This window comes from Camellia sinensis, chromosome 6 (genome assembly GCF_055761805.1).
Source record: "Camellia sinensis isolate YWXY chromosome 6, ASM5576180v1, whole genome shotgun sequence".
In the NCBI taxonomy this organism is placed as follows: Eukaryota; Viridiplantae; Streptophyta; class Magnoliopsida; order Ericales; family Theaceae; genus Camellia; species Camellia sinensis.
The window spans coordinates 199,415,041-199,487,129 of record NC_138966.1 but is presented as its reverse complement, the minus strand read 5'-3'; the positions used below and the strand labels follow the sequence as shown (position 1 = coordinate 199,487,129).

The window sequence follows — 72,089 nt, the reverse complement described above, 5'->3', positions numbered from 1 at the left end:
AGCAGCCAATCAATACAGTTATAGGATCTGTGTGTTGCTAATAACATCTGATGACTCCCATATACCCTTAGCCTTCAAACTTCGGTTCAAAGTATCCAACAACGATGCAGAGTATGAGGTGTGTATCACTGGTTTAGAAACCGCCTTGGAACTAGGGGCAAAAAGGTTGGACGTCATCGGGGATTTGAATTTGGTTATGTCTCAGGCCAACGGAGATTGGCGGGTTAAAGAGGAGAAAATGAAAGTTTATCATCAGGTCTTGGACATGCTAATTACGAGGTTTGAAAAGTTGATGTTTATCCATCTGCTAAGAAAGAACAACTGATTCGCTGATTCACTATCAACTCTATCTTCTATGGTAGACATTCCATTGGGATTCAGGATGCGTCCAATCATTATTAAACAGAAGTACACGTCGGCCTATGAAACCATTGCCGCGATAGATGAGGCTTTAGACAAGAACCCCTAGTATTACGATATTTGGAATTTCTTGGAAAATGAGGCATATCCGCCAGGAGCATATGCCAAAGACAAAAGGAGAATACGGCGTTTGGCCGTTCAATTTATCATCTGCTGAAGCAAATTGTATAAAAGAGGCCATCTGGGAATGCACAAGCTATATGTTGAAGAGGAAGAATCAAAGCACCTTATGGAGACTATTTACGGAGGAGAGTGCAGAGCCCACATGAACGGTGTAATGCTCACCCGAAAAATCCTTAGACAAGGCTACAACTGGTCAACCACGGAAGAAGATTGTATTGATTTTGTTCGGCGATGCCACAAATGCCAGATTCATGCCAATCGCATGAACATTCTACCGTCAAGGCTCTACAACATGACTTCACCATGGTCATTCTCTGTTTGGGGGATAGATGTTACCGGTGCAGTTACGCCAAATGGTTCAAACGAGCATGAGTTTATTTTGGTAGCAATCGACTACTTCACGAAATGGGTAGAGGCCCGGTATTACTCTGTATTGAAAGTAGTGCATGTGGCTAAGTTCATCAAGAACAACATCATCTACCGATATGGAGTTCCAAATGAGATTATCTTTGATAATGGGTTGCACTTCAAGAAAGAAGTGATAAATTTGCTCGAAAAATATAACGTGACTTTCCATAAGTCGTCAACCTACAGGCCGCAGACCAATGGAGCCGTTGAGGCTGCCAACAAAAATATCAAAACAATTTTGCAGAAAATGGTGGAAACCTATAAGGGCTGGCCAGAGAAACTGTCGTTTACGCTCTGGGGTTACAGAACTTCAATTCGAACATCTACAGGGGCGACCCTTTATTTTCTCGTCTACAGGGATGGAGACTGTCTTGCCAATCGAAATTAAAGTGCCCTCGCTATGAGTTATAGCTGAATGTCAGATAGCAGAGGCAAATTGGCAACAAAGCAGATTCGAGAAATTGATGCTATTTAATGAGAGAAGACTAAGGGCATTGTATCTTGTCCAAGGCTACCGATGCCGAATTGCTAGGGCTTTTAACAAGAAAGTTAAGTTCCGGAATCTCAAGGAAGGGGACATGGTGCTGAAAGACAACCAAGCTCCCATTCATGACCCTAGGGGCAAGTTCAGACCCAGCTGGACCGGTCCTTACATCATCAAGTCAATTTGGTTAGAATAGGCAGTTATTTTTATGGACTTGGATGGCCTGGAGTTCTCGCAACCAATCAACATGGACAAGTTGAAGAAATATTACCCCTGAGAGGCTCGCTAGGCCGAAAACCTGAAAGGGCAACCTAGGCAAAAGTTCGAGCATAAAAAATTAGAAATAAAAAAAAAAATTGAGCTCGCAAGGTTAAAAACCCTAAAGGGCGACTTTGGCAAAAGTTAGAGCGTAAAAGGAAAGAGTTAATACTCGAGTAAACCTAAATCGAACGACGTAAGGCTTGATTCCCATTTTTGGGATACGTAAGTAACTTCATCCTGAAGTTCGGCCATAACTATCTCCAGTTCAACTGTCTTATCCGTTTTCAAGTCATCCTTGTTTATCATTTGTTAGTTCGGTTATGCTCTATATTTCGGGCAGAAAAACTGAGTACAGAACAGCAGTAATGATACACAGCCAAGGGCAATTTTGATTTCTTTTGATTCGAGATTGTACATCTTGAGGATCGATTCTATACGTGTCAGGTGGTGATCGATTCCAAAAATTGTTTTGGAAAGTTTTAATAAACGTTGATTTTGTTCAAAATTTTACACTTTCATAATTTGGATCATTTTTGGGACCGAAAGAAAAAATTTTAGTACTCGCAACTTTAATTTTATTGATTTCAACATAAGTACATTCTCCCTCTTTGATTCAGATCAAAGTTACTTTTACATCTTAAACTTGAAAAGAAAAGATCAAAGCAGTAAAACTATCACAGCTAAGTCAGGTGGCTTTATGCCAAAGATGGCCCAATCTCGGCCTCCTCTTCAAGCTAAGCCTAGCACTCCTCAGATAGGTTATCACCGAAACTAATGGCAAGGGCCAGAATCTCTCTCGTCCTCTAGGCCATGAGATACTGAGGCAGATGCGAGGCATTTACCAAAAATGAAGCTGTGTATTCCACTCCCTTATCTGGACGTATCTGATCATGCCCAAATTGGCATCGGAACCGGAGAGGAAAATAGAACACATAATGTGTAAGGCCATTTAACTCTACACCCGATTGTTGGGACATGCTGTAGCTCATCTCGGCTAAATTAAACCAGGGGCAATGCCAAAATATATTAGCTGCGGATCGGTTGCACATCCAATCACACCATAAACCCTCTGAGGGGAAATCTATTAGCCGTTGGCAAAAGAAGTAAGTCCTGGCCGAGTATTTAAGGCAAGGGCTTACTATCTGCAGCTTATCCATCAACCATACCTGGGGAGGGATGAAAAATAAGAGAGATTAAAGAATAGAGAGGTGTGAATTGAGGGAAAAGTAAGGAAAAGGTTTTGAAAAAAAAAAAAAACAAAGAATGAGTGATTAGCAATGTAAGAATCATAAATTAGAAGGGCAGAAAATAATACCTAGAGAAGTAGTGGGCTCCCTGCAAAGTGAGTAGTCTCTCCCCGACGGAAAACATCCAAACCCATCAAAGTTTCGGCCAGTGCTAAACCTATGCAGCTCTTGCCCTCTCTCAAGCCTTAGGCCACTTCAATTAATCGGATACTAGCTCCCCCAAAACTAGGGGCAAAGAGGAATTGTGCAAGAAGGCATAAACAGAGAGCATATTGCCGGCAGCTTAGTCAAAGAAAGTCACTCCTATCTCCAATAACGGAAAATTGATGAACTAAACCGGGATGTCTAGTTCCCCATCATGTGCAAAGGATTGAGCCTCATATGATGTTAACCCACACATCCGTCCCAAAGCTTGGGCATGGCCAAAACAGGGCTTTCGTATGATTTCTTCGTCGCGCCGGGACTCCATTAAAACTCGAAATTCTTCGAATGTCGGACACATCTCTTGTGACCCGAATTGAAACACATGTGTGACTGGGTTCCAACATCGAATAACGACATGTAGGAATGGAAAGCAAAGGGAAGTACGGCTCAGAGGAAAAAGGGCATTTAGGTAAAAATCATAAAATTCACCTTTTCCGAGCCATCCAAAACGGTTATCCAGTATCGGAGCCTATTGTTGCATAATGCCTCCATCTTGAGAGCAAAATATCAAAAATTAGTTGTTTCACCAGAAAAATAGTAGGGAAGCACCATTTATAGAAGATGAGTAGGAGCAGTGCATGATAGCTGGGCAGCACTGACCGACCTCACACTGAGGCCTGGTCGTGCCTCAGTAAAGCTTGGCCATGCCTACTTATGCCCGGCCGGGTCTTGATGATGACTCAGACCAGTGCAATTGCAGAAAAAGGTGGTTTCTTTCTAGATGCACCACAGTTTTGTTTTAAGTTTTGTTTTGTTTGTACCAAGTGTTTTTTAGCTTTTTCGAGTTGTTTTCATTTCGTTTTTCTGTTATTGAGTTGTATTTTACATTTTGATTGGTTGTAAGTCATTATCCAATTCATGAATCAATTCAAGAACAAGCATTCACACTTCTAAAGGTTACAATGCAAGGGTTACGTTATTCATTACATGTAAATGCTCATCATATGCAAATGTCATTCATCACATTGTGCAAAGAGATCATTCAAAAAAAAACTTATCTTTTATAAACTAGCGGGTCCAACCTCCGTCATTGTTTTACAGGGCAACAAAAGGAAATAAAATCTTTCAAAATAAAACAAAAGGTCTATTTAGAGCTAGTCTTTAACTACATAGCAAAATGAAAGCAAAAAAAAAAAAAAAACACAACAAAAACAAAGTGATCATCCTCATCAATAGCCCATCCTCGCCCTTTTCCTCCTCGGCTGTGGAGGAGGTGCATCACTATCATCGCTGGGGCTACTCGACTGCAAGGCAGCCTCCTCTCCCTCGTCCTCAAGGGTTATAGACCCATCAAAAGACTCCTTGAAAGGCGAGCGCTGCCTCACTCGACCTCTCCTCCGATCGACTCGTCCGCGGCCCCTCCCTCGGCCCCGTCTCTGTCTACTGGCTGCAGAAGGTCCTGCAGGCACTGCTGGTGCCGGCTTAAGCTGAAAAGAGGACAGATATCAGCTTGAACAACTTTGTCTGCACTGTTTTCACTTCAGAACACAAAATAGAGTTTTTCACAAAACTGAGGCACGACCGGCCTTCTCTATGCTCGGCCGGGCTTCATTGAGGGCTGGTCGGCCCTTAAAGTTTGGTCAATAGTGTATTTTTGCAGAAAATAGAGGATAGTGATTGAGGTGAAACAGAGCAAGCTTGGGGTAGACAAGATTGTTCTTGAACATTGTGTATATGCATGTATGCAATTCTTGCACATCCTTGCTCACGTTATGATCATTTCAATTAATTTATATTGTTTATTGTAATTAGTCTTGTTAACTATTAATTGTTGTAATTATTATTTTATTTATTCATAATTGTTGTAGCTGCTTAGCTTAGATAGCTAGTTTGTTTACCTTGATTATCCTTGTTGTAATAGCATAATTAGCTAGTTAATTAGCTTACCCTATTCTATTCATTTGGTTCGGTTTTGTAATAATTAGTTTAATTTGCACTTTCGAACTTTGATTCGCATCCTCCTACGTGGAGAATCAAATGTTGTAATAATGTGTATGTCTTCCAACCCCACGTCTTTTCTCCCTGTTACTTATTTGCTTACGATGGTTAGTATAGAACATCATTTTTTAAACTTAGCTTTCTTATGCTTTGCATCCATTGTCTTGCATGCATCCAAGGTTCGGCTCATCATACTAACCCAATATCAATGTTCAAATTCATTGCTTGAATACGTGATTCATCACATGTCTTGAATGAAACCATGTGCCATGCTCATAGCCGAGCCTATTAAAATTACATAACCTGTGTGTTGCATTTAGTCATATTGCATTAATTACGAACATGCATATTTCTCTAATTGTTTTGCTTTGTTTTGGCTCAGAGTACTAGGTAAGTAATTTTATGTCTTAGCATATTGCATGAGCGTGGATGTTACCATGCCAAAGCATACTCCTATGAGGCTAATCGCTTAAATGATATAATTGTTTGAATGCTTGTGGATGAAGACTAGATGCTTGAATTGGGATGGTTCAATTAAATGTTTCATTTAAGCCTACTTTTTTCAAGTGGCAAATTCACAAAACAATTTCAAAACAAAACATAAGATCAAATGTTTCAATTCTTGCAAACTAGTCTATACCTTGTGTGCGCAACACATAGTCATATAGTTAATAATCGGAACAAGAGCATATAATATAAATAAGAATTACATCATGATTAGTAGAGGCCAATCTTTGATCGGGCGAGCGGGGTGCTCAACTCATGACCTTCCCCTCTCGTACTTAGGTTTCCGAGCCGAGACACTTTGGTGATGACAGATAAGTGGCCTTTGGCATGAGTTTTGGGTTTTCTAAATTTTTCAAAAATATTTAGGTGGCGACTCTGTAATCTGGCAAAGTAGTCTATTTTGGCATTTGATTTAAAACATTGATTTTCTAAAAAGAATTGCCGGATTTGAACTCTTTTTGTGTTTTCACTGTTTCACATTGCACTTGGGAAATCAGATTCAGAATCATGGGAGTCTGAACTGTAGGGCTTATTTTTCCTTTCAAAAGGAGGCGCAAAAAAGTCAAGCTGCATGGATATGTGGGTGTCAAATCTTGTACTCATACCAGTATACTTGTATACTAACCCGTTTTGTCTTATGGCATCAGAGGTACATTCTATTTGAGCGCAGCCGAGCTTCCTTTGCAAGATTAGTTGGGACTACGGTGGTGAAGAGAAATAACTATAGTTGTTGGACATGTCGTTTGGACTTCTTCTGTTTTCTTGAGGTTAGTGTTGATATTAGTTTATGTATTTATTATTTTTTTTATGACCTTAGTATTTTGATAATTTGGCATAATTTGTAACTTTACATTATTTAAGTTATTTTGACTATTTATTGTTACTTTAATATTGGAGGTATTGGTTAGTTATAAAATTAGGATGGATGGTTTGGTTGGGGGTTTGTTAGTTTTTTTTTTATCCCCTGTAATCCTTGAGGATGGAAATTTACTTAAACCTTATGGAGACGTGAACGTTTAGATTTTGTTTCACTCCTAGGATTTGGATTATGGAATATTGATTGGGGTTTAGTCCTCCTTTAATATTTAATTGTCCAAATTTTGGGGCGTGACAATTTGGTATCAGAGCTCTAGGTTACCCTAGACTTGTGGGAGTTTAGATGATCCTCGAATTGTGGAAACATGGGTTAGTTGGTTTAGTTTGGTGGTTGAGTTTATTCTAAGTATTTATGAACGAATGCTTTTTGTGTGTTTAACTTGAAGGTGATGCCTAGAAGGTACCTTTAATTTTTTTTTAAAACCTATTAGAGTACTTTATGATACTGGTGTCCCTTATTGTTTCATATCTAGGCAGTTTGTAGAAAGAGAACACCTTGTAACTACCTCCTTGTCTAGACCTATTCGTGTTGAGACCCTTTTAGGAGGGGCAGTTACTCTTTATGAGATGTGTAAAGATTTTGAAATTGACTTTACGGGTAGAATCTTGTATGCAGACCTAAGTGTGTTAGGATTTGAGGGGTTTGCAATTATTTTAGGTATGTATTGGCTACGAAAATACTTTTTGCCTCTAGATTGTGCTGGGAGGACTATGAATATAGATATTCCCGGTATGCCACGGCGTACCCACACTTCTAGCGATGGAGAAGAGTCGGTAATGACTAGTTTTCTGTGCTTGGTAGATATCTCTAAGCAGGATATTAGTGAGGTAGATGTGGTACGTGAGTTTGAAGATGTACTTCAGGAGATACCTGGACCTCCACCTCGACGGGTAGTAGAATTTCGCATTGACCTAGTGCCGGGAACTGCACCGATTTCTAAAGCAGCATATAGAATGGCACCTAAAGAGCTTGTGGAGATGAAAAAACAACTGGAAGAGATGCTTCAGAAAGGGTTCATACATTCAAGTAACTCCCCGTGAGGAGCACCCGCGATCTTTGTCTCCAAGAAAGATGGCACTCTCCGCATGTACATCGATTACAGAGAACTAAACAAGGTGACTATCAAGAACAAGTATCTCCTACCTAGAATTGATGACTTGTTTGATTAGTTGAAGGGGGCAGCCATGTTCTCTCAAATTAATCTCAGAATGGGTTACCATCAGATGGGTGTGTCAGAGGAAAGTATACCGCTTACTGCTTTTTAGACTCGATATGGTTTGTACGAATTTCCTGTAATGCCTTTTGGTTTGACCAATACTCCTGCCTATTTCATGGACTTGATGAACAGAATTTTTCAACCGTATCTAGGTAAGTTTGTGATTATCTTCATAGATGATATCTTGGTATATTCTAAGAATGAGGAAAAGCACAGAGAACACTTGAAAGACATGCTGCAGACTTTGTTCAGTAAGTGTCACTTTTGGGAGAAAGAAGTTTGATTTTTGGGGCATGCTGTGTCCAATCAGAGGATATCAGTAGATCTTGAGAAAGTTGTTGCGGTCAAATAAGGGAAGCAGCCCACAAACCCTACAAATGTGAGAAGTTTTTTATGACTAGCTGGTTATTATAGGAGATTTATAGAAAAGTTTTCCACTATTGCAGCACCCATGCCCAAGTTGACCTCACAAGAATGTGAAGTTCGTATGGATAGATGATTGTGAGAGAGCTTTCCAGGAGTTAAAGCAGCGGTTGACTACAACACTATGTTAACTATACCAGTACAAGGGGAAAAGTTAGTAGTGTTTACTGATGCGAGTGAAATTGGGTTGGGATGTGTGTTGATCCAGCATTAGAAGGTTGTATCTTATGCTTCTCGATAGTTAAAACCTCATGAGAGACGATACCCTACTCATGACTTAGAGCTGGCAGCAGTTGTTTTTGCGTTAAAAGTGTGGCGACACTACTTGTTTGGGGAGCGTTTTGAGTTATACATAGATCACAAGAGTCTTAAATATCTTTTTTCTCAAAAAGAGTTGAACATGAGACAATAGAGGTGGGTTGAATTCATCAGCAATTATGATTTCGAGATCCTTTACCACCCGGGAAAAGGAAATGTGGTCGTAGATGCACTTAGTCGACAACATGGGGTTATAGCGTCTTTGATGATTCAGGAATGGAAGTCCTTGGAGTTAATTTTGATACATGATATTCAACCAATAGAGAATGTTGAGAGGGCATACATTGGTAGTTTGACTGTGTAACGGACGTTATTAGGTAAAATTCGTTAGATGTAGTATTTAGATGGGTTTGTCATCAGCAAGCTCAATGACCTTGTGGTGGATTTGATTAATGATTGTCCTACTGATTGGTCTATGGAGTCAGATGGGGGATTGTGATTCAGGGACAGATTGTGTGTACCTAACATAGTTGAATTGAGGAAAGAGATTATGAATGATGCCCATAGGTCCCGATATACTATTCACCCTAGCGAGACTAAGATGTATCATGACCTGAAGAGGACATTTTGGTGAGAAGGTATGAAGAAGGACATAAGAGAGTATGTTTCTCGATGTTATGTGTGTCAATAGCTTAAGGCAGAACACTAACGACCGTTTGGAGTTTTGCAGCCTCTCGAGATCCTTACTTGGAAATAAAAGTACATCTTTATGGATTTCATGGATGGATTGCCGCAGTCTAAGTGAGGCAATGAATCTATTGGGTGATAGTAGATTGACTCACCAAGCCTGCTAATTTTATTCCTATCAGTGTTCACCGAACTGGGGATAAACTAGCTAGGCTGTATATTCGGGAGGTGGTGTGACTTCATGGCGCACAAGTTTCTATAGTTTCGGATCGTGATCCATTGTTTGTGGCAGATTTTTGGGAGAGTTTTCAGCATGCTTTGGGTGCTAGGTTAGACTTGAGCACAACTTATCATCTTCAGACAGATGGGCAAATTGAGTGGGTAAATCAAATCTTGGAGGATATGTTAAGAGCTTATGTGCTCGATCTTAGTGGTAGTTAGGAAAAACACTTGTCATTGGTGGAGTTTGCTTATAATAATAGCTATCACTCCAGTATCGAGATGTCACCTTTTGAAGCTTTGTGTGGGAGGCTATGTTGATCACCTTCTTGTTAGATGAAAGTAGAAGATGCGCCATTGTTAGGGCCAAAGTTGGTGAGAGAAACCACGGAGAAGGTGAACATTATTTGGGAACGTATTAAGACTGCACAGAGTCATCAAAAAAGTTATGCTGATAGAAAACGTAAGAGAGTTGAGTTGAATGTTGGAGATTTTGTATTTTTAAAGGTCTTGCCGATGAATGGTATCATGCGATTCGGAAAGAAGGGAAAGTTAGCACCCAGATTTGTGAGACCATACGAGATCACTGAGAAGATTGGTAATGTGGCTTACAAATTAGCTCTACCACCTGCTTTAGCTATGATTCACAATGTGTTCCATGTATCTTTATTGCAGAAGTGTGTGTAAGACCCTTCCCAAGTAGTATCACCAAAAGTGTTTGAGATTAATGATAATCTAACGTATGTGGTGCGGCCGGTTACTATTCCAGATCGGGATGTAAAGCAGTTGCGGTGAACTTGGTGAAAATGCAATAGAGCGAGGATGAGAACGATATTTCCTGGGAGTTAGAAGAGAAAGTTCAACGTATGCACCCAGAGCTTTTTGCATAGTATTCTCTCTTATCGAATTTCAGGACGAGATTCTTTTGAGGTGTGTATATTGTAGCGACCCTAATTTTTATTATTTATTATTATTATGATTATTAATACTTTGTTTTATTTTTGGCTTTATTAATTGTGTGGTTATGTAGACGTCCCCGAACGTCCCGGGAGGAAATCCCGTTTTGTTCATATGGGCTCACTACAGTTCAGGACTCAAAGTCACGGTCCTGTACCTAATCTCACAGAGTGCAATGCAAGACCGATGAATTATCAAAGAGTCCAAATCCGGCAAATCGTTTTTGAAAACAATTTTTTTTGAAAAAAGTGCCAAACATGGACTGCTTTGCCAGATACAGAGTTGCCACTAAATATTTTATTTTGAGGGAAATTTAGGAAACCCTGACTCGTTGCTTAAGGCCACGTGTCCGTCATCACCAAAGTTGCCTCGGCTCGGGAACTTGGGTACGATTGGGGAAGGTCACTTCGTGAGCACCCCCGCTCGCCCGATCAAAGATCGGCCTCTACTAACCATGATATCGAGTTTTGAAAACATTATGCGTTCTTATTCCGATTAATTAGCTAGAATTACTATGTGATGCGCACAGCATACAAGTATAGACTAGATCACCTAATTTGGAATAAAGCATTGCATATCCGTTTGTTTGGAAATGTTTGAAGTTTGCTACTCGCAAGTAGGCTAAAATGCGGATTTCAATGAATTATCCCAATTCAAGTAATCCAACCTTCACCCACAGGCATTCAGGCAGGTATATCAGATAAGCATATAGCCACATGGTAAACATGCTGTCATGCTAACAATCACACTCATGCGAGATGCTAAAGCATAAATACTTACATCATACTCCGCGCCAAAACAGAGAACTCGTTAGCAATCATGCATGATCCAAGTCCATGTTAAGTGCCTAATGTATCGTATACAGAATGCAGTCTAAAATTGGCTCGGCTAATCCTAGGACGGCATGTGAAATGCAATAGATAACACGTATTCAAGTTAGATTTGAAATACTATGCAGTTAGTATGGTGCGCCGAGCCCGGTGCATGCAATACAGATGAATGAATGCACACATGCATAGCATAAGGTATGCTAATTGAAATATGCCCTAAATCTAACCATTATAAGCGGTTAAATAAAAGGGAGAAAGAAATGGGGTTGGAAGACATGCACACACGCACCCACACTTATTACAATTGCGCCCTCGCTCGGAGGGACCGAATAAATAATACAAGCTACCTAATTAACTAACTCACAAGCTAATTAATTATTACATAACCAAATTGAATAACTAGCTACAACTAATTATTACACAACTTAATTAATTAACAAATCAATTAACTAATTAATGAATGACAATAAGCAGGTAGGGAAAGCAGTAAACGGTGCTATTCCAGCTCTGTTTGAAGAAGGGAGGCATGCATGCTCGCTTCGGTTCCTTGCTTTGGAAGGCCTTCCGGTTGCTCTTTAGAGGCTCTATTTGCAGGGTGTCTTCTAGTGCTTGTTGCTAGACCTACCAAAACACTACAGGGGAAGTCACCAGTGGCCTGCCGGCCAGGAAAGGGGATCTGCCGACCAAAGATGGTCTATTACCGGCCAAGGGTGACACACTGCCGGCCATCAGTGACAGGCTGTCGGCCATTGGTGTGCTGTGACACCAAACTGCAACGAAGCGCAAAATAGAGAAAATGAAGGGTTTCCCAAGGACATGTACGCACCATGGCACTCCAAATCACCTCAAAACATCAAGGGAGAGGCCTAGTCGGATCCACGACCATCAATCACGCATCCCGATGTATGATGGCCAAAGATCCAACTTGTGCCAATCAATATGAAAATGAATGCACAAATAAAGCAAGTAAAGCCTAAAACTCTATCATGAATCATCAAGAGCTTCGGCGACCGAGAATTGAGACACGTTCCATCACTTGAAGTATGAAACGCCCCTTGTTCCTCGTGCTCGGATTAACACTTAATCCAAGCAATGCAACACGTAAGCATGGCAAACATGCAACATGACCTAAATGTGCAAACATGCAACTAAACCAAGCATGCAACAAGCATATAAGCATGATGTGAGGTGATGACCTTGGACAACATGACAAAATGCAACATGAACATGTGAGCATGCAAGGTATGCAAAGCTAAACAAGTATGCAACAACATACGAAATGAAACAAGCATGCGACAACATAGTAAGATGGGCTTACACCAAAGATGGACGGCTCTCAACTAGGTCCAAATCAGTAGCCAAAGCAATGAATTAAGCCACACAACACACTCAAGCATGCGAAATGCGAAAGGTTCATCAAAGGGGCCTAAAAGGGCAACTCTCAAAAGTGCCTAAGAAGTGACAAATGTGCAAGTGTAACAACACTATATGCACTGAAATGAGATGATAAATGATGCCAAATCATTTAAATAGCTCAAGGATAGCATGCGTGAATCACCGAAACACGAAGCTTGCAAGGCCAATTACACTACAGCTATACGAAGCATGGAGGATATGGCAAGGGCAACCCAAAATAGTCCTAGTACATACTGATATGAGACTAAAATATGTATGGAAATAGGCCAAAACAAGCTAGCATACAATGCTAAAACATAGGACATGCAAGGCTACAAAAGAGGCAATGCACTGCACCTATTAGAACCAATCATGGCATGACTTGGATAACCAAAAACAGAGTTACATCATGGTATAATAAGACCCAAAATGCACTGAAATGATGAGCCAAAGGCTTAGGCTTAATGGCATGCACAAAAGCTCATTCTTGAGGCATAAAGCACAAGCTATACAAAGCATTCAAGGCATATCAAATGCAAGTGTATGAAAACATTTCATGGACTGAAATAGCATGTGGAATGAGGGCAAGGCATGCAAACATCACATGTATGGCATGGTAGGGGCCTCAAAACCCAAGACTAGCCTAAGCATTTGCACTATAGCTATACAAAGCATGAGTGGTATGGACATGACAGCCTAAAACAGTCCTAGAACACTTCAAAATAAGCATAAAATCAAGTTTGAGCAAAGCCAAAAGATGCTAGTATGATGAGTCAAAACATCATGCACAAAGGGCTAGTAAACATGATTTGTTCTACACCTATATGGAGCATGCAAAGGATGATCGAACCAACTATGGATAAGGTCATATCATGCCAAATGATGACCAAATACATGCTGAAATGTAAACCAAACAAGCTAAAATGACATGGCATGGCATGAATCATATGAAGCTAGTTTAGGAGATTTACACTACAAGTGCATCATGCAAGCATGAAGTGACAAAACCAACCCAAAACAGATTCATGACATGGTAAAACATCACCAAAAATGGACTGAAATAGACTCAACAAAGACTATGCACACATGCTACTTTGATTAGCTATGGATGGAGTTATACTACACATACCATATGCATGCAAGATATGACCAAACCAGCCATGGACAGGGCCAAGGTAGGTCTTAGAAGTCACAAAAATAGGCCTGAACCAAGCCTCAAAGATGCATGGAGGGATGGTCCTTTGGAAGGCCAAAAATGCAAGTAAAGAGGAACACAAAGAGAGAGGGCTACCCCCTCTGATTAAGGACCTCAAAACCACACCTTTACCACTGAAAATCCACTGGATTTCAGTGGTAGTAAGGCCAAACCAAGGCTAGCTCGGAGGCTCCAAGATATGGCTTAAAACAAAGCCAAACAAAGCATATAAGGGGGCTACACACCCCAAACAGCAAAATGACCTTAACCAAACTTAAAAAACACTTAAAAACAAGACTTTTTCCAGTTATAAGCAAAACCTAAATCAATATTCAAAGAGGGATAAAACAAGGTGCAAGAAAGTGCAAAAATGGGGAAAATGCTCACCCTTAAAGACCCTCTTCGAAACCAGCAATTTCAGCGGGTGGAAGCTTGCTTTTAGACCTCAAGAAGACCTCCCAAGAAGCTTGGTTCAATGGTGGTGGTGTATCTAGGTGTTGTAGTGTAAAAGTGCAATGAAATCCAACTTCAAAGCACAAAACACACACAATATAGAGAGAAAGAGAAGTTTTTTCTCTTCAAAAGTTCAGCCCCCCTGTCTGAGGAAGAAGCCTCTTCCTTATATAGAGGAATGAAAAGCCAAAGCTTCTTCAAGAAGCTTTGCAAGGCCTTCATCCCTCCATACACGTGTATGGAGGGGAGCAAATGAAAATCCAGCTGGCTCAAAAGATTTAGAGGAAAACCAGTTGAGATAGGGGAGTGCCGACCATCAGCAATGGCCGGCAGTGGCTCATTGATGGCCGGCAGGGCCTCATCAATGACCGGCAGGAACAAGTCCATGGCCGGCAGTGCACCACAGGGTCCGCTCTGACAGGACAAGTCAGGGTCCAAAAATGAGGTAGAAAGGATACAGGGTCCAGGAAGCTCGAACCGGTGACGTTCCGCCGCGACAGTCGAATACTCGGCGAGCAGTCGAACTAGTTGTTGGGTGTACCTGCAAGCACAACCAAGTCCCGAGGACAGTCAAAAATGGGGTGTCTACAGGTTACATGAGAATTTAATTTGTTATTTAATTAATTTAATATGATAGTTAATTATATATAATTAATCTGTATATTTATATATTTATATTTATATTTTTTATATATAAAAAAATAGTGTTTTATATATTGATAAAATATATATTATATTTATGTATGTGCTATTTATGTGTATTTGTATAATATAAATATAATAGGAAATTATGTTATAATACACTAGACCTAGGTTACAAGTTTTCCAAGGAAGCAGCCGTAAGCCACATAGAGAGAGAGATAGAGAGAGAGAGAGAGAGAGACTTTGTGATCATCAAAGAGAAGTAAAGGAAGAGTGCTCACTGTGTGCGGGAGATAGAGCCAAGAGAGAAAGGAACAGCAAGGAGAAAGAGAGGTAAGGTAGAGAGAAAAATAAAAGGAGTTAGGGTTTTATTTTGGTGGCCCCATTAATTCTCTAAGTGATTCTTTGGTCTTTAAAAAAATATTGTGAGGATAAAACTCACTTTTTGTTTATTTATTTTTATTTATTTGATGTTAGTTTGATTTTGTATTTACATGAAGATGATGGATTGATTTTAATTATTTTGATTAGTTGTGTATGTCAGGTTTAGGGTTTTTATATGTTTTTATTTTTATGGTTATAATCACACTTATAGATATATGAAATCAAAATTAATTAGGAATCCATAGATAAATTCCTTATATTCCATCACGACTCCATGGATTCTTGTTTTATTTGAGTGTTGGTGAGGAAGAGTGTATAAAAAAAAAATGAGGATTATGAGATTTATTTAAATACCTTAGGCTTGGCATTATTACGTTTGTTCTCATGAGTAGATGAGAGATTGTGTATATATATATTGTTGTCTCGTTCTCATAAGTAGACGAGTGTTTTGATTTACGCGCATACGTATATACTAACCATCTGAGGAGTGTGGATCAAATTCGAGACGATATCCCCGTACAAGTTTGGCTTCAGAGCTGTGTTAGGTATACGGGAGGCACATGGGATATATGTGTAGGCCGGAAGTAAAGGACCGAAGTGGTGGAGTTAAGATACAAAGAATTAAATATGAATTTATTGTTATAGTGTGAATTGTATTGATTTGTACATCTTGAAAAATAGTAAACGACCTCGATAAATTATAAAATTTGAGCATAGGCATGTATACGTGATTCTAGACAACTTTTGTATTTTAACTTTTTATTAAAAAGATCGATTAGAACTTGTAATTGGATGATCTTGGTTACAATAGTTTTTATTCATTTTAACAGTGCAGACTTTAGATGCTGTTTTAACCCACGAAACGAGCTTATTTTTATTGGTTTCACGTAAATTAAAATAAAACATTATTCTGCACACTTTTCGTGTTTTGAACTTTTCCGAAAAAATTTATCTTAGGGCAGTTTCTTTTCGTTTTTAGCTTCAGATTTTTTGGTTGAATTTCGTCTAGGTTCTTCTATCAAATTTTTCTCTTAGCCTGTTCAGTTTCTACTAAATTCTTTCGTGTTGTCTTTTAGGAAATTTGATTTTGTACAAATTTTATGATAACCCAAAATATTTTTTTTTAAATAGTCAGTGCATATATTAATTGAGTAATAATTGGATTGGAGTGTTGTGGAAAGTTATGTGTGAAAATAGTTCAATTTTGTAATAATTTTTTTTTTAAATATAATTTTCGATCTAAAAAATTATGAAAATTTTATTATGTTGTTCTTATAAGAGTCTAGCATGTTGGATAAAATTTTGGAATTTAATGGTATGCATTTATTTTATGTAAATTTGCAGACTGATTGGTGTTCAGTTTAATTTATAGCAGAATTTGAAATTTGAGTTTTTGGTGTTTGGACTATAATTTGAGATAAATTTGTTGGGTCTATTTTAGTATATAATTGGACCATGTTTGCCTTATAGGTGGGATCCATGATTTAGATTTAATTTAATTTGAGTTTGTTTAATTACTCATGTTTAACTGTTTGGTCCTTTTCAATTATGTGATTGGTAATAACCACTTTAGGAGTTGTTATTATTTATTATATAGGATTATAATAAATATTTAATAGTTGATTTTATGGTGTGTACCATATGGTGAAAAATTATATATTTTTATAGTATATAAAGTGGATGTATATTTCGTGGTGAGCAAATTATTATATTTTATATTGTATAAAAAAATGTTATATTTTGTGATAAGAAAAATTATATCATTTTATAATTTATATTATAAAATTTTAAAATATTATTATAAAAATTATATTGTATTTTTTTGAAAAACCCATTTTAGAGAAGGGAACCCACGTGGGGTTGTTCCCCACGCTTTCTTCCTTCCCCCTTCTTTCTTTTCCTTTTCTTTTCTTGGGCTAATTTGGCAGAGAGCTCATCACTCTCTCTCTCTCTCTCTCTCTCTCTCTCTCTCTCTCTCTCTCTCTCTCTCCCCTTGTTCTCCATTGATACTCAATATTTGAGTTTAAAATGGGAGTCTTTAAAGTGAGATTTTGCTAAAATATTGTAAATAAAAGTCGGAGAGTTCATCATAATCTTCACAATGGTGGTCTCAGGTCCATGATCGGGTGATGTTTGCATTTTTAGATTAACTTTTCTTCATATTTGAGGTAAGAACTTTCTTTATATTATTACATTAAAGCTATGTTATAATTATTTTGAGAAAATATGTCATTATAAGAAGTATTGCATATATATATATATATATATATATTTAGATTTTTGTTTGGAATATTTTTGGAAGAAAAATTATGTTGAAGTGTTAAGGAGATTGATTTTTGAAACTTGATTTGGGGGAGAAAAAAAAATTATGTTGAAGTATTGAACTTTCTTCATCTTGTGTTGATAATTTTGTTAAAAAAAAATCGATCTTGTGTTGATAATTTTGTTTAAAAAATTTGAAAATAAAATTTATAGTTGTATGGGTTGTATCTACCTCATATTATGGTTAGATAATTTATTTTAAGAAAAAAATATATTGAAATATTTATCTCATCCTTGAGTTTTGAAAATTATTTTTGAGAAAAATAAATTGGTATTGAGAAATATTGTGTAAATTGTTGAGTTGGGATTATAGAGTTGTTTTGGGATTAAAAACTCTAATAGTGTTACAGTCATGATATTTTATGCAAGATAATATGTTGATGATTAGGTTGTATTCATTTTTGTGAAAATAAAAATGTGAAATGTGAACTTTTGAACTCACAACCTTGAAAATGTTTCTCTTGGGCATATTTTATAATTTTTGAGGTAAATATCATGTTGATTAAGTAATTTTAGAAAAAGTTGTGAAATTGTTATTTGTAGAGATTTAGGGAAAATTGGCTAGGCATGAAATGTGGGTGTATTTGAGAGATGAGACATGTGAGGTTAAGTTGGGTGTTATTAATTTGGAAGATAATGAAAATAATGGACTTACTAATTTGATGAATTAAATTAGTGTAGTTAATATTTTAAATCCTTCGTAATTAAAGGGGTGTTATTAGGTTTTATTCATAACTTTAACATTATAAGATTAAAAGTGACGAAATTAACCAAGTATGAGATTTGGAGAAATAAGCGAGATTAAGATGATGTGGTATGGTATTGGGTTCCTAGTTTTACAAGTTGAGTAATATTATAATAATAATTTCATACTTTAAAATTTTTATGAGATATTTGAATTGGTTGGCGGTTTTTGACAAGAAAAGAATAGAATGTGATTTTTAACTCGTTTTGTGCAAATTGATGAATTGGATTAAAACGAAAATGAGTCATCAAGACTTTTATTTATTTATTTTCCTTTAGTTTAATTTGATGGGTGTTAATGTTGATAATTTGAAAGTGAACACTCGTGTTATATTTTATATTTATAGTCAAGATGAGCTTTTGATATAATTAATTAAGTGTTGGAATATTCACTTATGCTTAGTGAGAATTATGATTAAACTTAAAGATCCCGATATTTCACTTGCATGAGAAAAATGAGAATTTGATTCTATTTAATGTTTGGGGGTGGGAATGAGTTTTGGAAAGATTGTAATTACATTTCATTGATAAAGTATGTAAATTAGAAATTGATGAAACCTTGAACCCGCCTTGGTGTTATATGTTATTGCTAATGATGAACCTATTGTTTAAAAGTTTTGATTTTGGTAACTGGTAGAGGATTTCCATGCTGGTATTTAAATGAGATTCTTGAAAAAATAAGAAAATGTTTGATTTTGGAAGTTTGTTGTGTATAAAGGATGTTGTTGAATTGTCTTGAAAATACTAAGTTGGAAATTGTTGATTTACATGTGGTAAATGCATGAACATTGACATTATGATATTATCTCTTGGGATTGTATCGTGGTATTACATTGACAGAGATATAGAAATTGATCACAATGGAACATTGTGTGGTGGAATTGAAATTGGAACTATTCTAATGCGTTGTTACATATTGCATTACCATTCCATTTCATTGTTATTATGGACTTCGAATTGCAATTGAAAACTATTGTTTTAAGAAATGAATTATTTTTGGGAAACAAGATCATTTGGATTTGTTTTAAGTAAATACGTTGGTAAGTCCGAATAGGGGGTGTAGTTCTATATTGGATAAGTTGGCCTGAGTATCCATGGTAAAAGATCGAAAACACACACGGAGGAGGTACCACATGCCTTCCGATGAGAAATTAGTAAAGTGGGGATTTGGTAGTACTTGATATGCTTACTTGCAGACACGAGTTTTGGGATTACTTGAGTCGTATTTACCACCTTGGAATTATATTGAAATTGTTGGATTAATGTGTTTTCAAATTGACATTATACATAAGATTTTCAAAGGATGAGAAAAATATTTTGAGCATGACATGACATATGCATTCATCTCATAAGACTGTATAAAATGTATTTAATGTTTTATTAAATGTCATTATGAATTATTTAATTATTTGATTCAATTGATAAATGAGTAATTGAATGAATTGAAAAGGATGTCATGTTGTGTTTGAGGCATGCTTATTTATTTAAGTTAAGTAGTTGTGGTTAATTAAATAAATTGGATTTAAGAAATTATGCAATGGAATCATATGGTTTTGACATGATATAATTTTACGTATATGTATGAGTATCTTTGTACCCGCATATCTTCCAATGTTATAATATGAGATTGTTTGGTGAGCTAGTGGTTGCTCAACCCTTGTCTGTACATGTATACATGGAATGCTTTTCGGATTTAAAGATCAAACAATAGGTTTTACCATTTCATAAGTGCAATGTAGTAATGGATCGTACTATTTCATTTGTTTGTTTGGCTGAGTGCTATCTTTTTGTAAAGAATAGTGTCCTCTCTTTTATTGTAAGCCTTAGGACATTTCTTTTATTTATATGTAAATATCATTGTTGCATCACGACAGAGAATTTGTATATTTAATTATTCATTAATTCATCCAATGATGAATTATCTATTGTAAATGAACTTAATTAATGAATTTTGGTAATGTTATCCAAGTAATAAAATATGGGACGTGACAACTTTTGTTCTTTAAGTTTTAGTCAATTCGAATTATTTAAGCATGAAACGATGTATTTTTATACTTCTTCAGCAAGTTACTTATGATTAAATTATATTAACTTTATTTTTTGACAGAATGGTGAGTCTTACTAACTTTTTATGTAGGGCTGATGTAGCGACTCTGATTTCTTCGTAAGTATTTATTTATTTATTATTATTTGATTTTATTTCTGGCTTTATTAATTGCATAGTTATATAAGAATTTAACTTGATATTTAATTAATTTCATGTGTTAGTTAATTATATATAATTAATTTGAATATTTATATTTAAATTTATATAGTTATATATATATAAAGAAATTATTGATATAAATTTTATATAAAATATTTATATTTATATATATAAGTTATTATATATATAATATATAAGTTATTATATATATAATATAATATAATGTGTTTGGCAAGTGAGTTTGTAGGCTTTTTTGACTATTTTAGCCACAAAAAATAAAATAGGCTATTTTAGCCATAATAAACAAAATATCACATCCAATCCATAATCATTACATTCTTCTCTCACAAAAAAATTCAAAAAAGTCAAAAAGCCAAAAAGCCCTTCCCAAACCAAGCTTTTAAGTCCAGGCTAAAATAGCCAAAAAAGCCAAAAAGCCAAAAAGCCAACCCACTTCCCAAACGGAGGCTTAATCACTTTTCGGTGAAAGATTTTCCATCAGCCGTAGGAGAGAGAGAGAGAGAGAGAGAGAGAGAGAGAGATTAATCAAAGAAATTGAGAGAGAGCAAAGGGACAGTGGCAAGGGGAGAAAGGGAGAGGAAACAAAAAGAAAGGGTTAGGGTTTTGTTTTGGTGATTCTATTAATTTTTGAAATATTTTTTTGATCTTTAAAAAAATATTATGAGTATAAAATTCATTTCTCTTGATTTATATTTAATTCGTTGTTTTTATTTATTTATTTTTATTTATTTAATTTTGAATTGATTTCAATTTACATGTAGATGATTGATCGATTTTAATTATTTTGATTAGTTGTATATGTAAGATTTAGGATTTTTAGATGATTGATTGATTGATTTTAATTATTTCGTATAGTTATGTATGTAAGGTTTAGAGTTTTTAGATGATTGATTGATTGATTGATTTTAATTATTTTGATTACTTGTGTATGTCAGGTTTAGGATTTTTATATGGATTTATTTTATGGTTATAATCACACACATGGTTATATGAAATTAAAATTAATTAGGAATCCATAGATAAATTTTTTACACTCCACCATGACTCCATGGATTGTTGTTTTATTTGAGTGATGGTGAGAAATAGTGTATAAAAAAAAGTGAGAATTATGAGATTTATTTGAATGCCTTAGGCTTGGCATTATTATATTTATTATCATGAGTAAGATGTTGTGTATATATATATATTGTTGCCTCATTTTCATGAGTAGACGAGTGCTTTGATTTACGCGCGTACGTATATGCTAACCATCCGGGGAGTGTGGGCCAAACTCGGGACAATATCCCCATGCAAGTTTGGCTTCGGAGCGGTGTTAGGTATACGGGAGGCACATGGGATATATGTGTAGGCCGGAAGTGGAGGCCGAAGTGGTGGAGTTAAGGTACAAAGAATTTAATTATGAGTTTATTAGTATAGTGTGAATTGTATTAATTTGTACATGTTGAAAAATAGTAAATGATCTCGATAAATTATGTAATTTGAGCAGATGCATGTATACGTGATTCTAGATAACTTTTGTGTTTTAACTTTTTATTAAAAAGATCGATTTAAACTTATAATCGGATAATCTTGGTTATTGTAGTTTTGATTTATTTTAGCAATACAGCTTTTAGAGGCTGTTTTAACCTACGAAACGAGCTCATTTTTATTGGTTTCGCGTAAAATGAAGTAAAACATTATTCTACATACTTTTTATGTTTTGAACTTTTCCGGAAAAAATCATCTTAGGGCATTTTTTGTTCGTTCTCAGTTTCAGGTTTTTCGGTTGAAATCCGTCTAGGTTCTTCTATCAAGTTTTTTTCTCAACCTATTCAGTTTCTACTAAATTCGTTCGCATTGCTTTTTAGGAAATTTGATTCTGTACAACTTTTGTTCTTTGAGTTTTGGTCAATTCGAATTATTTAACTTTGAAACGGTGCATTTTTATACTTCTTTAGCAAGTTACTTATGATTAAATTATACTAACTTTATTTTGCAGGATTGTGGGTCTTACTAACTTTTTATGCAGTGCTGACCCACCATATTTTTATTTCTATTTTGTTTATTTTATATTCAATTTATATTTCGTTGGGTATGAGCAAGAAACTAGATGCCACTATATCTCGAGAAACTACTCATTCGTCTCGGTGCGAATGAAACTACTTGTCTTGTCCCGTAACAAGAATTAAATGTATTTTTGTTAATGTCTGGTAGACACATGGGTGTTAAATCTTCTACTCATACTAGTCTACCTGTATATTGACCCGCTTTGTCTATTGGCAACTCGGGTGTGTTCTTTTTGAGCGCAATCGAGCTTCCTTTGCAAGATTAGTTGGGGCTACAGTGGTGACGTGGCATTACTATAGTTGTTGGACTTGTCGTTTGAACTTCTTTTGTTTTCTTGAGCTTAGGGTTGATATTAGCTTATGTATTTATTATTATTTTTTTTTATGACTTTAGTATTGAGATAATTTGGCATGGTTTATAATCGTACATTATTTAAGTTATTTTGACTACGTATTGTTACTTTAATGTTTGAGGTATTGGTTAGTTATGAAATTATAGTAGATGATTTGGCTGGCGTTTAGCTTTTTTTGTTTCACCTCTAGGATTTGGATGATGAAATATTAATTGGGGTTTAGTCTTAATTTAATATTTAATTATCCAAATTTTGGGGCATGACAGCTGACCCACCATAATTTTTATGTTTATTTTGTTTATTTTATATTCAATTCATAATTAGTTGTGTACGGGTAAGAAACTAAATGTCACCGTATCTTAGGAAACTATCTCTTCGTCTCAGTGCGGGTGGAACTACTTGTCTTGTCTCATAACAATAATTAAATGTATTTTTTGTTTGTGTCTGGTGGACACGTGGGTGTCAAATCTTGTACTCATACCATTATATTTGTATATTGACACATTTTGTCTTTTGGCATCTCGGGTGCATTCTATTTGAGCACAGCCGAACTTCCTTTGTAGGATTAGTAGGGGCTACGGTGGTGAAGAGAAACAACTATAGTTGTTGGACATGTCGTTTGGATTTTTTTTGTTTTCTTAAACTTAGGGTTGATATTAATTTATGTATTTATTTTTTTTTTTTATGACCTTAGTATTTTGATAATTTGGCATGGTTTGTAACTTTACGTTATTTAAGTTATTTTGACTATTTATTGTTACTTTAATATTAGAGGTATTGGTTAATTATAAAATTATGGTGGATGATTTCGTTGGCATTTTGTTAGTTTTTTTTTTTTTATCCCTTATAATCTTTTGAGGATGAAAATTTACTTAAACCTTATGGAGACGTGAATATTTAAATTTTGTTTCATCCCTAGGATTTAAATGATAGAATATTAATTGAGATTTAGTCCTAATTTAATATTTAATTATCTAAATTTTAAGGCGTGATATGCTCTTTCACCAATCACCAATTTACCCATTAGAATATCATGAAATATCATGAATCCATGTTCCGGCACTACTTTATAGTCACCCTCAATTTTTTGCCGTAATAAAGGGTAGGGTACTGTTAGAAGCATTAATGCCATCAAGTCATTAAAATTTAGGGAAATTTTCAAAATAGTAGTGAGTAAAAAATATAATTACAAAATGATGAATGTAGAAGCCTTATTTGCATAATTCAATGCATGAATTATTTATACATTTATTATTTTGCAATTATTTTTCTTACTCTTCTTTTTTTCTATTCCTCCAAATAAAATTTATTAGTTTAACTAACGCCTTTAATTTAATAAATATGGAGTAAAAAAAGTCTTAATATATTCAAAACAAATCCATTAGTCCATTCTACTTATCTTTTTATATCACATTTCACAATCATTAAATTAAATATTAATACAATTGTGGGATTGTTTACTTTAATAATTTTAATTATGTTATATGAGATAGTATATCAAATCTGGTATAAAAAGATGAATTTATTAATATTTGTCTTAAGATTATATATGAAGAAAGTATTTAATGAATACAACTGACAATGTTAAAAAGTTATTTAAGTAAATTTTTATTTTTATTTTTTATAATGGGACCAAAATGTCCTTTTCGCTTTTCCCTTTATTTTACCCCTTCATCTCTCTAACGGGTTGCTGAAATCTTCAACCCTCGTTCAAGAGCTAGGCTTGGACAACTTATGTTTCAAATGTATTTTATCAAATTTTATTTTAATAATTTGTTTGATTGTGTTTTTAGAGTCAATTTTTTCCCAAAAAAAAATGAAACAAATAAATAAAAATCAAATGCACATTATTTTCAAATGAATCTCTCTTTTTGAGATAGAAATATTTTTAAATTTTCAAAAATATGATTTTTTTATATTTATTTTTATCAAATTAGTTTCTATGTTTTTTAAAATAAATTTAGAAAATAAATTCTAAAAATTCAGCCAAACTTTTGCAATTAGAGTTCTTTCTAATTGGGTTCAACTCTACTATTGTAAAAATAGTGACAGAGATGTAGTAGATAAAAAAATAAAAAATAGAAAGAGGATAAATTAGAAGGATAGCGGGACAAGCATTTGAGTACATTAAAAAATAAAAAATAAATAAAAATACACTACGTGATAGTTTTATTTTATTTATCTACGGCAACACATTATGTGTCATGTTGGGAACATAGTAAAAAGTCATGTTTTTAGATAAAATGTCTAAAAATGTGGCTGTCAAAAACGCAACAAAATTCTTTTGAAAAGTGTCAAAAACGTAGCCCTAAAATTACAAATTAGGGCCTATGAAAAAAAAATAAAAAAATAAATCTCTTATGTTGGGTAAGGATATTTTGGTCATTTTAATTTGATTTGACACCATAAATAAATATTAAACTAAAAAACAAAAAGTCAACTTTTTACCAACTTCACAAATCACTTTCAAAAAAATCAAAAAACTTGATAGAAAGCTAAAAGCCAACTTTTTACTAATTCCATGACTATGTCAATTTCACCATAATGGGTAGGGCTGTGCAAAATATCGCCAAATACGCTAAAACCGCACCGATTCGCATCTATTCACACCGCTTTAACTGCTAACCGCGGTTTAAACTTTGAATTTTATAATCCGCCAACCGAACCGCTCCGCTCCGCTATAGTTAATACATATATACTTTTTAACCTCTAATGAAATATCAATGTAAAAATGAGTGTGAGAGAAATTTAAGATATAAAATTTATTATAAATTAGTGGTTATATATATGAAACATATTATTTAAAATTATATTGTATTATATGTCTAAAAAATATTATACAAATTAATATTATATATTATGTAAATGTATGATAATTAGTTAGAATATTTTTCAATCTGTCAATCCATAAAAAATCGTCCAAACTGCAAATTGTCAATCCACTAATCCGTCAACCCGCCATTCGATTTATAATTTTACTCTTAAACTGCTCGAATCGCATCGCGCACACCCGTAATAATGGGATATTTTTGTTTATATAAAAAAATACACAAGATTTGTAAGCTTTTCAAAGCATCATATTTAATTCCACTTTTATTCGACAATCCCCTAAAAAGATAATAAATAATAATATAAATATTAAATATAATTTTTAATCATTTAAAAGTAAAATCTTGACCGTTGATTCCGGTCTTGACCCTTTGGCACCTTTTGAAGAAGGAATCACGCGAACAAAAGGTAAAGATTGGTGATTCATCCCACTAATTTTTGGATCACTAATAGTTTTAATGAGTTTAAAAAAAAAAAAAAAAAAAACTCTAGCCAAAACATCACATCATTTTGGTGGGAGCCACTGTGCCACATCATTAGTGATGCTCTAGAGCTCCCAATTTAGTGCTCTAAAACATTATTCAAAAGGTAAAAGCAGAGGATGTCTTGCCACGTGGCAACCCGGTTAAGTTGCTTCCAAAGTAGGACACTCAGTAGATATTTCGATATATTCAAATCAAACGAACTAAATCGATTCTAAAAAGTTAATTAAGAGTTAATTTTTTGATCGAATCGATTTTAAGAAATTAGTCAAAAGTTAATTTTTTTTAACTTCTTAAGTTATATATATATATATATAGGTACTTTTTTTAAAAAAAATTTAAAAAAATAAAAAAGTTAATTTTTAACTTATTTTATAAAATAGGCATTCATCTCAATTTGAAATATTTTTAGAGGGTAGTGTGATTTACAACGAGTCTTGTTTTGATTATCTAAATTATTTATTTTGTAAGATTCTCAATATCTATCATCCGTGAAAAAATTAAATTGATCTAATAATCGTAATATTTTCATTTTATTACATTTGTCTTACAAAATAATGATTAATATTTTTTTTTAAATAGATCATCTATTTTTATGATAAAATAAAAAGATTCAAATTATTAGATCAATCTATTTTTTATGTATAATATACATACGAATAATTTTATAATATAAACTACTCGAATTAACAAAACATAACCTATAACCCGAATTGGGATCCTCCCCTTGAGTCCCCTCCTTAATTCCCTCCTTGCAGGGGCCTTCGGGTCCACTTTGAGGCCCAGTTTTGATAATCCGAACCGTTAATATTTTTAGATTTATTCAGTATATCATACCTGTAAAAAATCAAATTGATCGAATATCATAAAGTATGTGTTCGGAAAATTGTTTATTAAAAAATAGTTTGTAGTCCCAATTTTCTGAACGCATACTTTCTGATATCCGATCAACTTGATTTTTTACAGGTATAATATACTGAATAAATCTAAAAATATGAACGGTTGGGATTATCAAAACTGGGCCTCAAAGTAGACCCGAAGGCCCCTGCAAGGAGGGAATTAAGGAGGGAACTCAAGGAGGGGATCTGGACTCCTATAACCCACGTATCCCCGAAAAAATAATTTTATTTTAACAAGTCTGTCATATTATTTTAACAAAATCGTTTTGACTTGAGTCAACGGGATATTCTTGAATGATTGCTATTGGTACTGCCAAACACTTCACCACTCCATTTGCCCATATTCTTCACCATCTTCTTCACACCACCTCCAACACTTCTCTGCTCTCTCTATTTTCAGGGCATTTATGAGCTTACAAGAAAGAAAGATCAATGGGTGTTGTTATCTTCACCGAGGACATCGCTAGCCCCGTCCCGGCGCCGAGGCTGTTCAAGGCCTTGATCCTTGACGCTGATAACCTCATCCCCAAGATTGTACCACAGGCTATCAAAAGCATCGAAACAAACCAAGGAGATGGCGGCCCTGGAAGCATCAACCAAATGAACTTTGTCGAAGGCTAACTACCAACTTCACTATTAATGCTGTGTTTGAATCTTACGCCCCATTCTGTTTTGGCAAAAAAATTATTTTCTACGAGAGCTGAATTGAAATTGTATCTCGTACTGTATTTGTTGGACAATCTTCATTATATTTACAAAGATTAAATTCTGTTGTGTATAAAACAACAACAAGAATATAAAGAAATAAAGAAAATGAGAGAATTTATTTGATTACAAAAATCAAACTCGAAATAATAAATAAATAACAGATTTTATTTTGTTACAAAAACAAAATTTAAATCTGATTTTAATAAATAAAAACAACACTGAAAATAAATTAAATAACTTACTTGATTTAATTTCTTCGAATTATTTTCTGATCAAGTCCAGTGTTTGACACTGTGTCCTTAAGACAGATTCGTCCTCTCCACGGTGCTATCAGAATTTGGACGTCTATCTCCCAGGATGAAATGATCTACCACAAACAATAGCAGCACTACAAACTGTTTGCCTTACGAACACACTAAGTGTTTACACTCTTTCTTTCAGAAATAAAATGCAACAAAATGAAGAATAGAATAAGTAGAGGTGAAATACGAAATTTCTGAATCAATAACATCAAATGAGGGTGGTCCAATTTATAGATGTAAAGGTGGCTCTTGGTTTTAAATTGAACAGGTATGATACCTGTTGGTTTTGAATTCAAACAGATTTGAATCTGTTGATAATTCAAACAGATAGCAAAAAACGAGAAGGGCCCTGTTTGGGTGTGCATTAATTCCAAACTAGTTTATTTCTATTTGAAAACGGGAAGGGCCCTGTTTGGATATACAGAAAATCCAAATCAGTTTAATTTGAATTCTGGATTTTATTTTACCAAAAAATAAAATTAAATTCAAATGTTTTTGGCCCAAAAAGATTAGAAGCCCAACCACACACCACGCACCCGCGCCCAAGCCCAGGCCCAGGCCCAGGCCAGCCCGCCTGAACGGACGGCGGCGGCTGCGCGGGCGCGCATGTGGTGATTTTTGGGTCCAATGGGTCTAGCCCATTTTGCCCATAACCCTCTAAAACACTTGGGTACTCCTTGGGGCACACCCCAAGTATCTCACCCAAGCCTTATAAACCCTTTCAAAACTTCCCACCAAATCAATGTGGGACAAGCCAATTTACAACCTTAAGGAATTTCCACCAAAACTCCATTTCCATGGAGCACACTTTGGCTTCAATTTCCCATTTACTCGGTAATGGTTTTGAGCAACCAAATATACCACGTGAATCACAACGCGGCATAGAACGCGTTACCACTTTGACCTGAGTAATTCGACACTCGAGGCCCACCTAAAAAATAGACCAAACTTGAGAAAAAATTCTGGTTTTACCTATAATTTTTCTACCATTTCCAACAATCCCCCACATGAATGGAATTTGATGACAACGGAAATGCAACAATATGCAGACTTTAACGAAAGAGTATAAGTCGAAAATATCTTGCATCAGGATAGGTAGTTTTCGGCCTTGAACCTTCCCTAATGATAACCTATCGGACTTACTAGCTAACCAATGGACGCGATGCTTTGAATTGTTCAGCCGTTTGTGTAAGCCAAGACAATAAATTTCACACAAAATATCTTCTAACACATCGTGGTTCTCACTGTTGTGTTCATTTTGGCCTTGAACGCGTCTGGTTTTCATAAGTGTTTCTAGAGAATTTAGCCTTTTCATTTTCATAGAATCGGCCCCAGTTCAACACTCATATAGGTGATTCTTATTGTGAGTATCTCCTTATACTCGTCTTGATTTTATATCTTAATCAAGATATAAGTAATCATTAAAAGCAAAGTTTATCCTTATACCCCTGCATACAACATATGTTGCAGATATCACTCTCACTATAGAAATGGGTAGGGAATTTTTAATCCCTTTGTGATTTCTGGCAAGCCATACATAACTTAGTTGTCCCTTTGAACTTAGTTCTTGGGATCTCCAGTCATATAAGTAGGGTTACCATTATGACGACTCTTATCTAATAGGCTTTAATCCCATCCCCTTCGATGAATTATACACTAGCTCTTTTGTCAAACTTTTTGTTAACGGATCCGCAATATTCTCTTTAGATTTTATATAATCTATTGAGATTATTCCGTTTGACAACAATTGCCTTACGGTATTATGTCGACGACGAATATGTCGTGACTTACCGTTATACATGTGATTCTGTGCCCTGCTATCACAATGAATGCAAATAGCTGGCACAGGTTTCGGCCACATTGGAATGTCTTCTAAGAAGTGACGAAGCCATTCTACTTCTTCACCTACTTTGTCTAAAGCAATGAACTCTGATTCCATTGTGGATCGTGTGATGCAAGTTTGTTTCGTGGACTTCCAAGAAACAGCAGCGCCTCCTAGAGTAAAGACATATCCACTAGTCGATTTTGAATCTTTAGTATTTGATATCCAATTGGCATCACAATAACCTTCGAGTACTGCTGGATATCGAGTAAAGTTCAAACCATGATCATGAGTAAATCTTAGATATCTAAGAACCCGAATGATCGCTTTCCAATGGTCTTCTCCAGGGTTACTAGTGTACCTACTCAATTTACTGATAGCATAAGCTATATCAGGACGAGTACAATTCATTAGGTACATTAGGCTTCCAATGATTTGGGAGTATTTTAACTGAATCACTGCATCACCTTTATTTTTCGATAAATAAAGACTGATGTCTACAGGTGTTCTAGCTAAATTCAAATCATTCTTGATAAATTTATCAAGAATTTTCTCAATATAATGAGATTGAGATAATGCATATCCGTCAGATGTTTTAGTAATTTTCATTCCTAATATAACATCTGCGACCCCCATATCTTTCATATCAAATCTTTTGTTAAGTATCTGCTTAATTGATTTGATCATGTTTTGACTGCTTCCAATGATAAGCATGTCATCCACATAAAGACAAACTATGACATATCCTTGGTCAGTGTTTTTAACGTAGACGCATTTGTCACATTCGTTTATCTTAAACCCATTAGTAAGCATTGCATGATCAAATTTTTCATGCCATTGCTTAGGTGCTTGTTTTAATCCATAAAGGGATTTTACAAGTCAACAAACTTTTTTTTCTTGCCCTGATATTACAAACCCTTCGGGTAGCTCTATATAGATCTCTTCATTTAGATCACCGTTTAAGAAAGTTGTCTTAACATCCATTTGATGTATTTCTAAATTAAACAACGCTGCTATCGCAATAAGCATGCGAATGGATGTTATTCTTGTCACAAGGGAATATGTGTCAAAATAATCCAGACCTTCCTTTTGTCTGTAACCTTTGACTACAAGTCTTGCTTTATACTTGTCAATTGAACCATATGCTTTTATTTTTCTCTTGAATATCCATTTATATCCAAGAGGTTTAGAACCCGGTGGAAGATCCACAAATTCCCAAGTATGATTTTTAATAATGGATTCAATTTCATTATTAACAGCCTCTTTCCACAAAGGTGCTTCAGGACCTGTCATTGCTGCTTTAAAGCTTTGAGGTTCATTTTCTAACAAGTATGTCAGAAAATCTGGACCAAAGAATTTTGATGTTCTCGCTCTCTTACTTCGTCTTGGTTCATCATCAGTTAAATCCTGTTGGTCGAGACCATTACTAGTCTCCTGTGTTTGATTATTATTAGTCTCTTGACTTTGTGTACAATCATAAGTTCTTTTCTGTGAACTTAATTCCTGTCCTTTCTTATAAGGAAAGACATGTTCAAAAAAATACAGCATTCCTTGACTCTATAATAGTGTTTACATTTATATCAGACATTTCTGATTTATAAGTCAGAAACCGATATGCACTACTATTCTGAGCATAACCAATAAACACACAGTCTACTGTTTTTGGTCCAATCTTAGTCTTTTTAAGAACAGGAACTTCAACTTTTGTCAAACACCCCCACACTTTTAAGTATTTGTAGGAAGGCGGTCGACCTTTCCACAATTCATAAGGAGTGTTGTTGGTTTTCTTGTGGGGTATTCTATTAAGAACATAATTAGCAGACAATATTGCTTCCCCCCACAAGTTCTGTGGTAAACCTGAACTTAGTAACATGGCATTCATCATTTCTTTTAGGGTTCTATTCTTCCTTTCAGCAATTCCATTTTGCTGTGGAGAATAAGGGGCTGTAGTTTGGTGAATAATGTCATGTTGTGTACAAAATTCATTTAATGGTGCATCATATTTACCACTCCTATCACTTCTAATATAAATCAATGAATTTTAAAACAAATTCAAGAAAAAACCAAAATAATTATGACTACTCAAGTCAGAATTAATGTTTTGACAAAATCATATCCTCATAAAAAATTTTGCCTAAGAATCAAACAATTCAAAAACCCATTTGATTGTATACATTCTTGTAACTCAATAACAAATAAATGTCACTGTCATAAAAATATTTGTGACAGAAGAAAATTAAATTATCTCAACTAATGCAAGAGATACACCCCCATATTAATAAAATGGTTCATGGTTTAACAAATTCTACTACGCAAGTAAAATAATTATTAATGACATCTCATGTCACATAATTCAATAATCAACATAAAAGATTTCTTAAATTACTTCCCAATTAAACGGACCGATATAATTACATACATCTTCATGTTTAAATTTCTCTGGTGTTTAAACACCCATTCAAAATTGATTAGAAATATTCAAATTAACCTGCTTATGTCCAAAGTTGACATAACAATTTATCATTCCAAATCACTTGAAATTATTGTTAAGAAATAACTTGAGTTGATATCATACATGCATATCAAACGCATCAACTAAAAATAATGAATTAACAAAATAAATTAATCATGCATGATCCCATCACTTGCATCATGAAATAAAAGGATTCTCAACTCATAAATAAAATCCAATGCATTTAAATTTTAAACTTCAAAATGACAAAACATACATTCATTTAATAAGTTTGATTTGTACATAAATAAACAAATTAAATATGCATTAAAATGTTCTTGTGAATATATATATATATATATATATATATTTTTTTCCGACTCAAGTGCAGAAACAATTCAAGACTATGAATCCACATTGTAATAAAAATAAAATTAGTTTGTAAAACTAATATTTTACTCTAGAAACAAATTCTTCCATGTATACTCACGATGAACTATGATAAAGTCAAAATAATTAACACCTTTTCACAAAGGGTTCAAAAATAAGTAGTCAACCAAACGAAACCATAAGTTACTTACAAAATTAACAGATTGTGACCGAGTCACAAAGTTACATGATTGATTAACAAAATTAATTTTCTAGTTACTAAAACTAGAAAATAAATTACAATACAAAATAATTTTATTTTCCTTGTTACTAAAACTAGTAAAATAAAATACCGAAATAATATCTGATTACAAAAATCAGAAAACCAAACCACAACTTAATTTTCTAGTTACTTAAACCAGAAAATAAATTAAAACACAAAATAATTTTATTTTCTTTGTTACTAAAACTAGAAAATAATATAATTTTATTTTCCTTGTTACTAAAACTAGAAAAATAAAATACCAAAATAATTTTCTGTAACACCAAATAATATTCTGCAATTGTTAATGACACCAGTATATTACTACTAGTTGTCAAAAAAAAGAGACAGTATATTACTACTATCTGTCAAATAGCATAAATCACTATTTGTTTTTCCAACCAGAATATTAGTTTGAAAACACAGAAAATTAAATACAATGAAGATACCAAAAAAGAATCTGTCTTAAAATTGTTGGACAATCTTCACTGTATTTAAAAAGATTAAATTCTGTTGTGTATAAAACAACAACAAGAATATAAAGAAATAAAGAAAATGAGAGAATTTGTTTGATTACAAAAATCAAACTCGAAATAATAAATAAATAACAGATTTTATTTTGTTACAAAAACAAAATTTAAATCTGATTTTAATAAATAAAAACAACACTGAAAATAAATTAAATAACTTACTTGATTTAATTTCTTCGAATTATTTTCTGATCAAGTCCAGTGTTTGACACTGTGTCCTTAAGACAGATTCGTCCTCTCCACGGTGCTATCAGAATTTGGACGTCTATCTCCCAGGATGAAATGATCTACCACAAACAATAGCAGCACTACAAACTGTTTGCCTTACGAACACACTAAGTGTTTACACTCTTTCTTTCAGAAATAAAATGCAACAAAATGAAGAATAGAATAAGCAGAGGTGAAATACGAAATTTCTGAATCAATAACATCAAATGAGGGTGGTCCAATTTATAGATGTAAATGTGGCTCTTGGTTTTAAATTGAACAGGTATGATACCTGTTGGTTTTGAATTCAAACAGATTTGAATATGTTGATAATTCAAACAGATAGCAAAAAACGGGAAGGGCCCTGTTTGGATGTACAGAAAATTCAAATCAGTTTAATTTGAATTCTGGATTTTATTTTATCAAAAAATAAAATTAAATTCAAATGTTTTTGGCCCAAAAAGATTAGAAGCCCAACCGGACGGACAGCGGCGGCGGAGCGCGCGCGCGCGTGGTGATTTTTGGGTCCAATGGGTTTAGCCCATTTTGCGCATAACCTCTCCCTCTAAAACACTTGGGTACCCCTTGGGGCACACCCCAAGTATCTCACCCAAGCCTTATAAACCCTTTCAAAACTTCCCATCAAATCAATGTGGGACAAGCCAATTTACAACCTTAAGGAATTTCCACCAAAACTCCATTTCCATGGAGCACACTTTGGCTTCAATTTCCCATTCACTCGGTAATGGTTTTGAACAACCAAATATACCACGTGAATCATAACGCGGCATAGAACGCGTTACCACTTTGACCCGAGTAAATCGACACTCGGGGCCCACCTAAAAAATAGACCAAACTTGAGAAAAAATTCTGATTTTACCCAGAATTTTTCTACCATTTCCAACAGTATTAAGTAGCCCAACAGATCTAATACGAGCCGAATAAGGCCCAAGCCCGCTGGGCTGGGTAACCATCGAATGACAAGTGAGCATAGTAAATAGGAACATTGAAGATATTTTTGATATACAGTGAAGTTCGAATAGTACATATCAACAGGAGTTCACTTAGTGAGATGAAAATTTCCAGTGAAGAGTATAATATGAAAATAGGCCCTAGAAGGTAATGATGAGAAGTTAGGTTACGTGGAACAAGAGTTAAGAAAGATGATACTATAAAAGGCAAAGAAGAACTTAACGAAGAGGGGGTAAGAAAAAAATAGCTAACTTGAGCCTTTAAGAAATAATGACGCGAGTCTTTTCGAGAAGTTAACTTGCTCATTGGAGTGCTAATTCCGGCACCATCGACCGGATCATTCGTTTATGTTTCAGGTGACATCACATGGATCTCAAGGGTTTGACTAAATTGAAGAAGTATTTCCAAATCCAATTCACCACATTTTCATATCTTTTCTGTAGAATTTTATTTTTTTGTATGATTGCAATTTTAAGACTAATCTGTTAAGGATGGTGTTGGTGGTAACAAAAGGGTAGAATCTTATATTATTAAATGTATAACAAATAAATAATTAACACATGTAATGTCACATCATTGTGGTACAATTATGGGTATTAAATATTTGATTAATGCGGCAGACCCCCAGTTTTCCCGGACCCCCAGTGACCCCCAGCCCACGTGGCTGTGGGTGATTGGAATGAAAAAAAAAAAAAAAAAAAAAAATTCTGGACCAATGAAAAAAAACTGGGGTACTGGGGGTGCCCCCACTGGGGGTCCCTAGCACCGTTGTAAATATTTTCCATTAAAAATAGAGAATATCGTATAAAAGAAAGAATGAGTTTTCTTTTTTTCTTTTTTCACCAAAACCTTTTTTTTAAAAATAAAAAATCAAAGAACAGATTCTAAAAACTCAAGCCAACAAACTTGACCTTTTTTCATTGTATTTGCTAAAAACAAACTGCGTACAATTTGTTGGAAATGGTTAGGAAAATTTTGGGTAAAACAAAATTTTTTCTTAACTTTAGTCTATTATTTGGTCTATTATTTAAGTGGGACCCGTACGTCAAATTTGGCAGGTCTAAGTGATAACGCGTTCTATGTCGCGTTGTGATTCACGTGGTATATTTGGTTGCTCAAAACCTTTATCGAGTGAATAGGAAATTGAAACCAAAGTGAACTCTATGGAAATGAAGTTTTGGTGGAAATTCCTTAAGGTTGGAAAATGGCTTGTCCCACATTGATTTGGTGGAAAGTTTTGAATGGGTTTATAAGGCATAGGATTGGAACTTGGGATGTGCCCCAAGGGGTACCCAAGTTTTGTAGAGAGTAAGGTTATGGGCTAGACCCATTGGACCCAAAAAATCATCACACGTGCGCGCCGCGACTGTCCGTCCGGGCAAGCCTGGGCACGGGTACATGGTATGAGGTTGGGCTTGTCTGTCCCAATACTAATCTTTTTGGGCAAAAAATATTTGAATTTTATTTTATTTGGTTATAAATAAAATCGGTCCGTTTTTATTTCAAATTCTAAATTCAAATTTTTTGGTTTGCACCTCTTCAGAAATTTTGCACAGTTTCGGATCTGTCCAAACCGAATTTGTTCAAATTCAAATCTGAATTGGTTAAAATTCAAACCAAACAGTGCCTACAGATTTTGTATCTGTTTAATTTAAATTGAACAGGTATGCTACCTGTTTAATTCAAAACTAGCAGCCACTAATCCATCTATAAATAGGCAGCCCTCATTTGATGAATTCATTCACTTTTTTTGTCCTTCCTTGCTGCAAATTCATCTATGCATTTTGCTGCATTTATTCTATTATTTTTCCTGTCAGAAAGAGTGTATACACTAAGTGTGTTCGTTGAACAAATAAATTGTAGTGCTGCATTTATTTGTTGTTGATCATTTCATCCTGGGAGATAGACGTCCATATTCTGATAAGCACCGTGGAGAGAACGAATCTGTCTTAAGGGTACAGTGTCAAACACTGGACTTGATCAGAATAATATTCAAGATATTAATCAAGTAAGTTATTTATTTATTTTCTGTTTTATTATTTATTTAAATCAGATTTTAATTTTGTTTATGTAATAAAATAAAATATGTTTTTATTTATTTAATTCTTATTCTAGTTTGATTTTTGTAATCAAACATTCTCTCTCATTTTCTATTTTTCTTTTATATTTAGTTTGTTGTTTTGTACCCAAACAGAATTAATTATTTTAATTACGGTGAAGATTGTCCAACACAATTAACATATATAATGCAACATTCGTGATTTTTTACGTTCCCTTGCAGGTAGTCATTTGAAATACTTGAATCATAGGATTGATGCATTGGACAATGAATCGAGTCCATTTCATATGAGACGAAGCTTGAGTCTGATCCCAATGGTGGTTGCGTTCATATGAGCATTAGCAAGTACTATACCAAACCGGGCGTTGAGGTAAAGGAGGAGGACATCATGGCTGGGAAAGAAAAGCCTCCGGCATGCTCAAGGCTGTGGAAGCCTACCTCTTGGCAAACCCTGATGCATATGTTTGATCATCCTCCATTGTTGAAATGAAACAATGCCTTGCACATCATATCATATCATATCACTCTCTTCCATTTTCATTTTAGTTACTAGTGTGGCTTGTATGTTCTCTTCTTTCCAGCCAAAGTTGCCAATTTGGCTTGATAATAAGTGTGTGTAATAATATATAGAGTTCTATGTACTGTTTGATTGGAATGAATAGTGAATTGATTTCTAATTTTTTTTTTTGTTGAACGAATTTGATTTCTAATTATCGAAATCTGTTTTCGCATGTTTTCAAATATAGGTCAAAACAATCCTAATTACTTTTTGAGTCTCCATTCAGACCAGCAAGAAGCCGCCCTTGTGTATCAATCATGTGGTCTATTGAATGGGATCTTTAAAGTTCGGGGAAAAAAATAAAATAAAGTTGTACCAGATGAGAAAAAGTGATGTTGGGAACAAGTCATACATATGTTTGATATGACCACGATGTTTGAACAAATGTTTGAAACCTTTCAGTATTACATCTGTTTGGCTTCTCTTCTGCCAATTTCCAATGGATTGACACCAAACCTACCCCATCTCTCTCTCTCTCTCTCTCTCTCTCTCTCTCTCTCTCTCTCTCTCTCTCTCACACACACACACACATATATATATAGCACAAAGCGGTGCTCTTCATCTCCACAAATAAGCTTTTTGATCTCTATAATCAAAAAAAGAAGATGGGGGTGACATGCTTTAGCCAGGAGTTTACATGCCCTGTTGCACCAGCAAGAATGTTCAAGGCATTGATCTTAGAATCCAACAACCTAATCCCAAAGCTCTTACCTCAATTCATTGAAAGTGTGGAAGTAATTGAAGGAGATGGAGGACCAGGAAGCATTGAACAGGTCAACTTCACTCAAGGTTAGCAAAAACCCACATAAGTTTCTGCCCATTTGATTGTGTTTTCATTTTCTTTTTTCTGTTTTTATTTTTTAGGAGTAAATTAAGGATTCATGTTTTTGGTTTGTCATGCAATTAGCCACTTCAAGTATGTGAAGCACTAAAAATAATATAAAATACAATCAAACAGACCAGCACTGTCATGATTTATAAATACTAATTTGAAACAGTATTGATTGTTTTTGGTTTTGTGATGCAGACAGCAACTTCAACTATGTGAAGCACAGAATCGACGAGCTGGACAAAGAGAAATTTGTGTGCAAGTACACCATGATAGAAGGTGACAGATTGGGCGACAAGCTTGAATCTATCGATTATGATGTCAGGTTTGAAGCAGCCAACAATGGAGGTTGCATCTGTAAGATGATCACCAAATACCACACCGTGGGCGAGCTTGAGAACAAGGAAGAAGAGATCAAGTCCGGCAAGGACAGCGCTATGGGGGTTTACAAAGTTGTTGAAGCCTACCTTTTGGACAATCCTCACGTCTATGCTTAATTAAGCCTGTGTTGTACCACCAGTCCTTTATATACATAATCTCATATCTGAAGATTATTTTTTGTGTGAAATTGAAATAAAGTTCAAAACAAATTGGTTTCTTTTAACTAAGCTACTTTGGAACTTTACAAGCTCAGGTCATGTATGGGATCATATTACATATTGTGAGATGGGTAATTTGCTTTTCCTTGAATTAATGTTGGATAATTCAAACCCAAATCAAAGATAAGAGATTTGTTCAATTTGCTAAACTTGTCTCCAAGGAAGTTTGAAAATTGAACTCAAGAATTGGATCCTCCCTTTGTCACAAGGCTCTATTTAGAGTGAGAGAGATGGATCTTATAATAGAGAGGGGTTTGGAGATAAGAGAACAGAGAAGAATAAAACAGAGAATCCTCAATCCTTAAGAATTGGTTTCAAGTAAAAAAATTTATTAAAAAAATAAAAAAGTTTGGTCTAAAAATGCATGTTATTTGACAATTTCAAAAAAAAAAATGATTTTTATTTTTTGGATTTAAAAAAAAAAAAAATTGGCTGGAATAACATTGGAGAAACCCCCCTCCATACTCTTTCTTTCTCTCTCTTCAATCACCTTCTCTGTTTCTCTTCAAACAACCATCCAATTAATGTCTCACAATCTATATATCTATAGATGGCCGAATTTCTTTCAAGAATCTTTGTCCCTCCCACTCCAATGGCTTCCTCAATGGCTGCTAAAAATTATTTTTCAAAGGAAATGCTTCATGGCTTCATTTACAATCCTGTACCAATTCTTGATTCAGCAACAATCACAGTTCCCCCACCACCACCCTCCCGCCTTCCTCTCCGGCCACCACTCTAAATAATACAACTAGCTTTCACCTATGGCGACATTTTTTTTTTTACATCTCTTCCAAAGCTGTTGATCATTTACCCATAGTTTGGATTAAATCATATTGCAATATAATATATTTTATTACTTGATACACATAACTCTAATCAATTTTCTTATTACGTTTATTGTGTTGTGTTTTTTTTATTTTTATTTTGAGATGTTTTTTCTTTTTTGTTTTCAAAAAGTGCGAATCAGTAATTTCCAATAACAGAAGATAAATTTTTTGTATTTAAATTTAGACAGCTCAAGCCTAGCCTAAATTCTTTGAGTTAACTCGGAATCAGGCTTGGGCAAACAAATTCTGACAGATATCAGATTCGGGTAAGGGCAGATAGATCCCTCCATATTCTGGACTAAGCCTTTGCACAAAGATAGGGCTCAGACTTGAGAGTTGCTTGCAGAAAACATTTTCATTGTTTTCAAAAGTTGCAAAGAGTTGCAGGCACAAAAAGTTAAACGATAAACGCATATCAAGGAATTGTAGGATAGAGAGAATCTAAGGAAGCAAAATGTCACAATGTGGAATATGACTTGTTTAAGCAAAAACAAATAATATGTTTGTTTTTATCATATACTCAACTGTGGTCATAATCCAGTATACATTACGTTCACAACAAGTATCTTTTCCTATGGATATCCTTTGTTTATTTCTGTAGAAATATGTTCCACATTTTCAAACATTTAGTATGGAAAACATTGTCCGTAATTAACAGAAAACAAGTTTATTTGGTAAAAAAGATTTTCCATTTTTAAAATGTAAAATATATTTTTCCAAACTTCCACCTCCACTACTAATACAACTACTAACACATTAGTTTTAAGATCATAACCAAACATAAAAATTTGTTTTTACAGAAAAAAAATATATATATATATCATAAAAAACGTTTTTCATTGTAAAATATTTTCCCAAAAAAACAAAAAACAGAGCATGAAAACAATTCACAACAGCAGACGACCTAAGTCATGATGAAGTTCTGATTTTCCCAAAGAGATGTTTTTGTTTTTTTGTTTTCTGGATAACAGACAAGATGAACTATTTCCAAAACTGTTATTGAAAAGATTTTTATTTTAAAAAACTACTTTTACACACAAAATGAAACAATATGATTTAAATTTTTCATTATTTTGTTTCTGAAAAACACAAAATTAATAATAAAAATAAAAGTGAAAACACAACCAAACAGGGTAGTGAAACTCGAACCAGACAAATGTATGAAGGGGTATTGTCCTAATCAGAGTTCATTGTCAACCCTTGCTGGTTAGCATATTAGTATGTGAAGTGTACCTGTCACCTGCGATGAAGGAATCTGATCTCCATCAACCTTTTTGATAAAAATTTGACAAAAAGGGAAGTGTGTATTGTGCTCTGGAACCCTTAAAATATCATTCATTCAACAGTGACACAACATATATTGGCCATTTTGGCCATTTTTAATATGTTATTGAGTGCTCTCTTTCTTGCAAGAAAAGGATTCCTAAAGAGTGGATATGCTTTGTAAAGCTACTTTGATTGTATTTGACCAGTGAGAGCCATGAACGAATGATCATCATCTATCTATCTTCTTTTTCTTGTCGGTTTTGGATATCCTAACTTCACACACAAAGCCTCCCAATTATAGATGGCCATCCATTGTGAAAGCAAATTCCCTTTGGCTCTCAACATTCTAAGGTCCAAACAAAACACCAACCCTTTAACTAGTCTTTACATCAACTTTGGTCCCTAATCATGATCACATAAAAATAATAATAATAACTAAATAAAAATAAAACTCAAAATCTTGCTTTATCAGTAAACCCTACCCCCTTCCTTGTTTGGTGAAATATTTAACAAGTTGAAAGCTAATAATCAAAATTTACAAGTACCTCCTCTCCACCTTCCTAGTAATCAATTTTTTTTTAGCTTATTAAGCTTTTTCTGTCTTATAAAGTTTTTAACTTTGGTCCCCAATCCACCACCCTTCCCCTCTTTTACCATTTGACAAGTATTTGTGATTCCAAACCACCACATCAACTTTGATCTTCAATCAATCATGGTCTGTTACATAAGCAAACGTAAAACTCGCATGTTACATAAGCAAAAGCAAGACTTGAGATCTTACTGTGTCAAGCCCTCTTTCCCCCCCTTCCCTCTTTTATTATTTGACAAGTCCGCTTTTAGTGATCCCAAATCACCACATCAACTTTGATCTCCCGACCAATTATTATTGGTTACATAGGAAAAAATGAGACTCGGTATCTCTATTAGGACTCACTATCTCAAGAAGGTAAAAAAATAAAATCTCTAACTCCACTTCTTTTTTTTTTCTTTTTTAATTTTTTAGTCGATCGAGACCAAACTAACATGATAGTCACATACCACCGAATATATTTTTTTCCATTTCACACTGACTTCTTAAAGCAAATCTAGCAGCAATACTCCCTATCCCTCTCTCCCTCTAAAAAGAGATTCCTTACATGTCCCACACCCTCTGCCTTTTAAATATTCCCTCCACAAGTACAAATGAATGCAATGTATAGATTCTCCATTCGCTCTCTCCACCCTCAAACAACTCTGATTGCTTCTCCATTTTTCCTCCAATTCTTCACTCATGATTCCAGAGTTACAGGTACACACATCAAATCTCTAACATCATTTCAACATAATATTATTACACAGCATTCTAAGTATTTCATCTTTCATGTTTCCACTTCACAACATTTCCAAATTCCAAGCATTAAAAATTTTCACTAAAAATGCAGAAACCTCGAGTCACCGAGATACAAGTCCGGATGGACTGCAACGGGTGTGTGCAGAAGATTAAGAAGGCTCTACATGGCATTAATGGTAAGTGATAAGTGAGTACCTCAAAATAAGTTCAATCTGTTGTTCTCTTTCCTGTTCTTCTTTCCAATAACATCTCAAACTTTGTCTGGGATCTTTCAGGTATTTATGATCATTACATCGACTTCCCTCAACAAAAGTTGACAATCATCGGGTGGGCAGATCCTGAAAAAATAATCAAAGCCATTAAGAAGACAAGAAAAATAGCCATTATTTGTTCCCATTCAGAACAACCCGACCCACCTGCTCAGCCAACAGAGACATCACCGGGTCAGCCAACAGAACAAGCACCAGCCCCTGACATGGCAAATCCACCACCACCTGAAGGAGCCCCACCAGCAGAGCCGCCAAAAGACCCACCACCTCCACCGCCAGAAAATCCACCACCGGGTGCACCACCACCAACTACCGCTAACGACCCTGCAAGCCAGCCTCCACAACCATCCAGACCAAAAGATGCAGAAGAGGTTCATGTAATATACCACCACCCACCTGTCTATGACTACAGATACGGGTATGGTCACGGTTATGGCCATAGCTATGGTAACAACTACGGTGGACAATGGAACAATTACCCAAATAGCCCTCAATATCGACATGAGCCATCCCCACCTGTCTATGCGACCCGCAGCGACAACACGTACACTCCATTGCCTTATGTCACGCACAGCTACAACACATACAAGCCATCGCCTTATGTCACTGAATATGAATATAGCAACAGGTCACCGCCACGATACATGCATTACAGTAGTAGACCGGAGCGCTACAGTGACGACTATAACAGCAGCAACAATGGCAATGGAAATGGAAATATCACTTCAATGTTCAGCGATGAAAATCCAAATGCTTGTAGAATAGTCTAGAAGGAACGAAGAGGACAGTATGGAAAAAGTGCAGTGTTTTGTCACTAAGAATTGGCCTCGAATGTTGATGCAGAATAAGAAGTGAAATTATATCTTCGTTGGCAATAATATTTTCAAATGTATGTGAGAATGGAGAATGAGGAATCAGATTCTAAGCTTGTAAGTGTAGGAAGAATTTATCCTACATTCCACTTATGAGAGGAGCGATACAATTACGTGATGTTCATTTCTTGTAAAAGAATCCTATAAAGCTATTTTATTCTACAAACACATTCCTCAGCCTTCAATTCAAAGAATTAATATTTTTTTCTATACCTAAAAATATCAACTGGAAACTTCTAGAGCTTGAAACAGAGTGAATAACTTTCAGAAATCGCTATCCAATATAAAGTTCCTTGAAGTTAAGCAAAAAACATAACTACAACATATAAAGTTCCTGCAATGCCTTCTACATATTCCTTATATATTTCTCAATCGATCAACTTTACCACAGACATGTTCCTAATCTATTATTTTAAAATTCAAAATATCACAATAGGCATGAATCTTCAATAGATGCTCTATATTAATGTTGGTTAACAAAGCCAATGCTCAATGGATCTCTGCAGCAGAAAGAGAAAAACCCTAGTCATAAAATACTGTGAAACATGACAGATGCATTTTTTCAACCATTTCCAGTACTACTAATTGTCAACATGTGTATATGACATATGGTGCTACTGAAAAAAAAAATTAAATAATAACAATAAAAATAAAATAAAATAAAATAAGGCAGCACAAAATTGATGGATATTCAGAACATTTGAAACAGTCGGCACAAAGATTGAGGACTACAGTGAGAAGATTTACTCTTTCTTGAGTTTCCATTCCTAATATTCTTTATATATCATCAAAAGGTTCTTGACATGCCATAAAACCTCAAGACTTGTGCACAAACACCAATCCCAAGGGTCTGTGGCTTAGTCATATCCAGAATTAATCCAAGCCCTTGTCAGCAAGAACAAGTTTCCACATTTTGGTGTCATCACTGTATTAACTAGGGCAAACCAAAAGACAAATTAGTAGCCACCAAGGTCTTGACTGTGCCATAACATTTTAGATTATTGAAAGAAAAGTCACTCACAAGCACAAAACAAGAAAAAATAAAACATAATCCAAATACAACAAACGCTACAAAATATGTGCTGTAAAATTTTTTTATTCATGATGCAAAAGAAATTAAAGGAATGTCTGGATTGTGGAGGTTTGCAAATTGCAATCTGACAGGATGGATGGAGGGAAGGGGGTTAAGGCTGGTTAGGAAGGCAAGGTCCACAAATATTTGGGTCCGTTTACTATGTCCATGTCTCTCTGCCCCACACATGCATGGAAAATCAATGTAAAGATCCACACTTACCAACGTTAATCAATATTATCAAATAGATTAGTTTAGGAGAACCATGTCACCACTAGCAGATTAGGCAATATCTTCGTGATCTATCTCAACGAAACTCAGGCCAAACCCTGCCAACTTAAGTTGGTGGCATTAAACACCATTTACAATTGTTAAACCTATTGAAGGCAAAACACAGATTCCAAGAGCTAAAACCAATCAGCACAAGTTCTGCAGAATCTACCCAAAAAAAATAGCACAAGCCTAACAAAATTAACACTTTTATTTTATCAGCTACAATAAACACTTGCGCTTAACAACATTTGCAATTGTTAAACCTATTGAAGCCGAGAACTAAAAGCAATCAGCACAAGTTCTGCAGAATCTACCAATAAAAATAGCACAAGCCTAACAAAATAAACACTATTTTATAAGCTAAAACAAATCTGTTGCACACTAGTGCCTCTGGGAAATGCAGAAAGAAAGGGGAAAGAAAAAGGAAATTACTTGCTATCAATAAAAAACAATAAAAAACACTATTAAAAAATGGTGGGTAATGTAAGCAGGGATAGACATAGACATAGACATCGACATCCTGCACTGTTGGTAACAACAAAACAATTTAACTTGTAGCTACCAGATTACAGCAATGCAGAACTTATCAATAGTTTGGCAGCAAATTCATGGATATGTCCACATCAAGTCTATCATTGAATCCACTGACGAAAGCACAAGCCCAGCAAATGAAACCTGTGGGGGAAGCCAAACCAATGCTTACCCAATCAATTAATAAATTATGTGAGAGGAAGTCTAAGGTGTGTTTGGTTATGTGTTCCAAACACATTTCTACCCACTCATTTGAGTGTGGTGTTTATTTTGAGCTTTCAAATTATAATTTCACATCTACTTTTGAAAACTCCTTTCCAGACGGGAAAATTTGGCTAACTTGGTCGTCCTCCCGGACGTCCGGCTGGTTGACCGGAACAGTGTTAGATTTTATTTTATTTTTTTATTTTTTATTTTTTTCCTTCTCTTGGGAACCTATTATTTTTATATTGTAAATAAAAAAATATTTTCAAATTTTTTAAATTTTTATAGGAGCTTTGAATAGAATTTTGAGTTGTGTTTAATTATGAGTTGTGAACTATTGAATCAAATAACTTTTCTAATTTCAAAAACTTAAAACTCCCTCCAAAACTCAATTCAAAACTCATAACTAAACAAATTTTCCACACTCAAATCATAATTCTAAAACTCACAAACTCAAAATACAACTCTATTCTCAATTCATATTTAGAAAACTCTACCAAACGCTACCTAACATTTTCATCCAAGCACTTCCTAGATCTACAAACAAGGCAGCATCAAAAGAATATTTGATTGACAAACACATAATCACCTTTTTCAGAAGAAAAAACCTAGTCATCATCACCACTACTATTTTGGAATTCTTTGTCTTCATCACCATAAAGAAATTCATCTTTACTTTCATCCATCTGGTGATCATGTGAAAAACTTGGACCTTTGTTCTAAATAGCCTTGTCAATCTGCTAAAATAAAAAATAAGAGAGAGAGAGGGAATATTTTTTCTTGATCTAAAAATTCAACCATGTTTGTTGAACGAACTCATTTGACATAAAGAAATTAACCTATACTGTTACAAACAACTTCAATATAGACTGAATAGACACCCCTTTGAACTTGGTAAGCTAGAAGAAGACGATGTAATGAATATCTTACAAGAGTTGAATGATGAACAATCCTCAAGGGGAGCGAATGAAGTGCGATACTAAAGTGCAAGTGTATCACTGTGAAGAGTTAAGGCACGAAAATCCATTGCAAATAAGAAAACTTACAAGCATACCAAACAGATCAAAATGAGATTTTAATGGTACTAGAGAAATTTAAATATTAAAAATATAAAATGAAAACGCAACAAAACTGAAGCCTGTAAATTATTTCAATTATTTTGGGTTACTTAATCATGTTTCTTTGAGAGACGTAAAGTAAAAGTATCATCAAGCCATGAGAACAGAGAACACCCTGCCAAACCCAAAACAGTTCATGGAAACAAAAGTCATCACTCCCACTTGGGTATGTTTATGCACAGTGAACACCGAAATACATATCCAATTTATTAAAAAAAGAGAAGCATTTTCTGACCAAAATCATCCAAATTGTTTGAATCATATGTGATTGGAGGGAGAGTTGAAAATTTCATTTCCCTCCAAAACTAAATTTACTAGTTAATCAATTTGTTTGGAGGGAATGTTAAATTTTTTTAATTTCTTTAAAACTAATAACTTTTTTTTTTTCTTTCAATTATGGCTTTATTAAATATTATTAGTAAATATTATGCAACAATTTTTTTTATTGTTTCAGCAATTATATATATTTTCATTTATGTCTAATTTATAATTATATAATATTAATTATACCGTTATAATTCGACCCTTGTGACCCGACAATTGAAACAGTAAGCTATCCACCAGATCCCTTTTTCAATTCACTCACCGGTCCAATTTTCAAAATATTGCACCAAACTCAACACCGATTTTGACATTGCTATAATTTCGCATGGAAGATGGCACACCATTGGTAAAACTCATTAAATCCATTATCAAATTAGTATTATACAGATTCACATATATACACTACTTTCACAGCTACTTATGCAACTTACATTTTAACAACAACAACAACAAAAAAAAGAAGAAGAAGAAGAAGAAGAAGAAGATTTGGTACCTTGATTCGACAATCTCCAGAACTGATAGCGAAGAATTGCAAAGACAGGTCTCTGATATTTGAGAAGCCCATTATAAACCTGAAACTCAAAAGAAGGATGAGTCATATATATATATATATATACGAAATTCACACTCGTTTGTGTGTGCGAGTCCTCCCTAAAAACCATAAGAGAAAAGCTACCATAAAAGCGTCGTCAGCTGTGGCGGTGGCGGAAAGGCCAAAGGTGGTGGTTGGCGTAGAGAGAAAGCAGCCTCCTTTCTTTTATTTATTTATTTTTTTACCTCCTTCTCTTCCCACCGACCTCTTTCTTAAATTTTTTGACTTGAATTTTAATTTATTTTTTTAAAATACGTTTATGTGACACTTTGGTAATCAATTTTTTTTTTTTAGAAAGATTAAAAAAAACAGTTATATTAAGATGGAAAATACTTTCATAATCATTAATTATTGATAAAATCAACAGTAGTACCTCATAATTTTTATTAAAAAAAAAAAAAAGCATATACTATCACATCATTTTATATAAATTTTTGAGTGTATTACTAATCAATCTTGCTACATACCTCTAATTAGAGGTCATTCCGTACAACTCTAAAAAATAAAAATAAAAAAGTGAAGTAAAAGACAAAAATAAGAGAAGAAAAAGACAAATTAGAGGTGGATTAGAGGTGTTTTTTTAGAGATCCAAATCATTTTTCATTACTAATAGATCTTAATAATTAGATTTAATTCCCATTAAGTCTTGTCGAAAGTTAGTTCTTGTAAAATTGTTACTATAAATAATTTTTTGTAATAATTTTTTATATATGTCGCTAAACATTAATAATTAAATTTTTTTTCACGATTTTTATAATTGTCGCAAAAATTTATAATTAGTGACATTTATTATGACGAATTTTTCAAACTGTTGCTGAAAGTTGAAAATTAGTGACATTTTTTTTGACGATTTTTTTAAACTATCGCAAACTTATAATTAGTGATTTTTTTAACAAATTTTTTAATATTGCTGAAAATTAATGATTAGTGATGTTTTTAATAGAGTTTGATGAGAAATATCATTTATTATCACAAGATCTATTAAATAATAAGTCCACCTATTAAAACCTATAAATAAGTCCCCTAAATTTTTTATATAAAAATTCTATTTGTGAAATATTTTTTTCTCAAGCAATTATAGCATTCACTCTTAAAACTAGCCCAGAATATCCCTAAAAATTATATAAAATAGGGACTGCAAAATTGTAAAATGTATAATTTCTATAAGTTTCGTACCATGTTATCTAAAAGCATACATTAGCAAAATTTACAAGTAAATAAATAAACAAAATTTGTTAATTCTCATTTCATTCACAAATTTTTTTTTTTTTTTTCTTTTCCTTGGAGGGTATGAATATTTATTTAGAAAAAGCTCTAACTTGATAATTGGGTATCTAAAGATTCAGGACCGGCCCCGGATTCACTTTTCAAAGTATGCTCATATGCATGTGTTTGAAATAAATTTTGTATACATGCTTCTTATATATGATAACCGCCTTTTGTACTAATTTTTTTATTTTAAACCAAAACATTCTTCATACCATTCTAAGAAAAATGCTTGGGAGCACTAATTAGTGCTCCCACTAATTAGGTGGCAGTGGGTCCCGACATTAATGATGTGATGTTTTGATCTTGGAATTATATTTTTTTTTTTTTTTTACTTTTTTAATGCATTAGTGCTATTAGTGATGATGCTTTTAGTGGGATGAATCATTGTTGCCATTCTAAACGGTATAATCATTTGTTGTGCCAAACAATATAAAAATGGATTCTTGAAATTGATTTTCAATCAACACTGGTGTTTTGTTCTAAGAAAAGTGCAAATCTGCTACTTGAACCATCAAAACGGAAAGCAATCCATTGCTCTATATAGTTACACGTATAAGAGCATCTCCAATGCACTAGGCATATAATACTTGTTAGTTAAAATGCCTAGTGTGATTCACTTTTTTCAATTCCAATGCACTAGGCATATGATTAGGCATTTTGACTCAACTCATATTTACTAGCTACATGTAGCTAGCCTTCAACGCTAGACAAAATGTATTCAATCATTAAGATCATTTCCCTCCATCTTTGTTGTTGATGTAGCATTCTATAAAATTAATAGTATTTGGATAAATAGCTAAAATAAAGAGCATGGTTGGAGTAAAAACATAAAACAGTTGATAGGCAAAATAAAATATATACTTTATAGTAATATTTAGATAGGTAAAATGCCTACTATCGTTGGAGATGCTCTAAGCCACAGATGTTCTAAAATCAACTTGCTTTAAATGCTTTAGATGCTTTGAAGAAAAAACAACCGAAGAGAGAAAAAAAAATTAGTTTCAAACATGCATTCATGTTTCATTTCATATAGCATCACCATTCAACACTGACAAAAGAAAACAGACACACACAGAGAATGAAAACCAAATTTAATTAGACTCTAAAACTAGTTTAATAACCGACATGTCACTCCCTCTAAGGTTTACAATGAAATATAATGCACCAAATTCAGAAGAAAGAAAGAAAAAAAAACAAACAAACAAACACTACCAAAAATTCCTTGTACATGAATGAAGAAATGAAGCTGTACACAATATGCAAATGGTAATAACACGCAAGAATGCAGATGGGTAGGTGAAATAAACATGTATTCTAGACATTGTGTCTCTTATTGGAAAGAATCTGTCCTAATTGGAGATTGTAATGGTAAACGACTTCAGACTTTTCTCCCTCATATTGCGGATCCAAAAGATTTGATTTTCGGTATTTGGGGAAACGAAATGGTATCATAAAGCTGCAGCCCGACCCTCAGAATTCAGGAGAGAGAAGCAAGCCAAAGAAGAATTCGAGAACGAGCTATTGAGGTCGGGACATGGTTCCGGGAAGACAAACTGAGACGATCCCAAAACATTTGAACATACCCAAGAACTAGAAGAGCAAGAAGCAACATATAAGGTAATATTGGATAGACATATAGAAGTGAAAGGGGATTCTTGAATTCCGGTGAAGTTTCCGGCAAGAGTGATGTTTGTGCCAATCACATTCTCCAAGGTGATCTGATTCAAAACCGGGAGTGCGTTGGGATCGAAATCATCGTCCGGATGGGACCCGCTTTGACCCGTAGCACCAAATGCCGTGTGGACATTTTGCATCTTGACATCTGATATAATGATGTCTTTGATGTAACCACCTCTACCTCTAGTCGTTCGGAACTCAATGCCGTAAAATGAATTGTATACGTGGAGGTGCTGCACAAGGACATTGGAAATGCCACCAGACATTTCACTGCCAAAAGCTAGAGCAGAGCCGGAAGATGCTTGAAGGTAGACTTGTTTGATGTGTACACTTGTTGTAGGTCTGCCATAGGCAATCCCATATTCATCCCAGCCACTCTTGAGTGCAATGGCGTCATAACCGGTGCAAATGCTGCAATTCTCTATGCATATTTGATCAGAAGAATCTGAAAGAGTCAAAGAACATATTTCTGTCATATGAAGTAGAAAATTTCCGAACTTGTCCGAATAGCCCATTTTGTATATATAAATCTAAACAAAAACAAAAGCAAAAAAAACAAAAACAAAAACAAAAACCAATCTTGGGCATCTCCATGCAGCAACCTGAGCACCACAAAAAAGGGCAGAAGCTGAAGTATAATCCAAAGTTAAAACGAATTATCAGATTCGTATTAGCATAAACATATATGGTGAATATATTTGAAACAACCAACATTTAATAAATGAAAAGAGTAAGACATATAGTTCTGAACTAAAGCACCGGAATACAAATACGCATATGCTAGATAAATGAATTCACACATACAATCACTCAACGAGATGAATTGAAAAGTACGAAGTGAATGTGTGGATCAACATACGCACCTGGTACTATGCCAACAACGTAAGGTGATTCTGGTGGAGCATGGACTGAGACGTTCTGAACTTGCACATTTCTGCATAGAATCCGGTTTATAATGAAGTCAACTCCAAATGCTCATTAATTTATTAATTAAAATTGGAAAAAAAAAAAATCAGACGAATCAACTTACGAGCAATAAACTGGATGAACATTAAATGCAGGAGCATTGAGGAAAGTTAGGTTTGACACTACAATATCCTTGGAACCAACAAGCTCAACAAGATGAGGCCGACTATAGTTTAATGAATGGGAGGTGAACCAATCCCACCAAACCGAGCCTTGCCCATCAATCGTTCCATTATCACCTAGTGCAGTGTTTGTAAGAATGATCAAATGAGATATACGAAACTAGACGACCAAACAAAGCATTGAGTGGATGGTTATGACAGCATAAGCTAAGAATACTACCTGTTATTACTACATCATGCAACATATATCCACTTATCAGGCTTCTGTACCTCCCTCCAGGAAGCTCAAGCCCTCGACCATATGACGGTAGGGGTTCCTCGACCTCCCAATGAGATGCATCCTGATCAAGCAATGAAAATGGGAAAAACTGAAGGTTCACAAAAATGTCTCCAGCATAAAGTGATGCAATGAGACGAGGGCACTGAAATCGACAATGGTCGAGATATTAAAGGACGTCGATTAATTTGTGGTTCAACTTGGCCCTTGATCGAGCATAATGGCAAAACAAGATTCATGTAGCTAACCCCAAGTAGTTGGGAGAAGCGGGGGGGCCTGTTTGGTGCCATTTTTGTAAGCTGAAAGTAGATAATCGAAAAAACTAAACTAAACTAAGCCTTGTGTCCCAATCAAAATGGGTCAGCCAAATGAATTCTTTTTTGACATTTTGCTCTATCAAAAGTCATAACGATCCCTCCCCTAGCTTCCCGATAATCAATTCTTCAACTTATTTAAGTTCTTTTTACTTCAAAAGTTGTAAGCAAAAGGTGTGCCAAACGTTTTGACACAAGTTCCCAACACCAAAAAAAAAAAGTGTCATAAGCAGCTCAATACCAAACAGGCGGGTGTTTTGTACCATATTTTAAGCCTGCCTTTTTAGGCTTTTTGGTTTTTATGACAACGACGACGACAACAAAAAAATAAAAAATAAAATAAAACCTTTAAAAAGCCCCCCACTAAACAACTTAAAAGCTGGCACCAAACACTATTGGTAGAGTTGAGTCATTTTATTTTCTTTAATGATGCAAAATTAAGAAGAAAACAACTAGAACATGGGGGAAGAAATAAAAAGAATAGAACAGGACCTTCGATCCAAGAATGACGGCACCCCTTGCCAAGAAGAGTGTGAGATGGCTGGTAAGATTGAAACTTCCAGTAAGCCACCTTCCTGGCGGCACATACAGCTGAGCACCGCCCTTATCAGCGAAGGATTTGAGATAGAAAATTGCATTCTGGAAGGCAATGGTGTTCAATGTTTCCCCGTCCCCGACAGCACCAAACTCTCGGATGGATACGCTATGCGGTCTGGGCTGTAATGTTGGTTTATAATCACACAGTCCCTCTCTCCCTTTATCATTGATTTCAATAGCGCCGCTCAACTGGAGAAGCACAAGCAATGGGACCTGAATGGACAAGGAAAAGAAACGAAAAACAAGTTAGACAAGTTTGGACACGTATCAGTTCATTAATGAGGGTCACAAATTCAATGGAAACGGACTCAAAATCAACGGAAACGGTGACTGGAAAAAACAGGGACAACAGTTCATTTCAACGGAATCATCACACTACATAGGACAGATGATTAAATGCTAGAATCATAGAAACACCAAACACAACAATTTAATGCCAGAATAAGACAATCGCTGACACGCTCATGTGCATGTGCATGTGTGCACATGCACATGCACATAGGTGAATAAGAAAAGAAAATGAAAGAAATAAATAGAAAGAAGAATTCAAGACAAACAAAAACAAAAAGGAATAAACATAAAGGAAAGAAAATGGACAAAGCCATACAAGCCTACATTGTAATTTGTATTAATACCTACATTGTATTAATACAAACCCAATAATGGACTACTAAACATCAACTTCGATTTCCGGAAATTACTTGGGAAAAATAAAATCGAAAGACCCTGAGAGCCAACTAAACTCATAATAAGTAAATGGATATAACAATAAATAGAAATGAGCAGAACAACCAAAAAAAAATAAGAACATACAAAAATAAATGCACATGAATATGCACACACATATACACAATATTAACAGCAAATGAGTGCATCTCTAATCTTTTAGAAATAGGAAATAGCATCTGCACATTACCAAATTGTTAGAAACAGTGATAGGGGAAAAAAAAACATAAGGCATTAATGGAAGGAATTCATATCACAATGAACAACGGCAGATAATTAAAGGGCTTCTAGTCAATTTCTACAGTGTGATGAGACGGTGCTAATGAAAATGAAGAACAGCTTGACATTATGAAGAACATTTTCTAAACAGATGATTTTCACAACCAAAATAAAACGAAAAAAATGGCAGGAACTAAAAACACGAAAAATGATGAGGAAACAACTGAACTGTTCAAACACACAATCAGACTAACCTGCAGTTGAAGTATGTTCAAATTTCATTATTTCAAAAAGCAAGAAAAAAAAAATGCTGCAGTTGATCTCAAGTAGCCACTGACTACTGACTGGAAATAAAAAATAAAAAATATCTGGGAAAGTACCCCTTGATAACGAGAAGAACCCAAAATCAGAAAAATCACAACAGAAAAGATAAGATCCATAATTTAGGATGAAAATGTGATAAGAACATGAAATTCAATCAAATCACGAAATCCAAAATGATAATCCTAGTAAGTCAAAACTGTCCCCTTCAATCGTGATTTTACAAAAACCCACAAAGGTAATCGACCATAGACCTCAAAAGATTGCACTTTTAATGTCAATTACATATATACACATGGAATACAAAACCCTAACATCAAATTTCTGGATTAAACAAAAGCAAAAGAGAAAAATAGAAAGGAAACAGGAAATCAAAATAAAAAAAGAAACGTACTTACTAGCATCTTCATGAGTCTGGGAGTGTGAATCAGCATCCGAAGAGAAAACAACAGACTCTGATGCCCAAACAACAACTGCATCAGAGGAAAAAAAAGAAAAAGAAAAAAAAAGAAAAGAATAAAAAACAGAGTAGCTTTCTGGGTATTACGATATACACACAAAAACATAAGTCTTTAGTATATAATGACAACAAACTTTATTATACATGGTAATAGTGAAAAAAAGATATATGATTACCCAAAATTGAAATAGAACAAAGGTAATAAAATATATGATTACTAAACGCAAATCAGTAATTAGATGTCATCAACATAACGTCTGTGGCCGACAATATTGTTTTGAGACTGTAACGGACCCATTTGAGTTCTAGAGAGAGAGAGAGAGAGAGAGAGAGTAGCAGTGTTGCTCTGGAGAGAGAAGCTGAAAACAAAGTGACACTAGTGTTGATGTGTGATTACTCAATACTTTGATAATATGAATATGTGGTATTTTATAAGATTTTAATTTATGAAAATGGTAAGGATTTATAATTTATATTGAAAATAAAAAATAATATAAAATTAAATAATTAATAATTAACTTAAAATATAATCACGTAATATTCTAAAAATATTGAATAATTTGACCTCAATGTTAAAAAGTCTAATGTTGTTGGAAGATTTAACTATGGGGTTGTTTGAGATGTCCTAAATAAGTGTATTTTTTGTCTTTTTGAACTAAAAAATTGAGGAAGAAAATATAGATGTTTAGGTTAACTTTTTAACTTTTTATGGAAAAATATGTAAAAAAAAATTGTAAAAATTAGTTTATAAGAGAAAATTAGAATTGGGAGTTGTGCAGCCGTAATTATTGACTTTTGATGAATAGTGTTAACTTTTTAACTTTTTGAATAACTTTTTGACTTATTCTAGACTTGCCAAACTTGACTTATAGATGATTAAGTGAGAGAAAGGAAATAATGATAAAATTACATCCTTTCACAACAATTCTGGTTTTATGTTTTATTTAGGGGAAAATTATATAAAAAGGCACTCACTTTGGAACTAGAGCGTTGAGCTCAGAATGGCTCATTACACATTTTATTTCAATAATTCGAATAGTACAATATGTAAAACTCATCAAGTATTATATACGTATAAAAAATTATATTGATCAGATATCGATAACTATGTGATTAAATCAGTTTTGTATAAATAAAAATAGACGGTGAAAAAATAAACAGTTGACAAAAAACTGATTAGATGAGATAGCTATCGATATCCGATCAATATGATTTTTTGTAAATGTATAGTACTCGACGAGTTTTACACATTGAACGCTTCAAATTATCGAAACGGGACCCGTGGTGGAGCCTCACGAATCTAACAGTACCCTCCAATTGGATCTTGGACCGAAGAGAAGTCAGACCCAAATAAAAAAATTGAAATTTAACCTTTATAATGAAATAAATTATGAATTTTTAATTTTATCAATTTAAATTCTAATTTTTATTTTTTTATTTTCAATCTAAATCATATGGTAAAATTAAAAAATATATATATATTTTAGATATTTTATGTACACTTATATTTAGTTTAATAACTAAAATATATTTTTTTTTCAATTTTACTTAAGGTAAGAAGAATAGGCATATGATTTAGATTGAAACAAAACAAAAAATTATGATTTAAATTGATAAAATTAAAATTGTTAAATTTAATTTTATTATAAGGTCAAATTCTGAATTTATTTATTTTATGTTTTTTGTAATTTCCCCTTTACTTTATTTTATTTTGGATTCGATAGTGTAAATCTTTAAAAAAAAAAAAAGATTCACTTAAAATTATAATATTCAAATTTCGAAACAGAGTTTGTTTTATGTAACTTTTTATAAGTTAAAAACTAAAAATCACAAGTTAAAATTAGTTCTTAATAATCAACTTGTTTAATTTTTTTTATAAACTATAAGTAAAAATCACATCAAATACTTGATACAAAATTTTGAAATTAAAAAAAAAATTATAAACATTATCACAAGCTACACCAAAATAAAGCATCACATCATAAGAGTGTTAATCATATCTTCACAATAATACGATTTAGGTAGTCATTTATTTTATTACTATTTTTTTCAATAATAATGCTATATAAATTTAAGGTTTATCTAGCTTATTTTGGGTATGATTTATAAAATAATTTTTTTATTTATTATAAAAAAAATGTATAAAAAATATAGAAATGATATGATTTGAATAAGGTAATATATTAATAAATTATTATTATTTTAATATTATCAAAGGAGTCCTTTGCCTTCAATTGGATCCTATAATAGTAGAAGTATTATTAGGTGTGGTGAGCTCACTCTATGATCTATTTTAATGATCCGTATCATATATAATTTACAAAAATTCAAAATAATTAAACATTAGCAGTCTCATTTTCTTATTATGTAGGTGTTTGGGAAGTGAGTTTTTTTGTAATTTTTTTAGTTGTAGAATATTATTGGAGCAAAAAAAATTTGTATTTGCAAAGATAATTGGGTTTTTTAATGATTAGATGTAATGTTTGTGAGATAAAAAGTGAAATGATAATGGGTTTGATGCAATACTTTGTTTGGATTTTTTTTTTTTTTTTTTTGTAACCAATTTGTCTTTTAGTGAAAAAAACAAAAAAAAAAACCAAAAAACAAACTTCCCAAACACCGCAACATTTATTTTCAAAATAAATATAATCTAATTATATAATTATTTTTCACATAAAATGGTATTATCAATGGGGTAAACGTTGATACTCTTTCGTTTAATCTAGTTTGATCTTATTTAATTGAGTTAAAATAAAAAAATATATATTTATTTAAAAATTATTTTGATCCTACTTTAAAAAATATTTTAATTGAGTTTTTCTTAAATTGAGTGAATTTATACATATCGGTCGACTATTCGACTGATCGTGTCGGATGACCACTCTGACAACCGATATCACTTTGCTTGGTTTCCAGTTTTCCAAAACAGTTTTTAGAAAATTATACTTTCTTATTTTCCGTGTTTTTTTGTTTTTACTGAATTTTTTTAATATTTTAAGCAATTTTTTTACTTTTTAGACACACCTAACATAAATACACCTAAAAAGTAAAAAAATTATAAAAAAAATCTTTTAAAAATTCACTAAATACCAAAAATATAAAAAAAAAATACAAGAATTTAGTACATTTTTTGTATTTTTATGTATTTATTAATTTTTTAAAATATTTTTTCACAATTTTTTTACTTTTTAGATACATCTAAGTAAGGTGCATCTAAAAAGTAAAAAAAATGTTTAAAATTTTAAAAATATTCACTAAAAACAAAAAAACACAAAAACCAAAAAAGTCAATTTTCAAAAAACTTAATTTAGGAAACTCAAACCAAACACAGTAATTATTATTTAGGAAAAATTAGCCTAAGGTCCCTCTCCCAATTTTAGTAACAGAAGACATCCACAATGTTATTTTTTGATGTCTAAAGTCCCTTCCATCTATCACAGAGAAATTCAGCCCCCGTTGATTATCTCCCTCTATTCTCTCTCTATCTCATTCTCAATTCTCGCAGATTACAACCTCTCAATCTCTCTCTGGACCTCAAAACCATTCAAACTCAACTCCAAATTCACAAACTCAATCGACGAAGAAACCATCTCTAATCTCTTCGTCGACAACTCTCTCTCTGCTCCTTTATCCTCTCTCGGTCTTCATCTCCGACGCCGCCGAGCCATGGCAACTAGGGTCGCGAGAGTTACTGACTCAGAATTCTGCTTGCATCCAGCTAGAGACACCCCCACTTCGTGCCGACTTTTCGATGCCATTCAAAACCTCTATATACCTGTTATTATCAGCGACAACATCGAGCTCCCATTTGAAGGGATGGTGGATTATTCAGAATTTTCTGTTTTCATTGCAGTTAGTGATGCTTTGCAACCAAACTGGCTTGTACATCATCTAAGAAGCTATTCTGACAAGAAAAATGATATATTTCGTCGAAATATGGCTCGAGTTCAGCCTTTTTTTGAGTTTGATAATGGCCATCCTGGTGGTATTGGGCCTATCTTACCTGATGGTGCAATAGAGACAAAGATGAGTTTATGGAGGAATGGGTGTGGTGACGTTTTGTAAGTCGTTAACTTGTTCCACTTGCAACTTGCAAGGTGCCTAAGCATCAAAGAATTTTTGTCTCCATTGCAGTTTCTGTTGTTCTGACACCATGGCCCAAGAGGGTACTCCGAAACTCAAAAGTTGCCCAATCCTGCTACAGTCTGTCCCTCAGTAAGTTCCATCTTTGAAACTGCAGCATTACAATGGGTTTGTACGACTTGAAATTCCTTCAGTAAGTCAGAGAAATTATTTATAATAGAGCCAAAGAAATTTATGAAGTCAGAGAAATTTCCTGGATCAATGTACAATCACCAAGTTCTGTTCATAAAAATACAACTTTACTATAAATAGAAAGAATTTCTATGGTTTCAATCCAGAGAATTTCTCTGATTTGTCTGGTTTGGAGAAAATTTCTCTGGTTTTGGACCAAAGAAATTTGTGGGTTTGTAGGTTTGTTAGACATGGGTTTAATTGTAGTTAACAGAGCCAGAGAAATTTGCGAAGTCAGAGAAATTTCCTAGATAGCCATACAAATTTCTTCTCCACAATTTTCTCTGGATTTCTTTGGTACTTAGAGAAATTTCAATTTTCTCTGGAGAGAAGAGCTGTATACAAGTCAGAACAATGTTCACCAACTTAATTAAAAACCCAATATCCGAGCTGGAAATTAACTACGAGCCTAATTTAATTAATGCAAATTAATCAGGCAAAAAGATGATGTTGCCGGTGAAGTTCCTGTAGCATTTGTGGTTCGGTCAAATGGGTTAGAACTTACAGAAGATGCTGTTAAAGAATTCATAGCAAAGCAGGTATGTCTATGTTTATGTATCTATTATTGTGAGTGATGAGATTAATGATTCTAAACGTGAAAACCAAACCAATTAATTCACCAAATGGGTTTCTTATTTTTGGCGGTGAATTTTACAAACAGGTGGTGTTTTACAAGAAACTGCACAAGGTGTACTTTGTTCATGCCATTCCAAAGTCTCATTCTGGAAAGATATTGAGAAAAGATCTGAGAGCCAAACTAGCCATGTCCGCAGCCTCTCAAATTCTCTAGAAACTATATATATGTATCTGTTTGATTTCCATCTTCGTGTAAGCATTAATTAGAAGCCCTTTCAGTTCAAAAACCAGAGAATTTTTTTGATTTCAACCCAGAAAAAATTCAGTTCAAAAATCAAAAAATTTCTCTAGTTTTAACCCCAGAGAAATTCTCTAGATCGAATTTTCTCTGGATTGATGTTAAGGAACTTTAGACATCATAAAAATATTGAATGTACTTTATACTATAAAACCATAATACTATAGACCTTAAAAAAAAATCCCTATTACTTATTGCGACTGTCACATTTACTAACTGTGACTGTCACCTATGTTATTAGATGATCGACTAAACCTGTGTTTGGCAAGGGCTTTTTCAGGTTTTTTTGGCTATTTTAGCCACAAAAAACAAAATAGGCTATTTTAGCCATAACAAACAAAACATCACATCCAACCTATAATCATTACATTCTTCTCTCACAAAAAAAGTCAAAAAAGTCAAAAAGTCAAAAAGCCCTTCCCAAACCAAGCTTTTTAGCCTAGGCTAAAATAACCAAAAAAGTCAAAAAGCTAAAAAGCCAATCCACTTCTCAAACGGAGGCTAAATAATCGGCATACATAAATTTTAATTATCGAATAAGTTAAAATTCGGTAGGTATAACATTGTTATTTTATTTATATATATATGTTTAATTTTCGTTAAAATAAATAAATAAATAATGGGTTGGGCAGGATGGGATTTGCATGTGGTGGGGGGAAGTCTGCATGTGGGATGACAGGACGGATAGGAGGGGTGTGGGGGCCCACATGCAATCATATGGAATGCGCCAGGCTGGCCTCAATCAGTCGAGAGAAGAGAGAGAAACAAGTCCGTCCGCGGTTTTGTTTGTTTGTTTGTCACCCCGTCATCCATGCTCCTATCCTATGGTCCTACCTGCCCCGTTTTTTAGAATAATATTTTCTGCGCACATTATTATTTTCCATAAACTCTCCCAAACAACATGGCAAGAAAAAAAAGTAATTAATGATCTTGTTTGGTAAGGTTTATTTTTAATTTATTTTAATTTTTGATTTAATTTAAATTATTTTGATATATTTGGTTTAGTTTAATAATATAGTTTATAACTTTTTATAAGTAAAAAATCAACTTATTCTTTAAGTGAGGAGGATGAGCTTAATTTATAAGTAAAAAATTAGCTTATATTTACAGTTATAACCTATAAACTGTTAAACTATAAGTTATAATCACTTTCTCACAGCTCTACCAAACGGGGCCAATAACTCACCCTTCTATATTTTTCTTGAAAAATATTTGAGACCTATAAAAAAAAAGAACTTTCACGATCTCCATAGATATATTGATTATTAATGTATTTAAATTTTTTTAATACTTGTGTCTGATAGTAACATGAATGGTTCAGATCATTTTGAGAGTTGTGAGAGTTTTGTATTGTGGAGGTCTCTATCATTACTGATTTTTATTTTCTCTTATCACTAGTTCGGAAAGTTTAGTTGGGGTAGGTTGGAATTAAAATAGTCATAAAAAGATAAACTGTATTTTTTAATTCTAAGTTAAAATTATTATATTCAAATTATAATTATTTTATTTTTTTATTTTACAAAAGTCAAAATAGTCAAAAAGTCTATCCTAAGAACATCTGCATCAGTCTCAACAAGTTTTGAGTCAAATTATTACCCAAAATCTATTTTTTTTATTTTAGCTAGTCACATTTTTAGTACTCATTATATCAAACTCTATTCTAACTCAATTTTATTAAAATATTAATTTCTTATTGTATTTGTTATTCTTTATTTTTTTATTAAATTGATGAGATGTCAGTCAAACAACTTTTAAAAAATGCAATCAAAAAAAAAATTGCCATTGACCGGTCGACTAGTTGGCTAATTTTTGGCATTTTTCTTCTTTTGCCACAGGCACTCAAGGGACATCTGGTAGGATATCCGGGAGGACATTCGGGTGGACGACCGATTTAAAGATTTTGGCCCAGTTTTGCTTCAGAAAATATAATAAAAAATCATGTAACTAATGAATAATGGCTCAACAAGTTGTTGAGGTACTGTAGCAAATTTAACAAAAAATTAATTTAGAAAAAATTTGTTGAGGCTGATGGAGGAAGAATTTTATGATTTACTAGTTATATTTTAACTTTTTGTTATTTTACCTCAGCTGATGCGAATGCTCTCAATAAGTATTTTAACTCCAATATAAAATAACTAAAAAATCAAAAAATTAACCCACATCCCAAACAAAGTCTTAAAACCTTCTAACTAATCTCACCCTTCTACGTTATAGAGAGAAAATTATATAAATGTAACATCATAATTTTTATTCCTCTTAAGTGAGAAATGGTGAGAGAATCCATTAATTAATGTGGGTGTTTCACTCTCTTTGATGTAGAACTAGTAAGAATACTTCAATCTTGTTTAAGTTGGAATTGTAATTTGGGATTGTTTGTCTAAATTTAATTCGAGTTAAATTCAAATTTCACAAAATTTATAGGTTTTTTTTTTTGGTGCAAATAAATAAATAAATTTGTCAAAATTAGACTCTAACATCAAACCAAATAATTTATATATTATGAAATAGATAAGGATTGAAGAACCAATGTTCCACTACAGTGATTTTTAAAATTTATGAGTGCAAATAAAAATATAAATTTTTGTGTTGCATTACTTGTATTTATTATATATATTTAATATGATATAATAATTTAGATTATTTTAATATCATCCAATGATTAATAATTTATATATATATATATATATTTATATAATTCAAGTTTCAAGTTGCTCGAATGATTGTGTGTCTTTAGCCAAGTTTGTCCAAATTTAATTTAGGCTTTCAAATTTTTTATCTAAACCTATACCAAATTCAAAATATTTTTCTCAAATCCTAACAAAAATTTGAATTAGGGTTGAGTTACTCGGGTTACGCTCACAAAAGTTGCACCCATAGTCTCCAAATAAATAAATCACACATCAAGTCATTTCTCATTTAAATAATTTTATATGTTAGAGAGACTCTGATAAATAACAGCCGTGCTAGGACCCCAGCACCTCCAGCCCCACGTGGAAGCTGTGCAAGACTTGAAAAAAAAAAATATATTTTTTTTTTGGCCAATCAGACCCCACTAGGGGTCCCAGTGGAGGTTTGATGCATTTTTCGGTAAATAAATATAAATAAAAAATGTGGTTTAATTTTTTAAAATTACAAAAAATGAAATTGAATTTAAACTAGATTTTTGTATGAATAATTTTATTCCATACAAATTAATTTCATGAAATTCTTATTTGCAAGAAAAACATTAATATCTCTGTTGTTTGTTTGTTTTTGTTTTTTTTTTAAGGAGAACCAACCTAATTTTTTAAAAAAGTAATATATCTATAGATCTTAAATAAATAAGGATTAATTACATTTTTAATTCATGTATTTTGACTTTAATTTTACTTTGATCCTTATTATTTTGAATTGAACAATTTGATCTATGTACTTCAATTCTAATTTCTGTTTGTTATCTGCAAGAAAAAACATTAATATCTTCGTAGTTTGTTTGTTTTGTTTTGTTTTGTTTCTTTTTTTTTTTTTTTTTTTTTTTTAAGGAGAACCAACTTCTTTTTCAAAAAAAGTAATATATCTATAGATCTTAAATAAATAAGGATTAATTACATTTTTAATCCATGTATTTCGACTTTAATTTTACTTTGATCCTTGTTATTTTGAATTGAACAGTTTGATCTACGTACTTCAAATCTAATTTATATTTGTTCCTTTCATTAAAATAAGAGGTTAAAATTAATAATTTTAAAACACTTGTCTATACACGTAAAAAAATTAATAAAAATTTAAACAAAATGACCAAATTTGAAACTGAACTTAAAGTATTGAGATTAAATTATTTAATTTAAAATTTTAGAGACCAAACTAAAATTTCTATCAAATTATAAAAGTAAAAAACATAATTACCCCATAAATAAATAGATGAAACAACTTGCGACTCCATATATGCTTGACCACATCATACATGATTTATTAATATTTTAAGAGATTTAAAACTCCTCAATCGGACTCTATTAGGTGAAAATGGCATTCTAATTTACTTTTTTAAGAGATTTTTTAGGGAAAAAATATATAATTGAGTAAGGATAAAGTAAAATATATTTTTTCTCTTTATTAGACAATATTGCCAAAGTAACATGTTACTGTCAAACAGAGTAACATGTTACTATCAAATAGAGTAATTGTCAAATAGAATAATATGTTACTGTCAAACAGAATAAAATGTTTATATCAATTTAAACGGTAATATTTTTTTTTTAAAAGGAAATTTGTATTCAATATGAATCTTATTTGATAGATATTGATTAGAGAATTCTAAAAATATTAATATTATTAAAAATGATATCTACATCAAAAGTTGTATCATTTTAGAGTTTAATATTTTGATAATAGTGATATTTGTTAGATTAAAAAAAAAAAATTTCATACTTGTCCTTAATGCATTAAAATTTTATTATGATTAAATTTTGAACAAATCTCTCAAAAAAAAAAAAAAAAAAAATAGAGAGAGAGAGAAACATGGGGAAATATATATAGACGGAGATAGGAAAACTTGAAATTTTAAGGGGTAGGTATAATTTTTTATCTTGAACATCGTGACTCGAACTGAATTTTTTAAGGGGTAAGTTTGATGGGGAATGTGATTCTATTATATAAACAAAAAAATCTTTTAATTGGATTCACAATAGCCCATAAAATATACATGTATATGGGTTATATTTGTGTAACTTTTCTTGACAAAAGAAAAAAGAAAAAACTATTCTTGACAAAATAGCTTGTGCTGGAAACTTAAATAGGATCGCTTGTTCAATTCATTGGATTTTCTCAAAAAAATAGAACAGTAAACTTTCAACCATCAGATAAAATGGGACCAATTATGGGGAAATATATCATATCAGTGCGGTATTAAAAAAATAATTATAAATTAATGAGAAATTTTATAAAGATTAACAATTAAATTTATAATTTTTTTCTCCTACCATCACTGTCAAGGTAATAACACCCCCCCCATAAACCAAAAGATTCTTGTAAAGTTGAGAAGTTATAAATATGATAAAAAAAAAAAAAAACATTATTTATTTTTAAACCAATAAATTGATTCATCTGTACCTTGGTAAACTTGTATATGCCCTCAATTATTCATCGAAAAGATTGACAATATCTTATTTCATGGACAAGGCAATGTCTAGTCGAAGTTAAGAGTTATCATTTAGCTAAAAACCTGTGGCCCGATCGGTCCAAAGTTCCCGCTGACTCAGTCCAAATAAAATTTGGATTAGAATTGAGATGAGTTTGAATTGAGACTGATATTTAATCGTATCATCACGTATCGATATCATTATTTAAAATCATGAATAAAAATCCGAAAGATCATTCCAGCAATTAGAGAGAGTATTTTTGTAGTTGGAAAGAGAAATATGTGTACTTCTGTCCAAGAACCACATGGTATGTATGACAGGAGGAGACCACTAACTGTGCCAACCTTGAGGACCACCCACCTACACAACACCAAGATAAAGACAAAGCAAAGCCCACCAAACCTAACCTGTGGCTCTGGCTTTGGCTAGTCTGTTTACACTATGAGTAATATATATATATATATATATATGTATATGTAGCTGTAAACACCTGCAGATGCAGCTTCAAAGACCAAGATTTCATGCAGATAGAGACAAGAAAAGCTCAATTTTTGGGGCTTATTCCAGCAGTTATTGAATATACTGTTTAGGAAGAAATTCCACCTGTATCAGATGTGGATTTGGTCTTCAAGTATTCAACATTTACTTTCATAAAGTTGTTTTCTCGTGTAAATGAAGACACTTTGGTTAAAATCAATGACCAATAAGGCAATTGAAAATGCCATACAGACACACCAAAAAAGAAATAAATTAAAATTTACAATGATCAATTACAGACACGTATATCACATTCTTAGGGCCTTACATATCAAGGCGTTCAAAATTATAGATGCAAATGGGAATTCATTTTATGCGAGTGTCCGTAGTGACTTATTTAAAATCAAGATGTCCAACCATCTTAATTTAGGCCTGATTTGGCATATCAGGAAAAATTCAAAAAATTAAAAAGTTACTAAAAAAGTTAAAAAGTTATCACTATTCACAAATTAAAAATATAAAAAAATTAATTTTTACAATATTTTAATACAAACAATGACTGGACAGCGTTGGTATTGATTGATGGTTCAGTCCTTAATGGTCTATTCAAACGAACCAAAAAAAAAATAAAATTAGATGTATATATTTATTAAGTTGGAGGGCAATGTTGGGCCCGTGGGGGCCACCACGGGTCCGTTTTTTATAATCCAAGCCGTTCAATGTGTAGAACTCATCGAGTACTATATGCATGTAAAAAATCACGTTGATCGGATATGGATAGCTATGTGATCGAATTAGATTTTTTTTCAGCCGTTTATTTTTCACCATCCATTAATTTCATACAAAACTGTTTTGATCACATAATTACCGATATCCGGTTAAAATGATTTTTCATAGGCATTTAGTACTCAACGAGTTCTACACATTCAATGGTTCAGATTATCAAAACGGGACTCTTGGTGGGCCCTATGGCCGAACAATACCCGTGAGGCCTCATGCACCATTTCAACCCAGCTGTACTTCCCTCTGCCGCCTGTCACCGATGATTTTGCCGTGTAGGGGTAAAAATGTAATTCTTTCATTTTATACAATATTTTAATACATATTTTTTCATAAAAAGAGAAAAAGTTATCCCAAATAATCATATTCAGTGTGTTTGGTTTCAGTTTTCTGAATTCAGTTTTTTGAAAACTGAGTTTTTTGGTTTTCATGTTTTTTTGTTTTTAGTGAATATTTTAAAAATTTTAAAATTTTTTTTAACTTTTTTAGATGCACCTTACTTAGATGTATCTAAAAAGTACAAAAATTGTGAAAAAATATTTTAAAAAATTAATAAATACATAAAAATACAAAAAATATACTGAATTCTCGTATTTTCTTTTTCGTATTTTTAGAATTTAGTGAATTTTTAAAAGGTTTTTTTCACAATTTTTTTACTTTTTAGGTATATTTATGTTAGGTATGTCTAAAAATTAAAAAAAATTACTTAAAATATTAAAAAAATTCATTGAAAACATTAAAATACGAAAAATGAAAAATAGAATTTTTTGAAAACTGTTTTCTGAAAACTGGAACCAAACAAACTGATTTTTTTTCTCAACTTTTTATTCTAAAAAGTCAAAAAGTGCACTTAATTAGGACACCCCAAACAACCCCATAGGCTAGTTTGGCAACTTCAGAAAAAGTTACACAAAAAGTTAAAAAGTTATCACTATTCACAAAAAAAAAAAAAAATTAATATACAAATCAAAAAGTTGACCCAAATGATGGTATGACGTGATGAGTTCAGTTAGCGATAGAGAAAAAAAAAATTATAGTAGAATATTCACTAAATTTTAATAGTAAAGTTGGGCCCGTGGGCGCTCAGCATGGGTCCCGTTTTGATAATCTGAACCGTCAATATGTAAAAATCGTCTAGTATTATATGCCTGTAAAAAATCACGTCTATCGGATATCGCTAACTACATGATCAAATCAGTTTTGTTACAGTTAACAATTAACAGTTAACAAAAAAAATAACATGATCAGATAGCTATCGATATGCAATCAACGTGATTTTTTACAAGCATATAGTACTCGACGAATTCTACACATGAACGGTTTCGATTAGAAAAACGAGACCCGTGGTGGGCCCCCACGGGCCAAACAATACCATCCAATCAAAGCCCGAGAAGGAGACAATATTTCCTCATCTACTCACCCAACCGGCGCCTCTGCCAATCCGTACGGCCTCCTACCCTATCTTTTCCTACACACTTATTTATACAATTTTTTAACACACGTTTTTTCATAAAAAGTCAAAAAGTTAACCCAAACATCCATATTTTTTTCAACTTTTTAGTCCAAAAAGACAAAAAGTGCACTTATTTAGGATACACCAAACAACCCCTAAAGTCGGAGCAAAATTGTTATTTTAGGTTATGCAATTTAAAAAATAAAATAAAATAGACGGTATTTTAATTAGTATCATTTTATGTAACGCCCTCAAAATAATACAAATAACTCAACTCATAATAGAAATGAATATAACATAATTGATACACTTTTATATATGAGAGTTCGTATTACAAAATGAATTACATGCATTATACATTCATAAACGTTCATTATGAATCTACAACATGTAATACTAGTTAATAACAACCAAAATAAATGTCCTACGGGCATACATTTTTCCAAGTTATCACTTCGTTACAGCAAAAGAGAGTCATAAGCTCTATACATGTAAAGCTCTCGGCTTGAATAAACATTTAAAAAAAAATAAATACAAAATAGAGCCTTCAGCTCTTGAGTCCTCCCAAGCAATGTCCTTGACGGAAGCATATCACCAGCACCTGAAAATGGTTTCCCAAGTAGGGTGCGCTAAAACCTAGTGGAGATATACTAACATAATATATGAAGTTTAACTAAGATATGAGTGTCAGATGAATGTTCAATATACATAACCAACTCACATTCTTTCCATGATCATTCAATATTGATATTTATATCCCATTCCATTTCCATCCATTCATTCATTTCAAATCAATTCATGAATATAGTTCCTTGTTATCTAAACAACCCCAAATGAGGCTACAACTCATTGGTTCACAATTCAACAACAACCGTTATTCAAATACTTCAATTTCTGCCATTTTACGGAATTCACATCCGAGAGAATCGACACCCATAAATATAAGGTTTCGGGACTTTCACCCTAGACACTCCAGCCAACTTAATTTTAAATGGAGTTTATCTCCTATCTCCTCTCAAACAATGGAGTACATCCCCTATCTCCTTCCAAACAATGATACACATACAATGTATTTAAAGGCATTGTCATGTACAATGACTATCCATAACACATATCCAATGGTTTAATCAAACCGTTATATTCAATGACATAATTTATATGATTAGTTTCAATTCACCTAATTCTCATGTAATTTCTACAACAATCATAGCTATCCTCCACCGATAGCCCAAGATAGATATTTCTAAACAGTTATATAATCCATATAATAGATAATTTATCAAATTTTCATAGGTGAGTGATTTAACAATTCCACCTACACCATTCATTCATCTCTCCTCCCAATTCCACATTTCCCATATCACTTTCATTATTTATACAAAATGATTATCCAATCCAAATTAGGGCAAATTTTTTCCTTTCTCAAATATCAAACCCAAGGTCAAATTTCACCATTTTAACACAAGAGGCTTCATATTTGTCACGACCCAAACCCGGCCCTATGGGTTTAGCACCGTAACCGGCCAGTAATCCGAGATTACCGAAGGCCTGCAGAACAGTAACACAGTAATACAGAGTACAGGGCCTGGCGGAAGCCAGTACAGTAAATAAATAATGTCCATTGAGCTGTGACAGTCTGTATGCCAAAAAGATTTTTCATGCATTCATACATACAAACAGTACAATCTATACAAAATTTATTGTCACACAGTACAGGGACCTAATCCCTTGATAACAGTACAGTTAGTAGCTGATAGTCTATACAGTAATCCAAACAGTAAGACAATACAGAGGGGGGGAGGGATTCTAAAACACCCCTAAGCCTTAACATGATAGGCTCGGAACCTCGCTGTGAGGCACATAGGCTGGCTTGACAAAACTGGAGTCTAACCCACGCTCCTAGCTCCGATCTGGTGGCTGAGCACCTACATATATATATAAACAGTGAGCTAAAGCCCAGTGAATAACATAATGCGCAAAGAGGTTAAGAATGAAATGTCATCACAGTAATGAAAGCAGTTCATTAAACAATACTTCAGTCTTTCAGTCAGAACAGTTATTCAGTCATATGTGGTACATCCATTAGCATAGCAGTAAATAGTAGGTCTTAAAGACCGAACAGTAATGATGGCCATCAATCAGTAAACAGTGGTGGTTCCACAAGGGAACCGACAGAGATCTCTGTAACAGTAGCAGTAACAGTATACAACAGTTGCTAAGGATGCCACAATACATTTCAGAATATAGGACATACATTCAAACAATTAACAATAATTACTTCAGAAAACAGTTTCATTAAACAGTCAGAAAACATTCTCAGTTGAACATATCTTTATACAATTGTTACTCACAGAGTTTGGGCTACAGTATGCTAGAGCGTGTCTCCCCATTCGCCAATCCTACACAGTTAACAGATTAAACACACTAAGCTACATAGCTGGGAAAGATAATAACTTAACTCCTAATTTGACTCGGTGTGTTCTACATCTATATCCTCGATAAGATGTCTTAAACTAGGCCTAGGAATGCCTAGAATGAAATGAGGATGCAAAGATGCACTTTTAAAAGCATTTTCAGAATTTTCAGAAAAACAGAGTCCCGCTCGAGCGCAGGTTTCCCCGCTCGAGCGGACGTGCAACAAAGGTACACGCTCGAGCGTCAACTTCCCCGTTCGAGCGTACTGTAAAAGTACTGGATGGGTGAAATCTCCGCTCGACGCCCGCTCGAGCTTGAGACGCAAGACTCCGCTCGAGCGCCCAATCCTTCGCTCGAGCGAACTGTAAAACAATGCAGAGAAATGCTGGATGCTCGGATTCCACGCTCGAGCTCCACTTTCCCCGCTTGAGCGGAAGTGCAAAATCTGGAAAACCCAGATTGCACCTCCAAGCCAAAAACCAAGTTTTAACAACTCAAAACTCGACCTCTTGGGTTGAATTTCCAGAAAACATTTGTTAACACATAGAATAACATGGTTCAAAGCTCAATTTTGAGAAATCAAAGCCCAAGGGTGTTTAATTCAAACCCAAATTTCAAACCATTTTCATGAACATGGAGAACATGCAACCACGCATGAATTCAAATCATTTTGAAGCTTCAATTTGATGCTCTAAGGAGCCAATTGTTTCCAAAACATGATGAAATCATGGACCATTACAAAATTATGGACATGCATGCACCATGAAATCAACTTACAACTCAACAATTCAAACATGCATGCATGAATTGAGCTTCAATTCACCATTAATGAACCAATCCATGACTTAGCTCTACAATTAGACATGAACCATGCATGAATCAACTTAAAGACAAATCAACAAGATGAAATTCATACCTAGGTTCCTTGAATGCGAGTCTAGAGGTTCAATTATGCACTTAAGCTTTCAATTCCTCAAGATTCAAGCCAAATCTCTATGTTGAATTCACTACTCTCCCTTCCACTCTCTCTAAGGTCGGCAAGAGCTCAAACAAGGCTGAGGAAATGTTTGTTTCAAGTGTATACAAGGCTCACATGTTATATTGAGATAGTGGCCACTAGGTGTGGCAAAATGGTAATTACGACAACCATTGCAATTTAACTCATTTTAATATAATCTAATCATACCTAATCGGTTTTCAGATAATTACACCATAAAATCACATTAATTATGAGGGTCATAACACATTAATCAATTCCCGGTTCGGCCGCCGATAAGGCCTTCAATTAACAGTTTAAACATAAAACGTCAACAGATCAAGTAAACAATCAAACAGATAGAATACAGATTAACACACATACTCAGTCAATTCAGTTCCAGTTTTTAGTCAGTCAGTTCCGTAGTTTATTCAGTTCAATCATCAGTCATAATCAGTCTCGGTTAACAGTAATTAGCAGTTAATCAGTCATTAATCGGAAAACAGTATGAGGTTTGTTACAATATTCAAGGCCCTATATATCACGACCCAAACCCGTCCCTATGGGTTTAGCACCGTAACTGGCCAGTAATCCGTGATTACCGAAGGCCTACTTAACAGTCAAGACAGTAATACAAAGAACAGGGGCAGGCGGAAGCCAAAACAGTAAATAATAGGTGTCCAATGAGCTGTGACATTCTGAATGCAAAAAGACTTTCCTGAACATATCCACATTCAAAACCAAAACAGTATATACATATGTCATATATACAAACATTCAAGTTAGAGACCAAATCCCTACCATAACAGTACAGTGCAAGTCTTAACATTTATTACAGAACAGAGGCAAAGGGGAAATCTAAAACACCCCAAAACAGCCTTGACTTGGCAGCACTTGGGACCTCGAGGTGAGGCACAATGGTTGACTTGACAAAAAGGGAGTTAACCAGACGCTCCTAGCATTGATCCGGTGCCTGAACACCTACATATAAATATAAACAGTGAGCTAAAGCCCAGTGAATAACAACTGTGTAAAGAGTTTAAGAATGAATGTCCTTTTAGTAATTAAATAGTCATATCAGTCATTTAGAAACCATAGCAGTTATATGTGATACATCCAACAGCAAAACAGTACAGTAGGTCTTAACAGACCGAACAGTCAGTTAATGGTTATCATAACAGTAAACAGTAATGGTTCCAAACATGGGAACCGACAGAGATCTCTATAATAGTAGCAGTAATAGTAAATTGCTATAGATGCCACGAATACAGTTTACAAATAGAACAAATATTCATTCATTAAACAATAACGTTTCAGTAAACAGAACAGTTGATCATTCAGAAAATATTCATAATTGA

General features: G+C 33.6%; 3 protein-coding genes, 1 long non-coding RNA gene and 1 pseudogene across 6 annotated transcripts; 3 read left to right on the top strand and 2 right to left on the bottom strand.

Moving 5' to 3' along the window:
• The first annotated feature begins 27,358 nt into the window (after positions 1 to 27,358).
• LOC145793988 (major allergen Pru av 1-like) lies at positions 27,359 to 37,180 on the top strand (annotated as a pseudogene).
• A 403-nt stretch (positions 37,181 to 37,583) lies between these two features.
• Positions 37,584 to 38,704, top strand: LOC114317214 (pathogenesis-related protein STH-2). The gene is made up of 2 exons (XM_028263917.2): positions 37,584 to 38,060; positions 38,299 to 38,704. The coding sequence occupies exons 1-2, from the start codon at positions 37,877 to 37,879 to the stop codon at positions 38,595 to 38,597; spliced, it is 483 nt and encodes a 160-aa protein (XP_028119718.1). The 5' UTR covers positions 37,584 to 37,876; the 3' UTR covers positions 38,598 to 38,704.
• Positions 38,705 to 41,940: 3,236 nt separating this feature from the next.
• Positions 41,941 to 43,448, top strand: LOC114317213 (uncharacterized). The gene is made up of 3 exons (XM_028263916.2): positions 41,941 to 42,080; positions 42,214 to 42,298; positions 42,398 to 43,448. Exons 1-3 carry the CDS (start codon positions 42,063 to 42,065, stop codon positions 43,159 to 43,161), a joined length of 867 nt encoding a protein of 288 aa, XP_028119717.2. The 5' UTR covers positions 41,941 to 42,062; the 3' UTR covers positions 43,162 to 43,448.
• On the bottom strand, positions 42,095 to 42,679 carry LOC114317215 (uncharacterized). Its single transcript, XR_003648450.2, has 2 exons — positions 42,539 to 42,679; positions 42,095 to 42,460 (listed from the first exon to the last, which is right to left on the bottom strand). It is a non-coding gene; the product is annotated as an uncharacterized LOC114317215 (long non-coding RNA).
• Positions 43,449 to 49,722: 6,274 nt separating the features above from the next.
• Positions 49,723 to 54,727, bottom strand: LOC114317217 (Pectin lyase-like superfamily protein). 3 transcript variants are annotated; one of them, XM_028263919.2, is made up of 7 exons: positions 54,502 to 54,727; positions 54,264 to 54,338; positions 52,495 to 52,812; positions 51,632 to 51,752; positions 51,354 to 51,528; positions 51,187 to 51,257; positions 49,723 to 50,768 (listed from the first exon to the last, which is right to left on the bottom strand). In XM_028263919.2, the coding sequence occupies exons 2-7, from the start codon at positions 54,297 to 54,299 to the stop codon at positions 50,095 to 50,097; spliced, it is 1,395 nt and encodes a 464-aa protein (XP_028119720.2). In that variant the 5' UTR covers positions 54,300 to 54,338; positions 54,502 to 54,727; the 3' UTR covers positions 49,723 to 50,094. The 3 variants fall into 3 exon arrangements, with proteins under 3 accessions (XP_028119720.2, XP_028119721.2, XP_028119719.2); XM_028263920.2 differs by having other exon boundaries at positions 54,544 to 54,712; XM_028263918.2 differs by lacking the exon at positions 54,502 to 54,727 and having other exon boundaries at positions 54,264 to 54,462.
• Between the last annotated feature and the right edge of the window lie 17,362 nt (positions 54,728 to 72,089).

What these genes read in the sequence shown, in the direction of transcription:
- LOC114317214 (XM_028263917.2), top strand. Translation starts at nt 37,877, where the DNA reads ATGGGGGTGACATGCTTTAGCCAGGAGTTTACATGCCCTGTTGCACCA. An exon ending in ACAGGTCAACTTCACTCAAG is followed by an intron (nt 38,061 to 38,298) that starts GTTAGCAAAAAC and finishes TTTGTGATGCAG; the next exon opens with ACAGCAACTTCAACTATGTG.
- LOC114317217 (XM_028263918.2), bottom strand. Translation starts at nt 54,431, where the DNA reads ATGTTTTTGTGTGTATATCGTAATACCCAGAAAGCTACTCTGTTTTTT. An exon ending in GTTCATCCAGTTTATTGCTC is followed by an intron (nt 51,258 to 51,353) that starts GTAAGTTGATTC and finishes GATTCTATGCAG; the next exon opens with AAATGTGCAAGTTCAGAACG. An exon ending in CGTTGTTGGCATAGTACCAG is followed by an intron (nt 50,769 to 51,186) that starts GTGCGTATGTTG and finishes TGACTCTTTCAG; the next exon opens with ATTCTTCTGATCAAATATGC.
- LOC114317213 (XM_028263916.2), top strand. An exon ending in GGCTCTACATGGCATTAATG is followed by an intron (nt 42,299 to 42,397) that starts GTAAGTGATAAG and finishes GGGATCTTTCAG; the next exon opens with GTATTTATGATCATTACATC.